Genomic DNA, 72,089 nt, shown 5'->3' with positions numbered 1-72,089 from the left:
GCTGCTGATAGTGGGCGGAAATAGATATGGTGAATGTTGGTTAGACAAATTGCAGTTGTAGTGGAATCAACAAAAGCAACAGGATTGATGAAGGCAGTGGCTTGGTTCATATTGATACCATAAGAGTTTAGCTAAATTTTTATATACATTTCGTTGATTGAAAATAGTGTTTAAATACAGGTTTAAATATAATTAGTCTAGCTGTACAAGCAACTAGAATAGGAATTGCTTCATGTATAAGATCTACAAATTTATTAACATAGGCTCTACCATATAAATGCTTTTATTTTTCCTCTAACCAAAGTCAAAGCTAAGATTCAATGATCTAATAGGCACTCGATGGGTACTCAAACCTGATTGGGTCTAAGTATTCAAAGTGGATGTCAATATGGATACTATAGGACCATAGTCAAACCCCACTTGTCGATAGACTAGCCACTATATAAAATAATCTTATGGTGTGTTTGATGCCATACAATAAAAGGTAAATAAAATTATTGGTAAATTAAAAGTTACTTTTGGGTGTTTTGAAACCCACTAACCTTTATTATTATTATTATTATTATTATTATTATTATTATAATGATGAGGCAAAACTAATCCTTGCAGATGCACGCAATCACTCACAAACCATGTGCATCGGGCAATCTTGGGGTGAGGATTCAAACTCCCATCGTTGGGGAGCAAATAATGCTAGCCATTCGCCCAAATCCTATGTGGGTTCGTTAGCCTATTTTAGCTCCCTTTTTAAAAGCAAGAATGTCGTACTTGTAACAAGAGTGTTACAAAGTTACTAATTTGTTATACGCAGCAAGGTCATGATATGCCGAAACAATTCAATTATCAATTGCATCACTAAAATCACACCAATATGATAATCCCATTTGTCCTAACATTGGCCATTTAAATAGACAGTTAAAAAACATTGGCAAGTCACTCATTTGTGATGCTTATATTTGTGACCCACTTGAGGCTCAATTTTTTTTTTTCATTTTTGGCTAAAGTTTATATTTAAATGGTTTTATTATAATCATTTGGTCAATATATCACATATTTACACTAATTTGAGTTATTAAACTAAATTAGTTAATCAAATTAAGATTTGTCTAAATATTATAAACAATTCTAATATATTTTGTTGATGCAGAAATTTGGTTAGCTTCCTCTGGACCTGCTCACCTGGACAAGGAACGGACAAGGAAGACCCTGGTTAGAGCGGGGGGACCCTCCGATGCCCAAGTTAGAAAGGAGATCTGGGTCTAGTTGAGTATTGAAGGTTTAGAGCTAAAGATTGTGCGTACCTTTCACCATTAGAGGTACATCTATTTATAACTTAGAAGAGGCAGTGAAATAGAGAAGATTCCCCTATTTAGCATGTGCGTAATGTAGAGGGATTCAGATCCCGAGTGTGAGATGAATCTCCCGAGATCTTCGATGAAGATCTTGGGATCCTAAGCGTGTCACGGATATCTTCCAAATATCTCGGACGGATCCCTATCACAATAGATTTACCGAGTCTTCAGCTAAGATCTCGAGTGGATGTGGTCGAACCTTGATGGGAGGTAGGCTGAGCCGACCTAAAGTGTCCTGACCTGGGACACGCTGACCTGGATGACCCGACCTGGGTAATGCCGATTGACCTGTGTAATGTTGACATGTCTCTTTAGTCGAGCCAAGGGACGAGGTACTTTTGAAGAACTCTAGAGATCTTAGAATTGACGGAAGTAGTGCTCTTTCGAGGATTTGGGTATGTTAGTAGGTGTCCCCATCTAGTGACGGGATGTCGAGCTCGATATTATTTCTTGCTTGGGTTTTGAGTAAGGGATTAAACCCCGTCGTCGCGTCTGACCTGGAGAAGTGTGCAAGGTCGCGACGTGACTGTTCATCATTGGTCGCCCCATTTTTCCGACAACACATTTAATCATAAAGCATCAAAAATAAAATTTTGAATTCTATTGAATTCCAATTAGGAACCACTAGATGTAACTAAGGATTTTAATTCATATGAATTTCATGATAATAATGATTTTGATTCCAACTAATTTAAGATACAAACTCTTAAATGAACCATATGTTCCAACACAGCTTCGGTAGATTGGACCCCAAGATCCATACAGCTCAGTTCATGACATGATCCAAAAGATGGAGGCGGACAATCGCCATGTGAAAAAAGCGGTGATTGACCGTTAAAAATTTCTTAGGGATGTTTTGGATTAAGATGATATTTGCGTGGCCCGGTCCCTCCATCCTGGTCTTTGTGACCTATTAACAGGTTGGATGGAAAATCAACATTATTATGGCCTCAAGAAGCTTTTAACGGTGGGTATTCAGTCACCACTGTTTCTTATTATGGTGTGGTCCACTGAGACTTGGATATGCTTGAGTTTTTTGGATCATGCCCTGAAATAAGCTGTCAAAACGGATGGATGGATTGGATGTAAGGCACATATGACATGGTGGGCCACACAGTCAGAGATCCTCAGACCTATGTGGATCCAGGGATCCACTGAAGCCGCATGCCGAAAGTGGCCACCGCATGGAAAATGCACTTTCCAACATAAAAAAAACAAAATGCCTGCAGAGTGCAGACCGAGGGAATTTTTTTAGAGTAAAATTCCAGAGGAATCTATATCTTACCAAATAAGCCTCTACGACTAAAATTTATTTAGAATGACACATGAAGAATTAAATTATAAAAACATCCTTATTTATTTTTTATTTAAAAATAGTGAAATCGGGACTTGTGGGGCCCTCATGACATCACGTTCAAACCATCCGACAAATGCACACAACCGTTGAAAAAATATAGACAAAACGCTATTAGATATCATATGAACTACACTTGAACTGAGTAATTTTGAATGGCCTATATTTTTTTAATGGATTGGTCCACCTTAATTCAGGACTTTTATTTTTTTATTCATCTAATAATAATATTATTTATATGAAATACACTTGGATTGAAATATTTTAAATAATGTATGTATTTTTAATGGAATGGCCCACCTTACACTTGGGTCCACCGTTTTTTTAGTTCATCTAATAATAATGTTGGTGTGCGTCTGTTTAATGGGTTGGATATAAGACACGTGTAATGTGGGGCCCACCATATTTTTAGTTCATCTAATAATAATGGTGGTGTGCATGTGTTTCACGGGTTGGATATAATACACGTGCCATGTGAGCCCCACAATTCTAGATTCTCCGTACTGCGGATGGGGATTAGCTACTGATAGGTTGAGAGACTAGCTAGTGAAGTGACGTCACCAAATTCTGTGGGCTCAACCATGATTTATGTTTTGTATCCACACCGTCCATCCATTTGGAGAGATCATATTAAGGGATTATCCAAAGAATGAGTCAGATCCAAATCTCGATGGACCACACCACAGAAAACAGTGGAGAGAGTGACGTCCGCCATTAAAAAGTTCTAAGGGCCACAAAAATTTCGTATCAAACTAATACTTGTGTTTTCCCTCTTTCATGTCTGCGTTAACATATGAACAGGTTGGATCTAAAAAAAACATCATGGTGGACCTTTGGAAGGTTTCAACGGTGGTCGTAATTCTCTCCATTGTTTTCTACGGTGGGGTCCACTCAAGCCTTAGATCTACATCATTCTTGGGTTTATACCCTAAAATGATCTCTAAAAATGTATGAACGGTGTAGATACAAAAAATACTTCATGGTGGGGCCCACATGACTTGGTGACGTCACTTCAGTAGCGAGTCTCGCTACTCAACCTGTAAGTAGCTAATCCGCGTCCCCGTATTGCTGTAACTAAAAAATGAAAGGATAGTAATGTAATTTCTCTTCTGAAAAGTCTGCCTGGGAATATCCGTTCTTTGAGAAACTATTTGTTAAAATCCAATTTTTGGAAGGATTTTGCACTAAAAATCCCTATATCCCTTCATCTCCTCTCGTTGAAATCCTCAGATACCGAAAATGGGTTTGATGGATGCAATATCTGCCATAGATTGGGAGAAGGAATCCTATCCTCTCTACGAAGATTTCGTCTTTATCCCCATCTTCGCAGTCTTCTTCCCTTCAGTACGCTTCTTCCTCGACAGATTCATATTCGAGGTAAATCTCCATCTGATTCGCTTCATTTCCTTCTTTTTCTTGGTGGGTTTTTGTTGGTTTTTCATTTTCTGAATTGGGTTTTCGTTTCTCTATATTTGGATCTTTTTTGGACGGAAAATGATCGGGTTTGCCTCTGATTTCTCGCTTTTTTTTTTGGGTCTTTGGTGGTTTTTTTGCTTGCTAGCTTGTTTGATGGAGTGTGTTTTTATTTTTATTTTTCTCTGTTTTTTAAGTTGTGGATCTAGTTTGGATGAAAGATTGTCGAATTCGTTTCTGATGTTTTTATTTTATTGGTGGAATTTTGTTGGTTTTTCTTGTTCGGTTGATTGATTGATGATTTTTTTTTTTTTTTGGTAATTTAAGATTTTGATAAAAAAATTTCAAATTTGTAGAATTAATCAAACATTGAATTTTAGAGAATCAGGTCTTCATATGCCATGAAAAATTGTGGTGTGATCCATCTGTGGTAAGGCACATCAGATCAGTGGCTTGGATCACAAAACACCGGCTCCATTTGTTTGAATGAAACTCGATTGACTTATTTTTTTAGTTGATGATGCTATAATGAGAGTCAAACATTGACTTTAGGAGTTGGGTCTTTGTGTGTCATGAAAATAAAAATTCTGGGGTGTGATCCATCGTGCCGGGGTCCATCATATCAATGGCTCGGATCACCAAACAGTGGGGCCCACTTGTTCAAACTGAATTCTGAGGATATTGCATATCTCAGGTATAGGATCATCTAATGCACTTATAAAAAAAAAAAAATAAAATAAAATGAAATGTGTGGCTGTTTGATGTTGTCGCGAGACTCCGACAGCACTTTTCAGGGAAACTGAGTTGTTCTAATTTTTCTCGCGAAGATTTTCATTATATGATGCCTGAACAAATGAGGAATTTATTTTTTGGCCCAGCAACTGCATGGGTGGCCCACCTCTCGGTGATCTCAACCACTCGTCTTGAAATCCCCACATTATGGATAAGGCCAGATCCCAAAGTCGCCTCCATTGATCAATGTTAAACTCTTTTTGGGGCCATCCCCCATCCATTGGGCCCCACCGGATCAATGTCCTGGTGGGTCATACTGAATTGGTGTCCTTAATAAATGTGGGTATGTCATTCAGGTTGGTGTTGTATTTATTAGGTATGCCACAATATCCCTTTACTTAATTGTTATAGGATATGTCACAACTGTACCCGTTGGAGGGTTCCAGTCCTTGGCCGAGTGGAAGACTGAGGAGTTGAACATGAGGTCTTGGGTTCGAAACCCATAGGTGGTGAAATCCCACTACGGCGTGCGTGGGTGTGTGGCAGGTGTGTGTGTAAAAAAAAAAAAAAAACTGTACCCGTTGGATATTCAGTTATGTTTCAATGATCCAAACTGTATATATGATGAGCCTCACAAATCATCGGGGGATGCCCAAAAGAAAAAAGAACAACTCTCATATTCGAATATTTCAACCCTTTGATCATTTAACTCTTTCTGCTTGAATATTTACCGTCTTCTTAACTGTTATTTTTTTTCATCAGTGATCCAAACTGTAGAATTTTTCAAATCTTGAATATTTCCAACTCCGCCAGCATCAGCTCTGTCTCATAAAAATTAATGGTTTGGATCACCGAATATGACCCCATATCCATTGCCCACTATCCCGACTTATCTTGTAAGAATGTGTTGGAATGCCTTGTATTGAAAGAGGCCAGGATGATCATGAGTTATTAGACGACACTCATACTGAGACAACAGGCTTGAGTTTTCAGTTTGTAGGCATCCAAAATGTTGATATTTATGGGCCCCACCATGGATGTCCATGAACCAAAAATCTTTCCTGATAAATCTTGATATTTATTTGCCCCACCATGGATGTCCATGAACCAAAAATCTTCCCAGATGGGTAAAAACCTAACTCTTCAATTGATGGTTAAGAAAGAAAATATAGCAATCACTCACACTCATCTGAAGAAGGGAAAATATTCTATGGCCAAGATCTTCCAGCCCGAGGGATATTTTGTGAATAGACTATCCACATTAAAGTCCATCATATGCGTTGGATCAGCGAACAATGGGCCATCACTTGTACAAACTGAAAACTAGAACTTACCGTGCACTTTCCTGACTTGAGCACTGTATATGACCTCTACTGAAATAAATGACTGTTCTAAACCATTGTATTCTGTAATGGTAATGGTGTCCATAATGGCCACCAATGTTACAGTCTTTAAAAAAAAAAAAAAAAAACCTTATCAGCTCCATTATGTGTCATGTTTTCTGTGATGGCCGTTACGACCCTGTAATGCGTAATGGTTGCACTGTTGCTGTTAAAGCACACCTTGACGACTTCTCTTTTGGTATTTCTAGCTTAGCTTGAACAAGATGTATGTGCTTGTTGCAGAAGTGCGCAAGGCGATCTATTCTTGGAAAGGGAAATGACAAGCTCATTGTCGATGCAGAAGAAAGGAGGAAGCTCAGTAAATTCAAGGAGTCTGCATGGAAATTTGTTTATTTTCTTTCAGCAGAGATTCTGGCTCTGTCTGTTACGTATAACGAGCCATGGTTCATGAACACCAAATGCTTTTGGGTAGGACCTGGAGAACAGGTCTGGCCAGATCAGAAGACCAAGTAAGATTACCGTATTAAATCTCCAATGTTTATTGTTAGGATTCAGCAGATCCTACTTGATATAACTCTGTTGTTGATTTTATCCACTATTTGATCTGTAGACACAAGCCATATAACTTATACGTGTACATCCGTTGGTATCAGTGCTGGCATATGCAGACGTCTTATGCAGTTAATTGATAATGTTATAGGATATATTACTAGACAAGAGTTCTCTGTGAACTGGTACTGTGAGACTATTATTGAGAAAAAAAACAAAAAAAAGAAGAATGGCTTTTGACACATAAACCCCTGCCTTTTGGCCTGTACCTAAATACCACCCTTCCTTTTAAGTTTCCTATATAAACCTGAAATGTTAATAAATAACAACAAAAAATAAAAAAATAAAAAAAAATCCTTGCTGTCAACAAGCTATATGTACAATTACCATATTCCAGAAATTCAAAACCACCTTGTATTTACTTATGGGCGACTACACCTTTTACCATAGCTGTTACCATCCATCATTAGATGTCTTTGCAACTGTTTTCTAATCCCTTTGCCAGTGCCATATGTGTATAAAGCCATACATATGCACATGCAGGCACACAAGTAAATATTAAACATGTGCATGAGATCAAGAGAGAGGGAGGGAGGACCATTTTATAGGCCATTGATCGTATGGTTAGAAATCTTAAATGGCTGTGATTTTTGCATGGTAGTCCAAGAAATATGTGCTGAGCCCAATGGCTTGTCCAGATTGATTGGTTGGACTTCCAATAGTCCTGATGCAAATAGGAGCACTGTCACTTAATAGTACTGTAAGAGCACTGGATCATTTCACACACACTGGTAAATGGATTAAAACAATAACAAATGCAAACTGAATTTCTTTCCGTTAAGCATGTGGGTATGAGAGAGGGATAGTTGTTGATACATACGTATGGAGTGAGTTGACTGACTGCTTCCTGTTGCCCAGATTGAAACTGAAGGGATTGTATATGTACGATGCTGGATTCTACATGTACTCGATATTTGCCTTGGTTTTCTGGGAGACAAGGCGGTCGGACTTTGGGGTATCGATGGGTCATCATCTAGCAACTCTCGTTCTCATCGTGTTGTCTTACGTACTCAGGTTTCCCCACTGACCTAAATTTCAATCTCCAATTTTTCTGTGTCCTTTTTCAGACTCAAATTATTCAACTGCATCCACGTATTTTAGATGGTTCAACGTTTCGATTTATGCTTTTCCTGTAATGCATACATCTTGCTGTTGTATTTGTAATTCCAATGCTTTGCTGTATTTCTATCTATAACAGGAACTTTGCTAAGCACACACGCATGTGTGATGATGCTCGTGTACCCGCCATATGTGCCAGCAATGTTGTCAAAATCCTACGATTTACAATTTCTGATATACGATTTTAGTCGAATCTTAAGCAAAACGATTTGAATCCCAACCTTGAATCCCTTTTTATATGAATCCTACGATTTACGATTCAAATCCCGATTTATGATTCAAATTATACTTGTTCTCTTTTATTTTAAGCTTCACTTGGCTTTCATTTTATGTTTTTAAATTGGTGGGGCTTTAAGAATCGTTTATAAAAGTTAAATTATTTTATTTGTTCTTTATAAGAGATTAAATTATATATATTCTCTTCAACGTTAAATCATGTAGGTTTTTTTTTTTTTTTTTTTTTTTTTTTTGTGATTTCTCACTTCTTAAGTGGCCGAAACACCAAATTGATATATGACCTACCTGTAATGTTTTTGTGGATGGTTATGATCATTCTGACTTATATGGATTATGGAATGATGTTTAGAAATCAAAATATCTTCTTCGTTGGTCTACAGTATCAAAGGCCACTTTTTTAAAGGAAAATTTCATGAAAGACAAAAAATAAAGTAATAAGAATCCTTTAACACTATCATAACATGGTATTACTTGGTGCACATTAATGGCAAAAGGAAGATTGATGAGTTCTAAAAAAAAAAAAATTCTCATTTGTTTATAATTTTCATATATATATATATATATATATAAGAAAATTTTTAAAAATCTTACGATTTACGATATGATTTGCGATTCAATACAATTCAACCTGTACCACGATTTGCGATACAATAACGATTTTGACAACATTGGGTGCGAGATCTAATCCATCCATCAGTCTGACCTTTTACAAGTTTTCAAAAAAAAAAAAAAAAGATCTGGTACAATCAGCATGTGGGCCCCAATAATGGAAACAGCTGGATGGGTTAGAAAACTTCAGCCAAGTTTGTTAGAGCCATGCATTTGTTCTACAAACTGTGGCCCACCTGACCAGTGGATCAAACTGATTCTTGCTCTAGTGCATTACCATTGTGGCGCTCATTCCAATGGATGGTTTGGATCTCAGACCTGTCGATCTGTGCTAGCACATGTGTGGGGTGCGCTAGTACATGTGCTTTGTTGCACATGCATGTATAACAGTTTCTTAACTTGGCAACATTGATTAAATTTGGTAGCGAGGGACTTTTTTACATTGAATGGTGGAGTTATTTGATTTAAAAGACTTCATGAAGTGGATGAAAACATATGTGATTTCATGAAATAGAGGAATGATCACCTGTGGCCCACTGCACACTAAGCTAATCTTCATGTGACCCTGATCTGATGGTGATCTTAGTTGTTTCTATGTGACAATGATTGGATGGTGATTTTCATCTGTCCACCTAGTGTTTCTATAACACCCAGGACCCAGCCTGCATGTCTCTGTCTATCTATATCTGTACGCTGACATCTTGTACTTATCTCAGCACAAAACATATTTCTCTGGAACTGAAACATCGATTTTCCTGTTTGCTTTCACATGATTCTTTGAATCAGTTGAGAAAGCCAGAGGAAGTTCCCAGTGGCAGTTTGCAGGCCCCACTCCACTCTCTACTCACACCTCTACGCATGGCCATGCATGCCAACCTGGCTCTTGTAGAACATCTGAGCCATGCATCGGGTCAGTCTGCCGTGTAGATGACTTGGCAAATCAGGCCGGTCAACTCATCACACAGGCGAATGCGTACAAAAAAGACTGACAGTTTAGAAAACTCAGAACCATCTGCTGTTTCGCATGTGCCTCCTGCCCAATCAGTTTAACAACCTGATCTTTAGACCTTGTCACCTATGTGGTCGGCCCCCAACTGATAAATGTTCAGATATTCTGCAAAAATGCCAGGTTTGCACGTGTGGCCACATGTAGAGGCAAGCATGGGGCTAGCAAACCTCTTTTCCTTGTGACTTTGGTATCAGTGTCGGTTGAAAACTAATGCATGGATATATAAAGTCAGGTTATTGAATGGACGTATGAAATCAAACTGCAGCTTTAACTCTTTAAGGCTTGCAGTGGGGACCACCATAAAATGTAAGTCTATTAAATGAAAGTGCATTGTAGGGTTGTGATCCTGACCTGCAGAGTCTTAAAGGCTTGCAATGGACACCAACACCTTTACAGTATTAAATGAAGGGGAGGCATAGAGCCATGATGTATAACTTAAGGACGTGAAAGGCATCCTGATGCATCCATGATTTCATGATCTGGACCATTGATCTGATAGGACCCACTGTGGATGGGCATGCCCCAAAAATCTTTGATGTTGGAAGTTCCAAACCCTTCGATAAGAGATCCATAGGCAGTGAAAATGTTAAGTAGCGGATGGCTAGGATATTCCAATCTGGAAGATTTCTTGGGCATCCCTCGTTCAGGGCGGGGCCCATCAGATGAGTGTTCTGGACTTTGGATCACCAAAACATGGGTCCCAACTTTACAAACCACACATCCTAGCGCATCAGTTCCTCTTAATGGAAGACGTTGGTATTAGCTCATTAACTGCTAGCGAGCACTTTTGTTGGCATGCAGATATTAGTTCTCCAGATGTTGTTGGTGAGGCCACGGGGATTTTGCTGTATTCTAACATTCTTCGTCTGCCTTTCTTGCAGGTTCGCTCGTGTCGGTTCTATTGTTCTAGCTCTTCATGATGGTAGTGACGTGTTCTTGGAAGTGGGGAAGATGTCCAAGTACTCTGGCTATGAAGGGATTGCTAGTGTTTCTTTCATTTTATTTGTTACGTCATGGGTTATCCTTCGCCTCACGTACTACCCGTTCTGGATCCTCCGCAGCACAAGGTGGGTATAAGCTGCTTTGTGCAGGCAGTTGTTGATTGGCATTAATTGTTCTTTGTTCTTGCACATCCTTCCTTTTGGCTCCACAAATCAGGATGTTAATGGGCTGGATCTGGGCCCAGCCCCAGTCAGGGTCAGCTTCAGTCTGACCTGATAACACGGGGTTCAAGCTCAACACGGGTCTAGTACATGCCGTCTTTTTGAAGCCCAGTTCACAACTCCCTAAATGTTTGCCAAGCCTGAGCCAAACCTTGTGCTTTCAATAGGCCGGGACCTATATAGTACTTCTGCTTGGGCTAACCAGGTTTGATCTTGCAAGGTCCGAGACCGAGTATCATTCTTGAAGGCCCGGACCCACATCTGATTAGGTCTGGGTTTCCTTTGGGTACCCATTGGGTCTTTATATCTCAATTTCTAGTTGGTTTGGGTCAAATAAGAGCATTTAAATAGTCAGCCCCACTTGATGGATGGCTTTTGATCACACACGTGTGTGCCACTTTGACACGTGTGGTGTGTAAATTGGCTTCCTTACATGCCTATGGCTTGGGAAACTCCATTGCTGGAACAAACAATATATTTTCACTATGTATAGTGTCACAGTTAAAACCAACCTCCCCACCAACCCAAACTCGACTAGACCTGAATTTAACTGGTTCCCAAAAGCTGAGATCCGGAACCAACCCAATTACTTGACAGCTCCAAAAAAAATGGACCTAGACCTGTTAAAATCGGGTCGAGTCCATTGAGTACCCACTGATCTCAGTGCCCATTGACAGCCCTAGCCGGACCCATTAAGTTTCTACATGTATACTACTAATAAGTACTACATGTGTGTAAAACTAATATACATTATTAGTATTATCATGGTCTGGCCGTGCTGCCATGCCATGCCTCCCTTGACCTGATCCAATGGACCAATGAGGTTGACTCGAGTCCAGCCCAATTACTAATTGGGTCTCCACGACTGAGCCTGACCTATGATGAGCCAAGGGCTGAGGACCTGACAGGCTGGCTTGACCTGTTAACACCCTTAACAAGATTACATGTATGTGCAGTGGCTAATTTTTGCTGTACCTGCATTATAAGAATTCAGATTTTGAAGATACGCAAAACACAATCCTTTTACATACTCAATCATGCTCATAACCGTATTCAAGTAATATCAGTCTCTTGGAAGTATGGTCAGGGGAGTTCTTCATGTCCTGTTGGTCGGTTGTTTGAAGAGAAAAATCATCGTCATCACCATCTAAACCTCATCCCAATTAATTGGGGTCGGCTGCATGAATCCTTTTCCGCCATTCCACTCTATCAAAGGCCATATCTTCGGTTAGACCATAGATCATAAAGTATTTTCTTACTATCTCCATCCATGTCCTTATGGGTTTTACCCTTGCCCTTTTAGAGCTTTCAACTTGTACCAACTCACTCCTAACCGGCGGGGTTCTTGCCCTCCGGTGCATATGACCAAACCATCGAAGTCTACTTTCACTCATTTTATTATTTATTGGTGGCTAGTGCTACTCCTAAGTTCCCTCGAATGCATTCATTTCTAATATTTTCCTTCCTCGTCTTGCTACTCACAGAATTGCCGAATGCAAAACATAATTTCTTAGAGGAATTACTGGCTCTTGAATCTCAGCCAATGCATAGTTTTCTGAGGTGTAATATTCCGTACATGAAATGCCCATGGTGACCGTTCATCTCATCATTTCTCAACCCCACTTTGGATGGGGGGATGCACCAAAACTCTCAGGGATTGGTAAGTCCTACCCTTTGATCTTAGAATGTGAGCTGTCTCCCTTGTTTTTGTCTCAACAGCTGTGGTCAAAGAGTTGGGATCTTCCAATCTTCAAATGTCTTGGGCATATCCCCATCCATGGAGGTACCCACTAGATCAGTGGTTTGGATTTCCGAACCATGGTTTCCACATCTATAGAATCCTATGCCTCATCAAACATACATTGGTGACATAAAACAATTACAACCTGCATAAGCAATTGCATTAAAATCACCACAGTACATTTGAAGTCATCGACATGGTTGAAGTTCCCGACGCATACATTTCCAGATCAAAGATATTCAGAATAATTTTGCAGTGCCATAGTGTAAGAACTAAAAAACTGGACTCGATATCCAACTGGGTCGGGTTGACTCGAAGACTCAATTCGACTTGACTTGAAGACTCAATTCGACTTGACTCGATATTTAATAACTAAACTAGGAATCTAATTACATTAGTAATAGACACTTAAAATAGTATGAATATATATATAAAAAAAAAAAATATGCAGTTTAGAACATAACCTATATGTGATCAATTGGTAAATGCTGTTTGCCACCTTAGTTGAAGTCGTGAGTTCAAATCACACCACACCACCTGCATTTTTCCAATTAAAATTTTTGACTCAAGCTAGTGACTTGGTTCGAATCAAGCCGAGTTACATTGAGTCAACTGAGTAGGCGAGCCAACTTGACAAGTCAAGCCCGAATCAGACTCAACAAGTTTCACTGTGACTCGGCTTGATATCTGGTCGAGACATTTGACTCGGCCAAGTTTCGAGTCGAGTCACTGAATTTTTGAACTATGCTTTGCCTTAGGGGTGGGACGTATTGTTGTGGGAATTCCATGGTAGGCTTTAAGGCATATAACATCTGTATTTTTTATTTTATTTTTTCCTTGGGTCATTTTTCTGGCAGCTATGAAGTGCTTTTGGTCTTGCACACGGAGGCGCACAAGGTGGATGGAACCATATACTATTATGTATTCAATACTCTTCTCTTCTGCTTGCTCGTGCTTCACATCTATTGGTGGGTGTTAATGTATCGGATGCTCGTGAAACAAGTCAAAGCAAGAGGCCAGCTTGGGGATGATGTTCGATCAGGTACGCCTTCAAAGTTGTATAGATGGTTTTCTAACGAGCACTTGTATACAGGCACATGCCTGAGCACTAGCATGTTAGTATATAAACTGCTAATATATGTTGCTCGAGCTTTGCTAGGCTCGCATGCATGTGCAACAAAGCTCATGTACGGCACGTGCCACCATGGCATGATAGCTCCAAGAGCCTATCCATCCATGAAAAGGCACCACTACATTGATGCCCTAGCCCAAGAATCAGGTTAATCCACTGATCAGGCGAGCCAAACTTAGCAAAAAATCATATGGCTCAGAAAATCTTGGCTGAAGGCTTTTAACACATCCACCTGTTTCTGATATCGGGGCCTAATTGCTGGGTGGACCATATTTATTTTTGAGAAAACATGTACAAGGTCGGACCTACCTGATGGATGGATTGGATCTCATTCCAATTTTCATGTTGGGACGTGTGGCATGTACATGAGCTTTATTGCACGTGCACGCTTAGTGAAGTTCATGTTGGTCAATTGATATAAATAATTTTTTAAACTGATAATATAGCTGTAGATGAGGTGATCCAGGCCATCCAATGAAAAGATGGGCATTTTAACACCCAATGATCCTCACTAAATGAGAGTCCAAGTTGATAGGATTATCTGATGAGGAATGTGGTGCTTTTATTGGTGAAAAACAATGGGGAAACCATGGAAATTAAATCAATTTCACAGATTTGACATTTTCCCATGTTTGGGAAAACTAGTGTGGTGATTGATTTCCATTTCCATGGTTTTCCTTGAAAAGTGGCGAAATCGGTTTGGTCTTTGTATCCTGTGAAATCTAGATTTCCATGGTTATGATAGACAACTCTAGCTGTTTGACCGTTGACATTTTTACTTTTCCACACATTTCCCTGCTCTCAGTTCTCCACGGTGGATTTTCACATCCATGCTTTGGTTTCCACCAATCCAAACAAGCCCATCTCCCATCTGCCGCGGCCATGGGGCTCACTGTATGAGTAATTTGGATTGCCAAAACAGTGGGCCCCACACGTGCAATTTGTTGGGACTAGTGAATGCTCGATGGGACACTTTTATTTTCCCACTTCGACAAATGTCGAGGCAACTTTATGTAGTCTCGAATTCCATGGAAATAAATAGTGAGTTCCCAACATGGCGCTACTAGGAAGTCTTTCATTTGGTAATGGTCAGCTAGCATCCATCTTGCACATGGTTTTCTGACTCATTGACTCAGACCAACTCAGTTCATCCAGAGTCGAGTCATGACTCGGCCAACTCAGGGGATGACGTCACCCTCTATTCTCAACACTGACTCTTGGTGCTGAACTATATTGGACTCAACCGAGTCCGAGTCGACTCAGACGAATCGTCAATCCATGGTCTTACTGCAGGACTAGGCTTTGACTTCATTCCTCTAGCAACGCGAAATTGACATGCAGTGTGGATCGATTGAGGGAGGGAGGAACTATAGTGCATGAACAGTCGTAACCAATCACCTACAATCAGTTGTACACTGCAACCTTCTTTTTTCGCCTGTGGGTTTTTTGTTTTGAATTTGCCCTTGGAATACCATACATTATCAAGGGCTGATCATTCATAAAACCAGTTGTATGATACAACCCATTTTTAATTAACTTCAAAATTTTGGTTTGCATTTCTGCCTTGAGGGGAAAAACAAATGCTTGTAGGTAAACCCACAATCACTATTTCTTGCCCGGTTTCCCTATTTCAGACGTTGTGTCCCACCTAAAGAGCGGACTGGCCGGATCTCGAAACCATAATATATAAATGTTCAAACCCATCTGATGGGTGGCTTGGATCACGCTCCCTTCTGCTACATGGGCACATGAAGTGTTGTCTAGATGGGATGCCTTCTCTCCACACCTGAACTTAGCAAACCTTGTCGGGTCATTTTAAAGAGAATTTTTAAGTTTGAATGGGAATCTGTGATGGACCGTTGCTGAGTTATTTCAATTCTGAAACACTTGGATTTTCTTGTTCAGACTCCGAAGGTGAAGATGAACATGAAGATTGATCGGTGAACAAGGTTGGAGGTTTCTAACACATGTTGTATGGATGCTGCAAGGGGATCAAAATCTCAAACTGCATCATCATCATTAGCACTATCATTTGTTTGTGTTTCTTCAGCAATATCAGCCCTTCGCACTCGGATCTGGGTATTCCAGTCAGGGACAGATCCATCGATGTATTCTTCTCGCGGATAACCTCAACCATTGGACAAGCAAGTTCGAATCCACGAAAATGGTCAGTATGGGAAATCATTCATTGTCGAAAGGCTTTTGTATATTATTTGGAGAAGCAGAACATGAACAGGCGATTGAGTGTGCAGGTGGATGTGATTGATATCTGATTTGTGGCCCACCCAAACTAAGGTTCTAGTCTCCCATGTCATCTATGAATATTTACATTGGAGCAATGACATTCTGTGGTGGGATTGGGCCTGGATCACATCATTGGATTGGCGACCAACGGGCCTGGAAACCATTTTTTTTAAAAAAATGACTTGGCAACTCCAATCCCTTGGTCCAGCAAGGATTGGTGGGCATTTAGTGGACGGTTAAAATGAAAAATCGCCCATGGTCCTATTACAACAAACAAGTGTCCACGTGATTTTGGGGTGATGACTCCATGACAGTGGATTCTTCACAATTTAATTGGTTTGATTTAACATGTGTATGCTTTGTTATCTACTAGAGTATCAAGCTTAGTAGCCTACCAGAGTATCAAATGACTCTCTGGATGAGCGTATTGGTAACCATAAGAGTGATTTTTTGGTCTGGTGTGATGTTTGTGTGGAATCTAAACCGTGCTTCAGGTGTGGGGTCTACTGTGAAAGTTCCTCTCCCCAAAGGCTGATTAGAAATTTGTGAGGGGTGAGCCTCACTGTAAGGAAACGAGTGTGAAAATAGGCCCAACCTCCAAATTCAAGTGGTGTGGCCCACCTGTGTTTTGGATTGGTTTGATTTTTGGTGACATGGGTAGGCACATTTGATGAATGGGTTCAATGTCATATGCACACCATTGTGTCCCCACACAACATCATCTTTTTCATACGGGCAGTCTCCTGCGTGGTTCCTGTTAGGCAAGGGCCATGCTAAGAGCTATACATGAGTCGAACTGAGCCGAGCTCGGCTCGGCCAGTAGCTAACCCCAGCTCGAACTCGGCTCGGTCCTCGAGCCTGACTGGCCAGCTCTTCTCGGTCCGGTCAGCAGCTTGGGCCAGTTCAAGCTGAGTTTGAGCTTGTGCGACATTTTTTCAAAGGAAGTGCATATTCAGTTTTTCATAGAATGCAAAACAATAGCAGCCGTATACAAGTATTTCATCAAACACTCGGCAGGCAACATCAACATCATGATTTATAATGTGATTTTTTTTTTTTTTTTAAGTGATTTGTTTCACATACATTCCTTCCTTGCCACTAGCCAATTCCTCGGAGAATGTATGCACCCGAAACAACACTTCATTGAGTTATTTCATCAAACACTTGGCACACTTGGTGAGCAGCATCAATATCAAAAGTACCGAGTCTATTCAAGTTGAGGTTCGATCCGAGTCGAGTCGAGTCGAGCTTGGGCAAGCTCGAACTTGGCTTGAAAATTTTTCGAGCTAAAAAAATCAGCTTGACCCGGCTGGAACTCAGTTTTGAACAGAGTCAAATCGAGCTTTTTCGAGTCTGAGTTGAGCGAGTTAACCGAGCTAACTCGGTTCGTGTACAGCTCTAAATGCGATAGACGGGGTGGGTTTAAGATACACGTAATGGTGGGCCTCACGCCCCAAACATCATCTATCCACTCTGTCAAGTCACAGACTGGATGATCGATCCTCACGCCCCTAACATCATCTATCCACTCTTTCAAGTCACAGATTGGATGCTCGATCCGACCTCCATCAAAGTGGGCTCCACATGGATGATCCAGCAGCGGTTCCGGCCGGAAACTGGTATGTATGGGCCAATAAGTAGAGGTTTGAGACATTCTTTAAGACCTTGGTTATGTTCAAGTTTATATTTTGTGCAGGTGTGGCCCATGGTTCAACGATCCTGACCGTTGATATAATGGGCCTCATCTCGATGTCATATACAACATGATTCTCCAACGTAGGAAGATCCTGGCTGTTTAATTTAGAGTCATCCTTGGTTGAATATGAACCATTTGCTGTTGTATAGAGCTGGGCATCAAGTCGAGTCGAACCGAGTTAGGGCTGACCTGACTTGATCAGGTTTTGAAATAGGCTTGACCTGAACTCGACTTGACTCGCTACCGAGTCCAGCATGCCTAAACCGATTTGAATTCGGGTCTGGCCCGGACTAATCTGGACTGAGTCCAACCTGGTAAAAAGTACTGAGTTGGTTCAAGTTGGCACTGATTCAAAGAGAGAGAGAGAGAGAGAGAGAGAGAGAGAGAGAGAGAGGAGGGTGTTGGTGACGGTGATGGGCTTGGTCCGCTTGGAAGAGGAGGGTGGGAGGGAGTGGAGAGGGGAGAGAGAGAGAGAGGAGGGTGGTTGCCGGGATTGGAAGAGGAGGATGAGGGAGGAAGAGAGTTTGGGATCCGGTCGGGGTTTTTTATTATATATATACCCAAAACCGAAGTCAAGTCGGTTTTGTATTGAGTCGAGTCTGAATGGATTGAATTTCGGGTCGAGTTACTGAGTAACTCGAACTTGACTCGGTTTGAGTTCGGATTAGGAAAAGCCTACTCGGTTCGGACCGACTCACCCATTCGGTTCGGGCCAAGTCAGGTCTGAACGAGTCAGACGAGTCGAGTTAGGCGAGTCGAGTAGTCCCCTGCCCAGCTCTAGCTGTGTATTCTGGATACCTATCGAAGGGTTAGGATTCCTCTGTTTAAAGGATTTTGGTGTGTGGGCCATCCAAAATATCAACTATTTTGATCAGTGAACTGTGGGAGCCCTACCCATTCAAGCTGAAAACCCAAAAGGTGGGACATGAAGAATGGATCATGTATGGTGGAATGATCAATTTCGGATCTTGATCACAGTGATCGAGTGGTTGGGATATGTGGGCTTTTTGATGGGCCTTAGACCCACACTATTGAATAGGTGTGCCAATTCAAAATTCAACCATAAGATGGCCCAGGCACTGCCTATTGACAAGCCCAACTAGCAGCTAGTGGACCCTGATCCGATCTACCATTTTCCTATATATGGATGGTAGGAGTATATTTCATTATGGTTAATTATAACATGGGCTTGAGCGCATGGTAGTTACCATCCGTTTGAGCTGGGTGGGGCTCACCTGCAATATGTATGCACAATCCAAACAGTTCATCAGGTGGGACTCCTCAGGGGCACTGTACATCTCATGAATAATCCCTATCAAAAACTAAGGTGGGACCCACCTCAGAGAGAAATGTATAATCATGCATACAGCCTATATATTAAAATCTGGAATGTTTTGAGTTTTGATGTGTCCCTTAAACCTGATGGAATGCACCTGCTGACTGAGTTGGATGGCATATGCATGACGCTTAAAGATGAGTTCATCTCATTTTAGTTAACAAAAGTTATGTATTAGAGATTTTGTTAAGGATTAAAAATAATCTTTGATAACCTAAAATCAATAAAGTGATGCGAATACCGGAATTGCGGAATCGCGCTCACAAGGGCTGTTTTTAGGCTTTTTGGTTGTGACTTAAGGAATTAGATGTTTGACTTTCAGTAACCACTAACTATTTAACTTAGATTTTCATAGTCAAATAGACCTGTAGAATCCTTAAACCAGAGAATTCGGGAATTTCATGCCTTAAAATGACTCTTAATATTATGCGACCTGAAATTTTGAGTAAGGGACCATGGTGCCACAAGGTGTTAGACACTTTCTCTGCTCGCATTAACGTGCGGTCTTTACTTTGCAAAACTTAATAAATTTTAAGGAATTTGATTGATCCAGCATTAACCTATGCCACAAATAGATGTTATGTAATGCAATAGTGTAATGTCCAACTTAGGAGTGGGAGTGAGGGATTGGCAATGGCGATCAACTAGGACCCATTTTCCTAATAAGGTATAGTAAATAAATGAAAAAAAGGACTTCAATTCGTTCGAGTTTTTAATATGACAAGATCTGAGGAATATTAGGGAACGGCGGAAGCACATAGAATTGAATAAAGCAAAGTACTCACAATCGCACAACCAAGTTTAAACACAAACAATCTGAATTTTACGTGGAAAAATTCTTTCGAAAAAAAAACCATGACATAAAGTGATGAGTATGCACAATGAGAGCAGAAATTACAAGATATAGAGTATTACCAATTCAAATAAGCCTCGAATCCACTTTTTAAGCCCTATCTATGCCCTTGAAACCCTTAGCAATGAATTATAAAGCCCTAGAACTTTTTTACTATTCCCAAATCCCAATTACACCCAATATATAAAGTATCACAACCAGAATAGGAAACAAATCCTGCACTTACGCAACTCTACGCACGCGGTCAATGGGACCTTTGATGGCATTGACCATCCATCGAAGACATCAATGGCATTAAATGCCTTCGATGACATCGAGTAGAAACACCAAAATGTTCCAGCAACTAACATGGATTTTTCAGATTTTTTCGATGACATTGAGCACTTGTCGATGACATCGAGTGGTCTATCGATGGCAATGATAAACTTTATTATTATTATTATTATTTTTACAGATTTAAGATATCAACAACAATCTCCACCTTATCTTCAATCTTCATTATTCATAGTTCCTTATCCTCATCTCTAATTTCGTCTTGCATCATATCTCCATAATCGCTTCTCGTGCACACTCCGTCTTCCATTTACGCCTTCTCCAATCCCAGAGAAGTTGTATAGAACTTAAACTTTTCTATGGAAACCACCTTAGCAAGCATGTCGACAGGATTTATACTCGTATGAATCTTCTCTAGAGTAACACCCCATTCCTCAAGTACTTGTTGGATAAAATGATGATGTACATCAATATATTTAGTACATGAGTGATAAACAAAATTCTTAGTTAAATTAATCGCGCTTTTCCTATCACAATTGACTGGCACAACCTCTTCCTGAAGCCCCAACTAATTTATCATCTCCCTTAATTAAAAACCTTCCTTGAATGCTTCTGTCATCGCCATCTACTCATCTTTGGTCATGAAAAGATCCACCACAGACTGAAGCTTCGACATCCAACTGATCGCTCCACCTGCTAGCATAAACGAATAACCGAAAGTCGACCTTTTATTATCCACACTGCCCGCATCATCAAATTCCATATAGCTTACTAACTTGGCCCTTGATTTTTCAAATCATAAGACGTAGTCTTGCGTACCTCAAATGTATCGAAGTAGACATTTAATTGTCTCCCAGTGTTACTTATCAAGGTTAGACATGTATCTACTAATAAAACCAACCATATGTGAAATATCCGATCTTGTACAGACCATGACATACATCAAGCTGCCAACTACATTCAAATAAGGCATACGAAACATATCCTTCTTTTCTTCATCTGTTTTAGGACATTGTTTAGAAAATAGTTTGAAGTGAGCCACGTGAGGAATGTTGACCGACTTAGCCTTGTCCATCCCATACTTCATCAATACATTCTCAAGGTATTCCTCCCGAGATAACTATAACATTTTTCCTCTTTCTGTCTTTGTGTATATCGATGCCGAGAACCTTCTTTGTAGCCCCCGGATCATTCATCTCGAATATCCATAATAACTGAGTATTCAATATGTCGATCTCAGACATGCTATAACTGGCGATAAGCATGTCATCAATATACAATACCAAGATAATGAATTTTTCATCACTCAATATCTTGTAATAGACACAATGATCATACTCACTCCTGGTAAACCTCTGACTCACCATGAAAGAATCAAATTTCTTATACCACAGCCTAGGCCACAGTTTTAGGCCGTACAACGACCTTTTCAACCCGCAAACCTTATTCTCTATCCATTGTATTTCAAAACCTTCTAATTGTTTCATGTAGATATGCTTTTCCAATTCTCTAGGCAGGAAGACAGTCTTCACATCCATCTTCTCCAGCTTGAGATTATATTGGGCAACCAACGCTAACACGAATATGATAGATACTTGCTTTACTACCAGCATAAATATCTTGGTGAAGTTAATACCTTCCCTTTAAGCATATTCCTTCGCTACCAACCTTTCCTTATATCTTTCATGTTTCTTCTTGAAGATCCACTTACACCTGCTCACTTTACGGCCGACAGAAAGTTCCACCAGATCACACGTCTCATTCTTATATAAAGAGTCTATCTCATCATGCATTGCTACTTTTCACTTTTCAACATCTACATCATCAAAAGCATCCTGAAAAGTAAACGGATCCCCCTCATTCATAATGAGGGCAAATGCAATATTCAAGTCATCTTTGTATCTCGCCGATAACATACAATCTCGTAGCGAATTCCTTCTCATAAGTGGCTGCATCATTTACTCCTGTACTTGTGTCTGTGTCTTTGTATCAGCCTGTGTCTCATCTCTGTCTACATGAACATCCATAACCAACTTTTCCGCTTCCTCGTCGAATTTGACGTCATGACTAAGGATAGTTTTCTGTGTGATCGATCATATAGCTTGTACCCCTTAACATCATTAGCATATCCAACAAAGATGTACTTTTTAGCCATTTGGTCCACTTTATCTATCTCCCACTTTATCTATCTCAACTGATGGTATATGAGAGTAAGCATCGCAAACAAATACATACAGTTCCGAATAGTCTACCTGCTAATCAATCCACACTTCCTTTGAGATTTTATATTAAATGGCCGTAGAAGGGGACCTGTAGACACTGACAAATCAGCGCCCACATTGATTTGTATGTTATGTTTTTGCGGTGGTGGGGATGATTAGACTGATTTGTAGATGTTGGAGTCGCCACTAGCCGAATAATCTCAGAATTCCGCAGTCGGCTAGAACTGTGGAATACGCAAGGTTGGAGAAATTTGACGACTCTCCTTCCTTAGGTTGACTCCTGGTCTGCGATCCAAAATTCAGGTAAGGGACCTCGGTTGCAAAGAGGGAAGGTGTTAGGCACCCTCTCTGCCCGTACAAATGTGTGATCTCTACTTGGTGTGGTAAAACATTCTCAAGGGATGATGGATGTTGTGGTTGAGATGGACTAGGCACACATGGATTTCTGATGTGGTGAGATCCGAGATTTCGGCAGGCCACAGAGCATACGTCCAACGACGTGTCTAGAAGGCGGATGTGATGATGCTTATGCAAAGATGTAAGAAAAATGGACTAGATCACTAGAAATTTCTGATGTGACAGGATTTGATGTATGACAAGTCATAGAGCATACGCTCACTAGATATGTAGAGGAGCAGGGGGGTTGAGAAGGGAATAGATGTCATGATGAATGCTTGTATGAATGGATCTTTAGCTTGATTCTTGAATAGGCTAGGATATAGACTGAATTATGATCAAACTGGGCTAGGTTAGGTGGGTTGGAAGGGTTAAGAAGAAGGGCAAAGGGGGATGGCTTGGAAGATCAGAACTTTGGTGGCTTGGGAGCTCCTTCCCTCTCCTTTACTCTCCTCCTCACTCTCTTAAGCTTGGAAATGAGAATGGCTTGTTGCTTGTGTTGAAATGAGAAGAGGAGAGGACTATTTATAGCCTTCTCCAATGGCTCTATGGTAAATAGGGGGTAGGTAAGGGTTAAAAATATGAAATGGAGGCTTGTGATTGGCTAGGGAGAGAGGATCGCCACGTGGCGTGTTCCCATTGGCTCTTGAGGTTGGTAAAGTGGTAAATAGTGAAGATGGAGAGGGGGAAGGGTAAATTCAAGGGAAAGTTGACTTTTGGACACTGGGACAACTGTCCACACGCGGGCCGCGAGTAGTGGTACTCGGAGTACCGTCGGCAGTAGTCAAACTACCGCCCGAGCTTCGCTCGGGCTGTGCCTGCTCGTGTGGTCCACCTGTGGCGTGCCTGTTTGTCTGATGGTCCTTTTTTTGGATTTTTAGTTTGTCTAGGTGTATTTCTGGGTTGTCTTGGCTTGAATAGGTCCTAGATTTGGGACTTCTGGCTGGGTTTGGGAGGTTCTAAGAGCTTGGATTAGTATTTTGGGTTCGGGTAGGGTTTGGATTAAGGTTTCGGGTTTGGGTATGGTTTGGATTAGGGTTTGAACTAGGGTTAGGCTAGGTTTAGGGTTTAGGCTGGGTTTAAGGTTAAGGCTAAGGTTTGGGTTAGGGTTATGTTTAAACTGAGATTAGGGTTTGGTTTAGGATATGATCATGGTTCCCCGATTGTCCTAGCTTTCTCAAGATACTAGCCTGGGTGGGGTGTCTACAGATTCCCCTCTTTGGCCGAGGTTGCGAGCAACTGAGCGCCAAAGCGAGTGGACACCTCACCCTTCTGGTCAGAAAAAGGGGTAGTGATTCGAATCCATTACCTGCCATTGTATCATTGTCAATCAACTGTTTGGAGAAAGATGACTTGCACATATCACGAGGGTTGAGGAAAATGTTGTGATTGTCCCCTGCGCATTTGTCGCGGCTTTACAGGTCACCAATCATAACCTTTTCACGTCAGATTGTTAATAGCATTGGAGGGTAAGCCTGAAAAGTAGGGCCTCAACGCGTTGGTGCGACTTTACGAGGATTCCCGTACTGTTTCGTCTGTCGTTCCTTTGCTACGTAATCACCCTAGTAGTATTCGATCTATTTGATTGTCAAAGTGGTTAGCTGCCCTGCGCATTGGTGCGGCCTTACGGGAAACTCACTACGCCAACTTGGACTTGATCAAATTTTACGAACATTCCGGACTAGGTATGTGCAGGTAATCTTTTGCCATGCAATCTTCTGATTCTGATACTTTGGTTACAATGGATTGTTGTCACTTTGAGTTTGATTATTCTTTCCAGAGATAGATCCACTCATTTCTACTAGCATTCGTACGACTGTCCAGATATATAGATCGGGCCAATCGTACATGTATCATGTACGGATTCAATCATCCTCTGGGAAAATTGGAAGAGATTAAATCTTATTTAGCTGTTTGCACTGACTGCAACTAGAGAAAATGGAAGATTCCTCAGTGTACTGCGTGCTGCGTGCATTTTTTTTTTTGAAAACTTTGTTTGAAAGCTATTCCCTTTGGAACTAGACTCATTCGAGATTTTGTTTGAAAAAATATATATTTTTTTTGGACTTTTTGGAGAATATCCGTTCGATTTCGCGGGTGGGCATTGTCGTTCGGTTTTTATTTGTAGCAAAGTCAGATGACCTCTACTAAATGGGGCTAATGATTTGGAACATTTTTAGATTTTTGAAAGATCCGGATGGTCGTGACTGTCCAGTTTTTATTATGGTTAAGGCTGGCCTCCACTAGTAAACTAATGAGGCTTTTGCTCCTATTTACTTATTATTATATATTTTTGATTTTTTTTTTTTGGAAGAATCGTTCTCTTTAGAGCTATACTCCCTGGGGATGTTGTTTTTATTTTTTACTTTATTATATTTATTTTTATTATTATATTATATATATATATATTGCATTTTTATGCATTTTCAACAATATTGGAGTGGTGTATTCTTGAGATTCTCAATTTATCGCGAGATTTTGAATTTCTCGCTATATTTTGGAATGGAAAAAGAGAATCCTTGCTTCTTCTTTTTTTTTTGCTTTTGTCCATTGGTCTGAATGAAGGACCGGTCACCACATCACACCATGGGACAGCACGCTATCTCATGCAGCTCTTGGTTGGAGGCGGCAGTCCAATTACCGCCGGTCCGTCGTTTTGCCCTCTAGTCCGAGCTGTGTGTTGGTCCGAATGGTGGCCCTTCTTCACTTATTTGAATCCACTTCTTGGGACGTTCAGGGACTCCATTGTGGTCTCTGGAAGCTATTTTTATGTGGAGTTTTCTTTCCTTTTTTTTTTGGCTTCTATTTTATGTATTTTCTCCTTATTTTCCAGGTAATCTAATCATGTAGCTGATGCTTGGGGTTATTTTGCTGAACATTTGGGAGAAGTCCTTGTTTATTTATTTATTTTTTATCACAAGGAGCCATGATCGTGACCATTGGTTTTTGTTACCAGATCCAACCATTGGATCTCGTTGGCTCTTTATTTTTGGGCCATAGGAGCAACTAGATTTTTTTTTTTATTGCATATTTTGTATGTTAGAGTGGGGTGTGATAAGAAAGGTGCCCCACCTTTTATTTGGAATTTTTTTTGGATGATCTGGACCATTGGATGGATGATTTGGTGTGTACTTGAGTGTATGGATGGTGCAGACTTTGATGGTTGGCCATTTTTTAGATGATGGATGGATGAGATTTTTCAAGTGGGCCCCACATCATGATCTTGATGTGACCAGATATATGGGTTTGTTATGTACATGTGGGTGTGGATGGCGGGCTTTGCAAAATGGGTCTTCGAAAACGGACCTTGGAAATGGGTCTTTTTGGAAATGAGCCTTGGAAAATGGGCCTGGGCCTTATGGGCTTTTTGAAAATGGGCCTTGGAATGGGTCTTTTTGGAAATGGGCCTTAGAAAATGGGCTTGGGCTTTATGAAATGGGTTTTTTGAAAAATGGGCCTTGACATGGGCTTGGGCCTTTGGAAATGGGCCTTTTGGAAAATGGGTTTTTTGAAATGGGCCTTGGAAATGGGCCTTTTTTGGAAAATGGGCCTTGACATGGGCTTGGGCCTTATGAAATGGGCCTTTTGGAAAATGGGCTTTTTGAAATGGGCCTTGACATGGGCTTGTACTTTCTCGACTGGAGCCTGCTATCCTTTTATGGTGAGAAGGATACTTACCTATGGACCTTGTTTGTGCAGTATGCCACGTCGTGGTAGAAATGAGGTTGGTCCTTCCCCTCAGTCGACTGATCTGTGCCATGTGCCGTGAGAGGGCTGACACCTTTCCGATATAGCTCAGGAGGGTGGTGCGCCTTCGATCTTAAGGGGACGAGGGGTCAGGACGCATTGGCCTGACTGGTTCCATGATCCGCACCCATTGTTCTTCGAGGTGTTGGAGCGTATTCGCTTTGCTCACTTATTTCGGATTCGCCTGAGCAAGATGAATATGTCTCTCTTAATTGCTTTGGCTGAACGATGACACCCTGAGACCCATACCTTCCAGTTGCCTTTTGGGGAGTGGGGCATCACTCCTTATGACATATACATGCAGCTAGGTCTTCGATATGATGGGGGATCTGTCCCTTTCGAGGATGATCTCCCAGGACCTTCTAAGGATGATTGGATGAACTATTAGAGATGATGCCAGATATCACAGATTTTTTTGGTCATCGATTTAAACTGCTTTGGGTATCGTTGAATTTTGCTAAATGCATCCTTGAGACCGAAGTCGCGGCTGTGATGAAGGCCTGCGCCCTAATTTTGTACACTATGGGAGCGATGATCTTCTGCCACTGGAATGAGCTTGTGAGTTCCCGTCTGTTATCGCTCGTAGCGGATATCACTTTTCCCACGCCGTACAACTGGAATGCGGCTCTCCTTGCCCATTTATACGAAGGGCTGGACAAGGCTAGTCATTGCATTAGCCGATCTTTGACTGGCTTTTATCCAGTCATCGAGGTACTTTCTTGACGTCCCTTCTGCATTATTCTCCCTGGAGATAATTGGGTGCACCTTTTTCTGATTGCGGTTTTTATGCAGGTCTGCTTTTTCGATCACTTTCCCCATCTAGCGCCCACCTTGATCGATCATTTGCCTCCCTTTCCTCGCATGATGTTGTGGTACATGGATAACCGCAACCGCACATGTCTATTTTCTGGTCTCGCCTAGAGGTCGAACATCGATGCCCTCATCCTTGATGATGTGAGTGATTTGTCTTGCCTTATGTTGCCCTTGAGTTACTTTCTACCTGTCTTTCGGCCCTTGACTTTTCTTTTTTCTATAGTTCCACATTAGGCCATATCTCCGATCGAATGCGGCTCTTACCCCCGGAGCCCAGGAGGCCTTTCAAGCCTACGGCGGTGTCGCATTCTGGAGGACCCTCGCATGATGAAATGGTACCTGGGAGAGAGGCTCTTTTGGCAGTTGACCAGTCCATTGGTTCCGATATGCCCGCCGTCCGACCCATCTGATTGGAGATTAGTGCCTGAGAGGGAGTTGACCACTACCTTGGAGGGTTTTGACGCCAGTGCCTTCGTTGATCCAGAGAGAGAGAGAGTATAGCTCCTGGTGCGACTAGTATGACATTAGTCTGATTTTGCAGCCTAGCTATGCTCCTGGTGGCAGTGCACGTTTTGCTGGAGGAGGGATCTTGGAGCCCCACTTTTGTCGCAAGGATACGGACGCTTATCTTCCTGATGACGATTAGTTTCATATGATCATGTATCATTAGTTGTATAATCTCCTGTTTATATGAAACTTCAGTCGTTCAATGTTTCTTTCTTGGATTGTTTCTTGATCATCTTTGCAATCCTATTTGAGCATTTGGATGTATGTTCCTTGGTCCTGGTCTTCTGTAGTGGACCTTGCCCAAATTCCACTTGAAAGTGGGCCCCGCTGACTTTTACCTGTTCTGTCTACCTCGTTAGGTGCTGCAGTGATTCAGATATGTCATTACTTGCAACAGTACTTCGAGTGTCGCTAGCAGCAGTCCAATTACTGCCTCCATCTATGTTTTCTTCCAGCAAGTCTCCTTTCTTCTCTGTTCATTCTCTGTCCCTGTCCTGTTTATCCCTTCTTGTTCAGACCGTCTGATTCTCTCCTTTTGTCTCCCTCTTTTCTTTTGTCTCTTCCTTTTGTTTCTTTCTTCTTTTATCCTTTCTTTCTTTTTTGGATTGATTATGGCCAGCCATGAGGAGAGGGTTGATGGATTCATGAATGGTGGAGAGGTTGGTAGGTCCATAAATGATGGAGGGGATTTATTTATGGATGGATTGATGGGGGTTGGTGGAGGAGTGATGGGCTCTTTGGAGGAGGTTAATGCTATTTATGGCATTGTTCCTACCTCCATTAATGGTAAACATGGTGTGGGTTTGAATGAATTGGATGGCTTTGATAGGTTGGATGGACTTGATGGTTTAGATGGTCCCATGTTTGGTGGGTCATTGGATGTGATTGGCATGGGTGGACCATTAGATGATGGAGATGGTGTGGGAGAGATGGTGGATGGTTCGGATTTTGGTGGGCCACCTTCAGGTGTTGGGGATGATATGTTGATAGCAGTGGATGGTGTGGATGGGATGGATCAGGTCCAGATGGGTGGCGGGCCCCACCTTGGAGTCCGAACGGTTTGGATCTGACAGTTGATGGATTCTTTGCGGATGGCCTGGGTCAGATTTTTAGTGCGTACTTCGAGGTAGTGATGGGATAGGCAGCTACTGTCGGGGATCAGGGTACCAGTCCAGTCAGCTACTGGGATGCTTTATGCATTGCGGCTCCGGTTCTGTCTTCCAGACTGCTCCTGATGTGGCGGTCGTTGGTGGCTCGGGCCCACCTGTTGTGGCTTTTTGAGATTCCCTGCGGGATGCGATGGGTGAGTCTGGTTTCTTCTGCCATCATGAGATAGACTTACTGGATGAGGGGATGCCCATCTTCGATGATTCGCCTGTGGATCCTGGGTTCCAGATTATGGAGGGCGTGCCTATCCGAACTTGTCGTTTGTAGCCACGTGGCACCTGTTCTGAGCGATTGCATCTTTGGATAATGAGCTTGACCGAGTCTGAGATCTTCGAGTTGGGCTCCTTGGGCTTCAGAGAGGTTCTCCACTTTCACCGAGTTCACCTAGACTGGTGATTGTTGAGTGCGGCTTTATACGATTGGGTTCCATCATTGAACCTATTTTCTTTTAATGATCTGGAGCTGGGCTCGTCATTGGAGGAATTTGCACGCTGGTCTGGTCTCCCTCTCACCCTGAAGCCTTATGTTCCCTCATCTAATCTGGTTCGTGCCACCGATCTGATCTCCTGGTTTGGATTTCTTGTTGCTCTTCCTACTACAGAGGGTAGGGCTGGTGAGCTTTCGCTTGAGCTCTTGTATGATCACTGTTCTACTTCTCGAGGAGGTCCCGGATCAGATTGCCAACTTTAGTGCTTGAATGCATTGGTATTTTGTGTTTTGGCCGAGCTGCTTTTCTCGGGGTGGCGACGGTCATCATTGGCGGTTTTGTTGGATGTATTCCGCCGCGTCCTGCATCATAGGAGCATCATATCTATGGTGCTGGCGAAGCTCTTTTTGGGACTGACCGAGTGCTCACTTAGATGCACCCGTATCCTTCAGGGCTATTGCTTATTCCTTCAGGTATTCTCCATTCTTCTTCTTTACCTCGCTTAGCATTGTTATTTGCTTACAATCTGAACTTGACTTGTGCTTTCTTACAGGTATGGTTGTGGGAGCACCTGTTCATGACTCCTCTGCTCTTATGGCCGGATTCTCGTCGCGATGATGTGCTATCCCTGTTACTTGATGGCCTTCCTTCAGGTGCTGAGGCCACTGAGTCGCTATATCACCATATGCTTTCTCAGTTGCGAGGATGGGAGATCAGTTGGGAGGCTCTCTAGCTCTGTCGCTCACCGCTGATTTGTAGCGCCGCTCGCACTCCTTTACTGTTACTGGGACTTCGGGGGTACTACCCTTACCATCGTGTGCGCTTCCTCCAGCAGTTCGGCTTCTGGCAGGATATTTCGGACTTTGACTTTTCTGAATTTGGGCATGCCTCTCTTCCGTCTGATTTGACTGCTCTGTATAGACGAGTCTAAATTTCCTGGTAGGTCTTCTTGGATGCGACAGCTCTGGATCTTGAATCTTGGGTTCCTCCCCTGGCGACAGCACAGTATCAGCGATGGGTGGTAGAGCAGTCACTTTATCGTCAGATCCCTGGCTAGCATTTGGCGGACGAGGCTGCTGATCAGGACATGGTGGGCGATGCTGCTTCATCCTCTTCATGTGTTGACGATTCATTCGAAGCCTTTCTTTCTTGCTGGCCACACATAGTCACCTGATTTCTGAGATTGCTATCCTTCTCCATGCATACGAGGATATAGCTCGTCGACTGGCAATGGGACGGTGATATGATGAGAGCATGTTTACTGAACACCGCCTAGAGAGGGATGAGGCCTTTTACCTGCGTATGGAGATAGAGAGGCTTAAGCAGAGATTGTCGATGTACGAGAGAAAGGAGATTACCTGTGATCCCTGTTTTTGGTCGACTGCTTTATTTTGTATTCATGAAGGGTTTTGTTTTTGTTCTTTTCAGAAAAGGGAAAGAAAAGCAATGTGCTTGAAAAAAGATTGTTTGTGTCATGCCCCAAACCCAGAAATCGGATTCGCAGGAATCCCGATCACCGAATTCGGTGCCGACAGCCTCCGTAGTACCCCATTCTCAGGTCCTAGCGTCCATACGCCAGAATCCGATCTTGGGATCCTACAAGAAAGATTTTTTTGTACATTTAACTCATAATAAGCATAACCACAAGATTACCCAATTCACAAAGGCAACATCATCATCATATATCCACTAATATAATCATTTGAGTACAATGTTGAAAGGGAAAAATACATATATCGAAATCAAAACTCCAGAATACAACTGCACGCTCCAAGCTCAATGCTGCTGCAACCTAATAACACCTGCACGCATCTATCGTGCATAAGCTTATAGAAAGCTTAGAGGGTGGTGTAAGTATGTGCACAAGGTAAGTGCCAAGTATTCAATACAATGCCATTATCATACAAACTGGAAGTACTGGTAATCCATAAATTGTACAATATCGGAATAAGCAAAGATACTAGCAAGATCATGAATTATCTGAGTAAGCTGAAATACTGGCAAGAGCAGGAATTATCAGAGTAAACAAAAATACTCACAAGATCATATATCATATGATAACAGAGTAAGCGGAAATACGAACAAGTCCATGAGCCAATCAATATCAGAATACGCAATATATAATAGCTACGCAAACGAGGAGTCATAAAGAGCCAAATATCAAATGTCGAGAATGCAATGGGGTATATATATTCACAAATACGTCAGCCATATCTAGACCATATGAATGCAAAAGCACAGTAACCCAAGATGTCGTATGCCGCGGATGTAATGCAATATGCGGTGCGAATGAAATGACCATGCTGGAGTGTGAAGTCGGGATGGTAGTACGTAGTATCGCAGGCTATGGGGTCCATCACAAGGGACTTCTATCCAAACCAGTCCCATACCTAAATTTAGATAGTCAGACTCAATGTGGTAAACTCCTGATCTCAGGTTAGTCGCGCGCCCCAACCGAAATCCTGGCCATTGCGAAGGCACACGTAACAACTAGTTGCATACCACCAACCCGAGTAGATAGTGAATAAATGAATGCATGAATGAGTATGCAACTCCTGCTCACTAAATCCACATATTAGTATAGGTCATCTCTGGGATCATCACCGGGGTTTAGTACACTCCAAATGGCACTGCCGCTCTCCTAGCCGCACAGTCCAAGTGAGCGTAAGAAACCTCACTATCCGCCTGGCCAATAGTCTGCCAATACCTATCCGGCACGTCGATAGCGGACCCATTCACGAGCTGGTCAAACTCAGCCTAGTATTGCCCCCTACCCTCGGGCGGGTAAGGCCACACCCCCTCCCAACCGACCATGACACAGTGGGAGACGCGGCCTCCTGGTATTCGGCACTCGGGCGCTCATGTATCCACTCGGTCTCGATGTTGGGGCATCTCCTGGCCTCGGAGGTTTAGGGATTTTCACCCAGGGATATCTATGGCGCCCATATGCTAGAACCAAATATTTTCGGTGTCCCATTGGCCATCCACGATACGCCTGTGGAGACTACGGCCCTGATGTCGCTAGGGCGTACAGTAATCATAATGCGAGATGCATGAATCATACAATCCAGTCATGCATTAATCCTGTGCATACAGCGTGCTCAAGTGAGATAACCTCCGCCTATTAGGGAGTCTCATAACAACATGCTCAATGACATATGCAATGATCAACTACATCTCATAACAAACATGCAGATGATGCGTATGGGCATGTATCATGATGCTATGCTGTCACATACTTATAACTGGTATCAACAACCGGCACCGACAATCGACCTCGACAATGTGGACATTTAACCAACATTGCCCCCAAGGAATGGCCCACATAGAGCCAAACATATAATGGGCCCACGGCTTCACACAAAGGCTTGATATACAACACAGTTGGCCTTACTCAAGGGACACATATACATAACAGGTGGGCCCTGCTCATGGGCCTCAAATATATGACATGTGGGCCCTACACATGGGTCTCGAATACATCGAATGGGCCATGCATCATGGGCCGTGAATACATCACAATGGGCCTTTCTCATGGGCCTAACATACATCATAATGGGCACCATCGCCTGACCCTCAAATGCATCGCAATGGGCTCTTCATATAGACCTCATATATATCGCATTGGGCCTCAGACATGGGCTGAACACACATCACGTCGGGTCGCATATACATCACATTGGTCCCCGACAATCGGAATCGGCAATCGGTCACGACACATCATAATCGGTAATTGGCCTCGAGCAATAGTCGACAAACGGCCACGATAAACCAGAATCGCTAATCGATCTCAATCGATAATCGCAAATGACCATAACAAATCAGAATCGGTTATTGACCTCGATCGGTAATCGGCAAACGGCCACGACAAATCAGAATCGATAATCGACCTCGATTGATAATCGGCAATTGGCCATGACAAATCAGAATCGGTAATTGGCCTCGATCGATAATCGGTAATCGGCCACGACAAATCAGAATCGGCCTATACAATCGGAATTGACCTATACAATCGGACTAACCAAAGGCCTAAGGGAAGGTCACATGAGGACTTTCAACCATCATTGCCCAACAAGGTGGACATTTAACCACTATTGCCCCAGGGTATGGCCCACTTGGATCTTATCCTATAATGAGGTCCATAGTTTCTAAGAAAATGGATGAGCTTTATAAACATTCCACACTCATTTTGGTGGAATCACATATCCTAATTGAGCCTCATATATACAATGCAACGGGTCATACTTCACAATGGGCCTCACACGAGGGTCTCATAGGCATCACAATGGGCCCTGCACAAGAGTCTCACATACATCACCATGGGCCTCACACAATGGTCTCATGTACATCATTTTGGGCCTTATCGAATGGACCACAATACATCATATCGGGCCTTATTCAAGGGCCTCATATGTCACATCGGGCCTTATCAAATGGGCCCCAAGCACATCACATCGGGCCTCACCAAATGGGCCCCAAATACCTCAAATGGGCCGCACCAACGGGCCTCATATACATCTAGTGGGTCGTATCAACAGGCCACGCCAATGGCCTCATATGCGTCACAATGGGCTTGATGGGACAGCCCATACGGTTCAGAATAAATGGACAACATGAATATGGACCATATACAACATGGTGGGCCTGCAAGATGGGATAGTGTGTATACAACACACACCTCACGATAGGCCTCATACATTCACAATAAGCCTCAATCAACCAGCAATTGAACTTGATAAAACACATGCTTCGGGTGGGCCTAAGAATTGATGGATGGCAAGGATAAAACATATATCACGGTGGACCACATCCTAAGAACGGCGTGCACACAAAACATACCTCAGGTGGGTCCCGTCCCAACTGGACGATGTTGATAAAATACATACACCACGGTAGGGCCCACCGTCCTATAAACGTTATAGATAAAACACATACATCATATTGTGGCCCGACTGATGGGTGGCATGGACATACAATATTTACATCAACGTGGGCCCCACACCACCCCGGGACAGATGGATAGAGTGGATATAGAATAAATACATCAAGGTTGGGGTCCACGTCCCCAAACGGATGGACGTTGAGGATACAACACATGCCTCATATGTGGGCCTCACATAGACTTGATGATGTGATACACAGCCATACAACTGGTGTGTGGATGGTAGATCAGGTGGGTCCCACATAATGGACGGTCCTAATATTCATCAGATGGGTGGTGCAGATAAAACACTCACATCAGGGTGGTTTCCACCAATGGACGAACGGCTGGGATGTGCTAGACGTGAAGCACGTGTATTGTAGTGGGGTCCACGCCATCTGGTCAGATGCACGGAGTGGATATACTATACACGCCACAAGTTGGGTCCCACGGCTGCTGTTGCAGCAGGGTAAAGCACATGTACCACGGTGGGTTACACGTAGGGCCCACCATATAATATCATTTATATTAGTATAATATATATATATATATATACACACATATTCATAAAAACATAATATTATATTATATTTGAAAAGGGAGCCCAACGTCCATCGTCCAGGAGGTTGGATGTCCGTCTAACGGACGGTCTGGATGATCTGGTCGCCGTGGATAGCAAATATAGCAAGGTGGGTCCCACGTAGCAGGTGAACGGTTGGACACATACTCCGTAATCAGATCCACAGAACTCACTCACTGATGTCTAGACGTAGCAGCTGTGTAGGCAGGTAATCCCCTTTGTCCAAAGGACAATGGGATATAACACGCATATCTGGGTGGTCCCCACAACTGCTGGACACCTATCAGCACGTCCTTTGATGGACGGTCAGGTACAAACGTATCAGGGGTGGGTCCCATCGTTAATGGACGGTGTGGATTAAACCTATGCGTCACGGTGGCCCCACAAGACACCGTCCAGCAATGGACGGTGTTGAAAGGCAGCATGGATGAATCACATATATCATGTGTGGGTCCACCGAACTCGCCACTGCAATAGAGCAGCTATAAGCTGGAGTGAGACGCACCAGTCAATCCATTTCTCATCAAGTGGGTCCCAGTGGGGCCCACCATATCATGCATACATGTATATATAGTAAATATATATATATATATATATATATATATATATATATATATATATATTATATGTGTAACAACAAAAAAAACTACATGCATTCACACTCCAACGTCCAGGCCTTATTGGACGATCTGGACTGCACACGTCCAGTGGCTTTAGCCCACTGGTCTAGATGTCTTGGATTTACTATCATGTACATCAGGTCAGAGTGGGGTCCACGGCAGCGTGGCCCACCATCAAGCTAATACTTGTGTATTTCTTCATTCGGCCTGTCCAGACGAACGGGCAGCAATCCCGTCCGATGGACAATCCATCGAGGTGGGTCCAACGCATGAACGGTATAGATAGGATTCATACTTCATGGTGGGGTCCATTCAGATGGGTCACATGGTTTCATCATCACCACAAGAAAAAGATGAAGAAGAGAGGGAAAGAGAGATGAGATGGAGGGGCCCCGCCACTATGGGCCCCTAACACATACATCAAAGTGGGTTCCACCACAAGTGGGCCATTAAATAAAAAAAAATCAATGGTGAATCACCCACGTATGGCCTCCTTCTTTGGCTCCTTAGACTTCTTGGCTCTTAAGCTCCTTTTTTATGGGAGTGAGATGAATTTTGAAGGGTTAGATGGTTGGATGAGGGTTTAGGAAAATGGGTCCCCTCTTGCATTCTTCTCTCCTTAGAGATTTCCTCTCATGGAAGCTTGAAATGGAATGAGATGGAGAGAGAGAGAGAGTGATGGGATGAAAAATGGGTGGGTGGAATGGGTGTTGTAAGAAAAGGATATGGATGGTATGGGCTTATTTGAATTTTGGTAAAAGAATGATGGGTAGGGAGAGAGAGTTTGACTTATGGGAAAAGAGGGAGTGGTCATTGGTACTTAAGATAGGGTGAGGTGGCATGGGGTATGGGTGATGTACTTGACTTGATGGATGTGACATGTTGTAGAGATTTTCTCAAAATTCACAATGCGCGGCGTTTCTTCGGAATGAACGTTGGCTCACATCTCCTGGCCTGGGCATCGGTTTGGTGCACGAGTCGCGGCGTTGGAATCGCGGCGACGATGCGGTCGCTATGATACAGGTTTCGGTTTGATCCAACTTCGGTATGCAGGAATCCGCTTAGGATTGTACGCAATCATTGGATACTGTGCGAAGGTTGCCGGAATTCGACCGGAAGGACAGCGGAAGCCAACGAAACGGTACGAGCTAGGATACGGGCCTCACAGTTTGTGCCAAATTTGCCAATGTTCGCTTGTGTTTGGATTTGTGTTTTGGATGATTGAGATCAGAATCTTGGGCTCAGCCTACGTTGTGCGCAGTAGTGTAGACTGTGTTCTTAGGGTCTTGGTCCCCTGAGAGGGTGTCCAGGATCGCATCCCCTGGATTTGAGCAGAGTTTGATAGAGTACTGATTTGAAGTCTATCTTTCATTATATCTTGTTGTGGTGCTTGCTGCCTCGGCTTTTTTGTACCTGTACTTTATTATTATTATTATTATTATTATTATTATTTTATATTATTATTTATTTTATTTTTTTTAGCCATTTTTGCCCGTAGCGCCTTTTCAGGTTTTCACCACGTCCGGCTTTCTCGTCATTTTTGCCCATGGCGTCCTATCAAATTTTCACCATGTCCCTAGTTTTTGCTCTTGCCTGCCCCTTAGCAGCTGTGCTATTTTTACTCTTGGTGCCCTTTCAGGTTTTCACCAAGTCCGCTGCATACCTACTGTTTTTACTCAAGGCGCCCTTTTGGGTTTTCACCTCGCCTGTTTTGCTTAGGCACACTTTCTCTTTTCTTTTCTTTTCTTTTCTTTTTGGAGTGCCAGGAGCGACGGGAAGACTTCCTTCATAGCCGGCCAACTGGTTACCTTCCTGTCCTTGTCTTTTGATTACAATCGTAAGTTGTTTTATGTTATAGGGGCAGTTGGGGATGTGGGATGGTCTTATTTTCTCCCTTTTTGATCTTCCTTTTGAGATTGCCTGTCTTTTTTCTTCTTCTTTTTTTGTTTTTGTTTTCTCTCTTTCTTTTGTGCTTTTGTTTCTTCTTTCTCCTTTTTTTTTGGGAGAAACGACGGGTATTTCTGATGGGAGAGGGGGGTGGATATTTTTTGTTTCTGGTAGGAAAGTAATGAATATAGCTTTGTGATTGTAATCATTGACAAGGTTAGGTATGGTTACCCGTGATAGATTTTCATGTTATCAACATTGATGGACTCAGGAAGATTTTCTCCTTTCAGGTTGGTGAGCCGAAGAGCGCCTCCTGAGAGTATGTCTCGAATGATCAACGGCCCATCCCACGAAGGTTTGAACTTTTCTCTGGGATCTGGTAGGTGTGGTGGTAGGATACGCTTCATGACCATGTCACCGACCTTGAAACTTCTCTTTCGGACCCTCTTGTTGTAGGCCCGAGCAATCATTCTTTAATAACATTGGGAATGGCTTAGCGCCCGCATGCGCTTTTCATCTGCCAGATGCAGTTGATCATATCTTGCTTGTTGCCACTCGCCTTCCTCGACTTGGCTTTCCAGTAATATCCGAAGTGATAGATTTCAATTTCGATTGGTAGCACTGCTTCCATTCCGTATGTGAGCTCATATGGAGTGGCCCCTGTAGCAGACCGTACAGACATCCGATAAGCCCAGAGTGCGTAAGGAAGCATCTCCGACCAGTCCCGACATGTCTTCACCATTTTCTCCAATATATGGATGATAATCTTGTTTGCAGCTTCGACCCCACCATTCATTTGAGGACGATAGGGACTTGACCTATAATGTTGGATTTTGAATTTGTTGAGGAAATCGATCATCCTTTTATTGATGAACGGAGTTCCGTTGTCTGTGATTATGGCATGAGGGAGCCCATGACGGCTAATGATGTTGTTTTTCATAAACTTGACCACATGAGATGCTGCGATGGTGGTGTATGATGTTGCCTCTATCCACTTGGTGAAGTAATCCACTGCCACTAGGATGTATTCGTGCCTGTTTGAAGCTTTGGGGCTGATCTTACCAATGATGTCCAACCCCCACACAGAAAAAGGCCACGGTGCCGTCAGGTTGTAGAGTTCGTAAACAGGCACATGGATCTGGCTTGCATGCTCCTGGCACTAGAAGCATTTCCTGACGTGTTTGCAACAATCTGTCTCCATCGTAAGCCAATAGTAGCCGAGTCGTAAGATCTTCTTTGCCATCATATGTCTATTCATGTGTGGGCCGCATAGTCCTTTGTGGATTTTTGACATGATTTGTGCCGCTTCCGTCTCGTCCACACAGCGGAGAAGGACTTAGTTGAAGGATCGCTTGTAGAGAATGCTCCCGGTGATCACGAACTATGCTGATAACCGTTAGATAGTGTGACAGTCCACTGATGTTGCTCCTTCTAGGTACTTCTGATGATCGAGATATGCCTTGATGCCGGTGTACCACGGCTGATCCTTTGCGAGAGGTTCGACCTCGTTGATCTGTAAGCAGAATGCGGGTTCCTCCTGGAGTTCGACGGTGAGCTCCCATTCAGCAACTCCTTTCAAGATCTCCAGCATGCGAGAGTAGCCAGAGCATCTACAAACTGGTTCCTAACTCGGGGCATGTAAGAGAATGTGACCTCTTCGAATTCCTCGATTAGATTTTCCAGATAGACATAATACGGGATTAGCTTTTCATCTTTGGTCTTCTAGTCGCCATTTGTCTAATTGATGATGAGTTACGAGTCCCCGAGGACTTGTAACTTCTTTACGTTGAGGATTATGGCTTCTCTTAGACCAGCAATACATGTTTCATATTCTGCTACATTGTTAGTGCATTGGAATGCCAATCGCCTGGATATGGGAATAGGGACATCTTCGAGAGAGTAGAGTATGGCGCCTACTCCACTTCCTTTTGAATTTGTAGCCTCGTTGAAGAAGAGTGTCCACTCTCCTGCCTTTCTTTCTGCTTCCTCCTCGATTAGGAGGATGTCCTCATCAGGGAAGAAGGTCTTCAGCGGTTGGTAATCAGGCAAAGAGTGTGCTGCTAAATGGTCGGCCAATGCTTGTCCTTTAATTGCTTTCTGAGTGACATATGTGATGTCGAACTTTGAAAGTAGTAGTTGCCATTTTGCAATTCTGCCTGTTAGTGCTGGTTTCTCGAATAAGTATTTCAATGGGTCCATGCGAGTGAGCAGAAGGATTAGGTGAGCAATCATGTACTGTCGTAAACGTTGTGTTGCCTAAACTAGGGTGAGACACGTCTTCTCTAAATTGGAGTACTTGACTTCATAACTTGTGAACTGTCTGTTTATATAGTAGATCGCTTGCTCCTTTCTTCCTGTGTCGTCGTGCTAGCCGAGGACGCATCAATTGCTTCTGCTGCGACGGAGATATATAGCAGGAGTGGCCTACCTGGGGTAGGTGGCATGAGCACTAGAGGATTTAGCAGGTATTTTTTGATCCTGTCGAAGACCGCCTAACAATCGTCATTCCATTCCTTTGGAGAGTTTTTCCATAGTAGCTTGAATATGGGCTCACAGACCGAAGTGAGCTATGCGATGAATCGGCTGATATACTGGATTCGCCCGAGAAAGCCCCAAATTTCCTTTTTAGTCTTGGCTGGCGGCATTTCGATGATTGCCTTAGTTTTGGTCTTGTCCACCTGGATACCATCTTTGCTGACGATGAAGCCTAATAATAGCTTGCCTCCGGTTGCACCGAAAACACATTTTTGCTGGTTGAGGCGGAGCTTGAACTTTTCTAGCCTGTCGAAGAGCTTCTTGAGATGTTCAAAATGTCCTTTAATTGTGCGAGATTTGATGATCATATTGTTTACATGTACCTCTATTTCCTTGTTTATCATGTCGTGGAACAAGGCGGTCATGGCTCGCTGATATGTAGCTCCGGCATTCTTCAATCTGAAGGGCATGACCCGATAGCAGAAGGTTCCCCATGGTGTGATGAAGGAGGTCTTTTCTCGATCTTCGACAACCATCTTGATCTGATTGTAGCCCGAGAAACCATCCATGAAGGAGAAGATCTTGTGTCCTACAGTATTATCCACTAGTGTATCGATATGAGGCAGAGGGAAATCGTCTTTAGGACTTGCTCTGTTGAGGTCCCTAAAGTCGATACATATTCTAACTTTGTCGTCCTTTTTTGGAACTAGTACAATATTTGCGAGCCATTCCTAGTAGTTGGAGACTACCAGGAATCCCGCATTGTATTGTTTGATGACTTCATCACGGACCTTCAGAGCAAATTCTGGCTTCATTCTTTGTAACTTCTGCTTGATAGGCTTCATGTCTAGCTTTGTTGGTAGATGGTGTACCACTAAGTCCTCATTGACGCCTGGCATGTTGTAACGCCCTGAAAATCGGAGGTCAAGTAGAAGTCCAACTCCCGAGTTCCAGCGCATCACTTATGCAACATATTTAATGATGATTAAATGTTGTCTGTATTAGTGCATAAAACATAAATAAGATTAAGCCAAATCAGCAATACATAATCCAGGGACAATTGTAATACGCAAGCAAAAGACTTACTCAAATATATATAGCATTATAACTCAGTATAGGTCCCCAAAGTATGTATGCATTGCCAGGTCAATAATTACATGTACCGTTTCAAATTACAAAATGTCAAAAATGTGAGTCCTCTACAAGTGTAACCCTGGAACCCCGCCGATCAAAACGATCTATACGAACCCGCCTGAAAACTGCATATATGAGAAGGCATCCTCATCGTCGACAAAGTCTGCCTCGGTCTCATCAGTCAGGTCTCCATCTGCATCTAAGACAGAGTCTGGTTAGTGTGCACAACACCGTCCCGTAACGTGCGAGTGAGTGATCAACTCAGTGGAACAATAAAGCAAAGGTTAATATGTTATCAATTCAGTCAAGCAGTAATGATAAAGCAATACAATCAAACATTCCTAAGTATTGTGATTAATGCAAGAATGGTATGTATAAATGATGCATGCCCTCGCCTGCACTCCCTCTGCGATCTTCATCTAACGGTCGCGCGTGTCAGTCACTTCCTCAGTGCTCTGCCCAACGCCAAACGGCACATGCAGTACATGAACATGATTATCAAGTTCTTATTAGTCCTTTTCATATAGCAAGATTGGGAAGCTAAGGTACCTCCCTTATATCAATTTCCAAACGGTGATCCAATATAGGGTCGTCAATCCTAGTAAATCTCATACGATGTTACGGTTCTAGGTCGCTGCAAAGGGCTCATCACCTTATTAATACAGGCCTAGTGTACTCCTGTTGCTACGTAAGGGCTCGTCGCCTCTACGCAGTCTTAGCGTACGCTCGAGGTCACTACAAAGGGCTCGTCACCTTATCAGTGTAGGCTGACAGCTCGAATACAGTGTCCCATACTACCGTATTCGGCTCACGAGTCTAGGTTGCTCACTGGTCACTACAGGGAGGCTCGTCACCCTAGCATAGGCCGACAGCTCGACCACGGTGTCCCATACCACCATGTCTGGCTCATGAATCTTAGCGAATCGAGGTACCAAGGTTTAAGAGGATTTTCACTGGTGAGTTTGGTACCTTAGATTCAAGCAGTAGCGTCCATACATGGTGAACATACATCGGGTCAATCGGGTTACTTGACGAGCTCAACTAGTACGAGCGCATGTTGAGTTGATCGACATGAAGTGCGTAAGCACTCCGTGTGGCCTAACCACTGCCAACATCCCAAGTACGGCTCGGATTCATCAATCGCGTCCTATGTGGCGAGACAACCTCAGCCACCAAATCAATGCCCGTTACCGATTGCCTGGACTATTTCATAGTCCTAAACACATTCAATTATAACAGATAATCATACAAGCTAATCAGAATAGTAATGGATCAACAATTCCAATCATACTAGTATATGAGCATTTGATGGATTTCAACTTAAACATGAATTCACACATATGTAGTTCCTAAGTAAAACAGACAAGGATGTAAGTTACATGGAGTAAATAATACACATCGTTAAGGTAGTTGAGAATCTCTTCTCAACGCCCATATAAAGTACAATTTATACATGCCTAATCATTCAAACATTTCTACAAACATTTAAACTACATATCCCAACCTACATGATGTATGTTGGTTATAACACGTATTAGGGCAAATCCTTTCACCAAGGAGTTGTTACACATACAACTAGCATAAACACACGACAATTAATCATGGTAAACACACGTTCAAATTTCATACGTATACGATACTTTCTACATATACATCGAATACACTAAACTCAATATAGTTCATATATATCAGAAACGTGAAACAAACATCGCATTTGGCATGTGAAATAGCACCCACATCAGTAATAAACCATTAACTGACATTGAAAGCCTTGAAAATCATAACATATATGTTTATAGTCCGCACCTTACGCCGGTAAACGCGTAACGGATTCGTTTTAGACAGTTAGCCTTTGTCAACAACGGATTGGCAACCTATAGCATGAATTAGGTTAGCTATTTCATAACTTACACTATCTGAAACCCTAAAACAGATTAGGGTTAGGTTTTCTCACCTAGGAACGGAATCGAAATTGCCTATATAGTGATACAGGAATGGTGGTTGAGTGCGTGGAGTAGCGGGATTGAATCCCACGAAGAATCTCCAACTCTCACTCTCACTTTCTCTCTTTTCCCTCCTCTTTTCTCTTCTCTCTCTCCTAGGGTTTCTCAAATTTGTATGGAATATGGGAGAGAGTGTTTAAGGTCCTTATATAGGCCCAGGTTTGATGGGAATGGCCCTAGGGCCAAGGTATACTTAGGTTATATCCAAATACGGACTGTTCCGGTCCAACGGAGCACTTCTGGTGGCCCCTTTTCTACGTGCGATCGGACTTAAGCTCCTTGACCATGGATCTAGGTCAGGTTGAGTTTTCGTTCCGATCGGGTTTACAGATCAGCCGTGATAGACCAATTTCAGTTCAACGGTTATGGGCACTCGATCAGGGTCACAAGTACACCGACATGTGTGAGACATTTCTCCTGATCTGAGGGTGTATTTGGGTCAGATTCTGATGGTCTGAATCCTTATATTTGGCCCGCAAGCGACGCGACTCAGATTACTTAAATTCAGATTTTTATTTCTAAATATTTTCACGTTTCTCACACTCTTCGCTCCGGGCTCAAGTTGTGCATTTCTAGACATAATTAAGAATTGATTTCTGAGAGGTTGTCAAGTCTAGTCATGTGGTCATAACTGGATAGTTTTGCGGTTATCGGACTTTCGACGTGCGATCCAGGTCCGATACGAAGTTTCAAGATGCTCCCGAGAGCAACTGGGTTTAAGGACGGATTCTAGATTTCAGGGTAATGTAGCGTCAATGATACTGCACAGTTTGGGTCTTGCAGATCATATTTAAAGTGATTAGTACTAATTTCATAAGCACTCTAGTTTAACACTTGCTAATATTAACCTAACTTCTAAAGGATTTGGTCCTGGGTGATTTCTGCCTGAGGTGGTACTTGGGTTTTTGTATGAATTTTTTCGAGACGTTACATATGTCCTCATAAGAGAAAGCAAAGTTGGACAACCTTGGTTTCAGAAACTCCATCATCCTCTACTTATATTCCGGGGACAGTGATCTTCCGATGCGCACCTCTTTGGGGAGCTCCGCTGACCCTAAGTTCACAATTTGAAAGTCGTCTGCTACAACGTTGGCCTTTGTTTTGAATTTTTTGAGAGAATCCTCAAATTCGTGAGCGGCATCATCATTTCCCTCGTCCAGGGCTTCATCCAAACCCATGAGTTCGAAGTCTAACTCTAGATCGAAATCGTATGAGTCGACCTTGAACTCTGACATTGTGTGAAGTGTTTGGCACGGTGATTATTGAAAAATTTTCTATTGTTTTTGAATTTTGAGAATTTTCTGATGTTTTGTGATTTTGAGGAATATTGATTTTTTTTGTATTTTTTGGAATATGTAATGTTTTTATGTTTTGAAAATTTTCTGATTTTTTTGTGTTGCTAAGGGATCCCGAGCAAGACGGTGTTACGAACCATGATTGTCCCTGTCCTAATTCAGGGTACCAATCGCTATTTACATTAGCTTTTTTTTTAAGGCCAGCACCCATGGATGGTTCATTGGCTGATTCAATCGTTAGGGGGATGACAGACCATCCTGATTTTTTCCCTCTTTCGATCCTTCTGTTCTGACTTGTTTGTTCCTGTGGATCACCAGTCCTGATGACCATGATGTCTGTTGGGCTGGACTCAGAGTCGGAATTCGATTCAATTTCTTCACCCAGAAGTTAGAGCTCTTCCGGCTCTTCAGATTCATCTTGCGATGGGACCTTGACGTTTGTCCAGTCAAGGGCAGGCCACTTCCCTTTATCGATCCAATGGATGGGCTGTTTCTGCCCCTTGTGCTGTTGAGCGGGTGAAGGGGATATATCCTCCTGACTGTGGGTGGAAGTGGGTATCTCTCCGTTCTTGACTGTATCTTTTATAAGGGACACTCTTAGTTCTGGGTCCTTTATGGGTGGATCCTTTTTCTTGCCCCTAGCCTCATGTCGTAGGTCTGGGGGTTCTGCCCTTGGCGTCGGATATGCTTTTGATGCCTTGAGGATTCTATCCCACCTTATCGGTGGCCAGACAGACTCCTGGTTAGAATGTTCCGAGAGTTTGAGTTGTTGGAGGTGGTCTTCAGGGGAAATCATCGTATTTCCACAAACTGTCTCAGCCTTGATGAATTTGATGGGTGTGCACCTAAACGGTTGACCCTTTTTGGGCCTTTCATCTTGATCTTCTGATGTTGGCTGATATCCCAGTCCCCGTCTCTGCACGTTATCACGTGCTGGCTTTACCACCATACCTTTTTCATGGAACTCGGTACGATAGTTCAGGATTAATCGCTCAGTAGGGGGAATGACATATTCAGTAGCGAGAGGTCATGGATTGGCGATTGCATTCACATTTTTGAATTCGAAGCTGTGATATGATATGTCACCCTCTGCATGCTGAACGTCAATCACTGGGATGTCCATTTCTGGGATTTGATCATCACTGGTAAGATGGTTTCTGGCTCAGCCAATACTGAAATGATTCAATTTCCTGAAGGGAATTTAACCCTTTGATGGAGGGTAGATGGGATGGCTTCGACAGCATGGAGCCATGACCGTCCCAACAGAAGGTTAAATGAGGCAGGAATGTCAATGACTTGAAACGTGAAAAGGGTTAGGTCTGGTCCGATTTGCAATTCAATGTCGATTTCTGCCTCAACCTGTCTTCGAGAGTTATCGAAGGCTCTAACGCTCATGGTACTGGGTCTGAAGGAAGATGATTCTATCCCTAACCGTTCGGCAGTCCTTAAAGGGCAAACATTGAGGCTGGATCCATTGTCAATTAGCACGAGTGGGACTTTGAAATTCTTGTGACGGGCAACTATGTTTAATGAGCGTTAATGCTTGCGACCTTTAGGTGGCAGCTCCTCATCAGAAAAAGTGATGGCCCGTGGTACGAGGAGTTGTTCGATGATATTTGCCACCATTTCGGGAGGTACATCAGGGGAGATATGGGCAGCATTCAATGTTTTCGCAAAAATTTCTCGATGCGATCTTGACGTGCAGAGAAGTTCTTAGATGGATATTTGTGCGGGAATGGTTTTGAGTTGGGCTGCTATGTCATAAGCAGCATCGGTTCTGCAAGTGGTTCCTGACAAAGTTCCCCGGATTTCTTTTGGGTTCTGGTTATCTCTCCTAAAATACCTCCCATTGTTACCCACTTCAACACATTCTGGGTAGTGCCATGGGACTGCTTTCGGGTTATAAGAGGGAATCGTTTTTCCTTTTAGGTATATCATTGGTTCTTGATGCTGAGAGATTGTGGTTGGAATTATTTGTGATGGGCTTGACGATTTCTCTTGAGATGCTATCAAGTCTTGACCATTTTTAGCAATGGAGTTCCCCCCTTTAATGTGTAAGAGGGGTCCTTGGTGAGGCATTAGGAAATTTGATGTTTAAACCAGAGGTGCCCCTTGCAAGGTTAGTGGGGCTAGATTAGGGAGACCTATCGGGAGAACGACGGGTTCAGTATTCGACCTTTTTAGATGTACTGAGAGTGGAGTTGAGTGTGCCCCTTTGGGGACGAGATGCTGGGGATGTGACCTGTTAGGTGCTGTTTCCAGGAATACGAGAGGCTGCGTGGCGGGTGCTACTTCCAAGAATACCTGTGGTCCAGGTGATGTCACCTGTCGGTATCTCCATGTCCGATTTACTGTATCGGGCATGATTACTTGTATGGAATAATGTGGAGAGGAGTGTGTGGGTTGCCCTCCTTCAATATGGTTGACGGTAGAGGTGTTAGGCGTGCTGGGTCCTGCTTGATGCGATGGCAGAGAATTTTGGAGAATGTTGGCCTGAGCTATATTGTAAGCCTGTGGGCTGATTGCAATCTTCTGGCTTTCGATTAAATCTTGGATCACATGTTTCAAAGCGAAGCAGCGGTCCGTTAGGTGGTCAGGAGACTGGTGATATGCGCATATTAATTTTCGTTATAACCAGGCGGCAAGGGATTAGGTGAAAGTCACGGTTGAAGCGGCGTCAAAAGTTGCTTTTGCATTAACATTATCAGAACCTGACTATATGTTTGTGCTAAAGGGGTGAACTTCCTTCCTAACATTGCTTGCTTGTATAGACCTTGTGCATTCCCCCTAGGCTGTTGCGATTGTTGTTGAGATGGCTGTGCCTGATATCCTTATTGGGTTTGCTGTGGTTGGTACTGCCTATTTGATTGTGGCTGGTACTGCCTATCTTGTTGTGGCTCCGGTTGTGGAGCATACCGATTACCTTAAGTATTAGCGACGAATTATTAACCTCTGTAGTGAGCTGTGCGGGAGTAGTGTCGTTTCCATTCCCATATCCAATGGGTTTCCCCTTAACTTTGTTTCTTCTGATTGTGGGGGTCTGGTGTGGCCATGGGGAAATAGTTCCTGCTCTGATCCTGGCTTCCACTTGTTCTCCAGCTCGTATGAGTTAGGAGAAATTTACGTATGGGCACGAGGTTAGATATCCTGAAATGCTGGGATTTGCTGAATGTACGATCATGGATATCTGCTCTTCGTCATCGATGGGGTTTCTCATTTGGGCCGCCATAGCTCACCATCGTCCTACGTACGCTGATAAGGACTCGTCACTTTTTTGTCTTAAGGCAGCCAAGTCAAATCTTCTTGGAGCCATATTTAGGTTGTATGAGAACCTGTCAATGAATGCCTGGGAGAGCTTTTCCCAGGTTCTGATTTGATAGCTATCTAGTGAGGTGTACCAATCCAAAGCGTCGCCCTTAAGAGATTTCTGGAAGAGCCGTATCAAGGCTCCATCGTTCCCTGCTATTGCATTGAGTTCCCCACAAAATGCTTTAAGTGTGCTGTGGGGCACTCACTACCGTCATACCTTTTGAATTTTGGTACCTCGAAGTTTGGAGGTACTCGGGCGTCTGGGAAGGGACAAAGGTCCCTGAATTTGGTGGATGGGTGGTCCACTCCTTGCTGTCTTCAGAGCTAATTTTGCACCATTTGCAACTGCTCTCGTAATTCCTCTATTTCTGACTTGTTTTGCTGTGGATATCTTGTCCCTTGCTGTAGGGCTTGTGCTGCTTCCTCTTCATATGAATCAAGAATGGGAGGTTGTTGGAAAGACAGTGGACTCCCAGTGGCAGGAGGTAGCTGGAATTGAACGTTGTTCCCTTTCAGAGGAGGGTATGATGTTCGGAAATGGCTCCCACCTGGGGTATCCGCCAATTCCGAAATGTTACTCCCGTTAGGAGGAGTGAGTTGGACTTGAAACTGACCCCCTTTGTGGGCATCCGCCAGTTCTTGTCTGTAGTTCCCATGAGGGGAAACTTGTGTTGTAACCTGATTGTTGTGATGTGTCGAATAGAGATGTGTGGGAGGTTTGCTAACTCTTCTAGGAGAGGGAGCACGGGATTTGCTGGGGGAATGAGAGAAAAGGCAAAAGGGGTCTGAGGGAGCGAACTGTTTTGTAGACTAGGCTAGGTTATTTGTGTATTCAGTGTGGCACTTGGTACTAGGCGAAGTAGTAGCTCTTACATTGTTCAAAGTAGTAGCTCTTGCGTGGTTATGTTGGCCTCAGGGTTTGTTGGAGCTACTAGTAGCGGTGCGGGTGTAGGTGTGGGTGCAGGTGCCAGTGTTTTGGGAGCTGGTTGAGCTGTCGGCTCTTCTTCATGGGTAGCTTGAGAGGTCATGGTTGCGCGGGATCGGGTGGTCATGGTTCAAATTTATGCCCAAGAAAGTGCAAGCCAAAGGTTTTTCTTTTGTTTTTGTACGAATGTAATGATGATTTCCCTTAAAATTAAAGTACCACACACTTTTGAGTTAGGTCTCGGCTAGTGTAAGCTAGCACATCCCCAGTGGAGTCGTCATTCTGTAGACACTGACAAATCGGCGCCCACACTGATTTGTATGTTATGCTTTTGCGGTGGTGGGGATGATTAGACTGATTTGTAGATGTTGGAGTCGCCACTAGCCGAATAATCTCAGAATCCTGCAGTCGGCTAGAACTACGGAATACGCAAGGTTGGAGAAATTTGACGACTCTCCTTCTTTAGGTTGACTCCTGGTCTGCGATCCGAAATTCAGGTAAGGGACCTCGGTTGCAAAGAGGGAAGGTGTTAGGCACCCTCTCTGCCCGTACAAATGTGCGATCTCTACTTGGTGTGGTAAAGCAATCTCAAGGGATGATGGATGCTGTGGCTGAGATGGACTAGGCACACATGGATTTCTGATGCGGCGAGATCCAAGATTTCGGCAGGCCACAGAACATACATTCAACGACGTGTCTAGAAGGCGGATGTGATGATGCTTATACAAAGAGGTAAGAAAAATGGACTAGATCACTAGGAATTTCTGATGTGACAGGATCCGATGTATGGCAAGTCACAGAGCATACGTTTACTAGATATCTAGAGGAGCAGGGGGGTTGAGAAGGAAATAGATGTCATGATGAATACTTGTATGAACAGATCTTTGGCTTGATTCTTGAATAGGCTAAGATATAGACTGAATTATGATCAAACTGGGCTAGGTTAGGCGGGTTGGAAGGGTCAAGAGGAAGGGCAAAGGGGGGTGGCTTGGAAGATCCGAACTTTGGAGGCTTGGGAGCTCCTTCCCTCTCTTTCACTCTCCTCCTCACTCTTTTTCTCTCTCACTCTCTTAAGCTTGGAAATGAGAATGGCTTGTTGCTTGTGTTGAAATGAGAAGAGGAGAGGGCTATTTATAGCCTTCTCCAATGGCTTTATGGTAAATAGGAGGTAGGTAAGGGTTAAAAATATGAAATGGAGGCTTGTGATTGGCTAGGGAGAGAGGATCACCACATGGCGTGCTCCCATTGGCTCTTGAGGTTGGTAAAGCGGTAAATAGTAAAGATTGGGGGGAGGGGTAAATTCAGGGGAAAGTTCACTTTCGGATGCTGGGACAACTGTCCAGACGCGGGCCGCAAGCGGTGGTACTCGGGGTACTACCGACGGTAGTCAAACTACCGCCGGCGATAGTCCAACTACCGCCCGAGCTTTGCTCCGGCCGGGCCTGCTCGTGTGGTCCACGTGTGGCGTGCTTGTTTGTCTGGTGGTCCTTTTTTTAGATTTTTAGTTTGTCCAGGTGTGTTTCTAGGTTGTCTTGGCTTGAATAGGTCCTAGATTTGGGACTTCTGGCTGAGTTTGGGAGGTTCTAAGAGCTTGGATTAGCATTTCAAGTTTGGGTAGGGTTTAGATTAAGGTTTCGGGTTTGGGTATGGTTTGGATTAGGGTTTGAGCTAGGGTTAGGATAGGTTTAGGGTTTAGGCTGGGTTTAAGGTTAAGGCTAAGGTTTGGGTTAGGGTTAGGTTTAAACTGAGATTAGGGTTTAGTTTAAGATATGATCATGGTTCCCGGATTGTCCTAGCTTTCTCAAGATACTAGCCTGGGTGGGGTGTCTACAAGACCGATTCACAAAGTAACAAGCTGTGTTAACGACCTCAGTCCACAGTTCCTTGCTTAACCCAGCATTACTGATCATGCATCGGGCCCTCTCCAAGAGAGTTTAATTCATTCGCTCAGCCACACCGTTCTTCTTTGTTGTGTGGCACACTATTTTGTGTCTCACGATCCCTTCATCCTTGCAATACTGATTGAATTCCTTAGAAGTGAATTACTCACCGTTATCTGTACTCATCACTTTCACCTTTCGCCTTATCTATTTTTTCCACCATCATCTTTCACTGCTTGAAGTTGGTTAAAACATCATATTTATTTTTCATAAAATAAACTCATACTTTTCTAGAATAGTCATCAATGAACATGACAAACCATGCCAACCCTCTACCAGAAACTATGGGCACCGACCCCTATACATCAGAAGGCACATCATCAAGAATGCACTTACAAACATGTTTTCCATACTTAAAAAATAACATTGATTGTTTACCATATATACAATGCTCGCATATACTAAAATCAAAACTTTTAAAAGTTGGAATCGAACAACAATCAGAAAGTACATTTAAGCCTCGCTCGCTCATGTGGCCCAAGCGTGCATGCCACATGGGTGCAAGCGTGGAATTCGCTATAGACGCTGTAACTCTACCTAATGAAGTACTCCCGATTAACCTGTAATGGTTTCCATTCTTCTATGACTTTATAATTATGAGTACTCCATTTGAAACTTTAAGGACACGATCAAAACCAATGAATTTGCACCCTAGCGTCTCGAGTGCTCCCAGAGATATCAGACTCTTCCTCAAACTAGGAATGTGTCTCACCTCAGTCAAGATACGCTCATGCTATCAAATATCTTGATACACACTGATCCAACACCTACCACTTTACAAACATTATCATTGCCCATAACCACCTGGCCACCATCGCACTCATTGTTACTAGTGAACCAACTTCGATGAGGGGTCATGTGGTATGAAGCTCCCATATCCAAAATCCATTCTTTTTCGAAGTACCCGGATTTTGATGTTGTTAGCACATCACTACCGTTCATCTCCTCACTACATTTTGCAGTGTTAGCTTCCCTGGAAGAACTATCTAAATTCTCTTTTCTTGACTTAGGATTATAACAATCCTTTTTCATATTCTCGTTCATCCCACAATTCTAGCACTTTAACTTGCCTTTGACATTGCCCTTGGATCTGGACCTCGATCATGAAGATCCATAATCCCACTAAGATTTTCTCCCCTTCGTAATCAATGCATCTATAGAAGTACCCACGTCATCGTTTTCTTTCTCATAGCCTTCGACTGAAGGGTTGGGATAATGGTCTCGACGTTAATGATCGTTTTACTGATGAACAACAAGTCCTTGAACGACTCATACGAAGCTAGGAGAGAATTCGACAAAAGGCAAGCTTGATCCTCATTTTTAATCGTTTCCTCCACATCCAACAATTTGTGAATCAATCTATTGAATTTACTAATGTCGGCTTCAACAAATCCAACTAATGGCGCTCGGTTGGACCTTCAATGGCATTGACCATCCATCAAAGACTTCGATGGCATCGAACAACTTCAATGACATCGAGTAGCAACACCAAAATATTCTAGCAATCAACATGAATTTTTCAAATTTTTTCGATGGCATCAAGCACCTATCGTTGGCATCGACATCTGCTTGATGGCTTCAAGTGGTCTGTCGATAGCATCGACAGACCCTGTTGCTTACAGATTTAAGAAATCAACAATAAGGAATCGGCATGTCGCGTAGCATATACTCAAACTAACTAGAATAACATGGAGGTTGAGAAGAGATATGTTGATGCGAATGCTTAGAATGTAAGAATGATGTGAATGAGGGGTGCAATGTTCGCCTTAAGAGTGGGAGTGAGGGATTGGCCGGGGTGATTTGTCGGGACCCGCTTACCTAACAAGGGATGGTAAAGAAATAGAAAAGTCTAAGTTAGGTCCAGTTTTTTTATAAGTAAGATCTAGAAACCCGGCAAGTCGTCGAATATACACTCGGATAGATTGATAGGAACAAAGGGGTTAAAAAGAGATGATTATGTGAAATGCCGATGCAAGGATGAATGCAACTGATCTGTGGTTGGGATATTCTTGAGAATGAAGGTGGACAGAAACTCTGCAAGGATTGACTAAATTTTGGTAGATCGGTTTTGTGATGTCTTGAGCAACTGGGATTTGGATGTGGCTAGGCTGGCGTAGGGGTTGGAAGAGCCTTTCTCCCTGGTGGATGGATGGGATGAGTTAAGGGTGAGTGGTGTTTGTAAATAAAGATAAAAGGAATATTTACAGGTGTGGAGGATGGTACTTTCGATATCTTGTGAGGTTTGGGAGTTAAAGAAGGCCAAAGGGATGAGTGTGCCACATGGCATCTTGCCATTGGTAATTTTAGAAAAAAGTAAGGGCAGCGTGGTCATTACATCCTAAGCAATATAATAAAATTCTCTCTCCTCCGCCTCACAAGATCTCGAATTTTACAATTGTACAGGTGGCAGGCGGCACGTCGGACGCGGATTGCGTACTACCCCCGCCCGTCCTTAGCTCTGAACGGGCAGTTCTGTCGGCAGGCCCACCGTGATGTATCTGTATCATGATTCCCAGACTCCACTGGGAGCTTCGATGGGATGTAGGCATCTTTTTGGCCTTCTTACTCTTACGTTATTAGGGTCCTTAGGCTAAGTGGGCTTGTGTTTGGGCCTGCATTGGGCTTTGAATTATGCTCTGAATGAGGCTCTAGTTTGGGCTAGATTTCAGGGTTTAGGTGCACACAAATCAGCTATACTATCACAGATGGGTTGTTTACAAGTGAGCCTTTGGTTACACAAATATTATCATAATAATATTTCATGATAACATTTCTATGCTATTCATCAGATGGTTAGGATTATCAGACAGCGTGATTTTTGCACTAAGCTGTTCAAATTGATGATTGGCAATTAGCATTCCTCTTTAAATACTGTATATTAATTAATGAGTCTAACTCAAGAGAACTCAACTCAGTTCAGCTTGACTTAACTCACTGAGTCTTTGAGTTTTAAAACTATGCTAGGAGGACTGAACTTTATCAAGATCTCATGAATTCTATCAATTCCCTTTGATTAAAATGTATGGTCAAGATCAAATGAGAATATTAGTGGTTTCCCATCTTCTTCAGCAGACCATCAATGACACCCACGAAGGAAGAAAAAACGAATCCGAAGCGAGTGCTAGGCAAGTGGATGAAAAAGCACTAATGCAAGCCAATAGCAGCATAGATATGGATACTAAAGCGAAAAAAGGAAAAGAGAAAGGGAAAAAGAGCAAAACCGAATGGTCGGTTGATGTTTGGATTATAGCTAAAAAGCTTGCCGCCGAGCTCGAATGGCAACTGCAACCGAGAATGTGGTATCGGAGAGTGGCCCAGCAATGGAATGGAATCACTCATGTGGTTGAACTTTGTTCTGTTTGTGTTTGTGGAATGTCTTTGTCCATTAGAGAGAGTTGGAAAAGTGAGGTGAGCTTTTCTTACAGAAAAGATAACTACATAGTGCAGTACACTCCTTTGTTGAGCTGTCAGTTTTTTTTTTTTCTTTTTCTTTCCGTTGGATTATACTCCAACATAATGCAAAAAAGTGTAAAATCTGGCCATGACCAAAACTGAGTTCAACTTGCTGAGTCGGATATGAATCAATCAAGTTAGGTGTAGTCCTTTCCTTGGAAAATTTAAAAAAGAACAGAAAAAAGGGAGATAGATATGTTGGGGATTCACGGAAGCACACAGATATGAATCAAATAGACTATTCCAATAGCACAAAGAAGCCCAATCACAAAGACTCCGAATTTATTGTGGAGAAACTCTTTCGGGGAAAAAACCATGGATCAAATGATAGTAATCACTATGAAAGCAAAAATTACAAGAGATACAGAGAATACTCAATTCGAATAAGCCTTGAATCTCCCCTTACAAGCCCTTTGCAACCCTAAGAATGAATTAGAAAGCCTTAGATACACTTTGATACCGATTACAACCCTATATATAGCCTCTAGGACAATCACAATAAAAATCGGAAACAAATCCCGTAGATATGCAACTCTACTTAATTTTGCGCATATGTTCGATTACACCTTTGATGGGACTACGATGGCATCGACAAACTGTCGATGACATTGAACTAATACCAAAACATTCCAGCGATTAAACATGAAAATCCTAAATTTTACTGACCTCGAACAAACCTTCGATGTCATCAAGCAGACTTCGATGACATCAAAAGGACATCAAAAGCATCCAACGACTAAACATATAAATTTCAGGTTTTCTCGATGGCATCGAGTAGGACTTTGATGGTATCGAACTGTCATCCGCATACATGTTGAGTTACAGATTTAAAACATAAATCAACAAGATAGATAGATAGATAGATAGAGAGAGCGAGAGAGTTATATGCCTATTTATGTAGTCATACTTCAGCAAATTGACCCGAAACACTCTCGATTTGTCGAAGCATCAAATGGGTTATGCATTCTCGTTCTAACGGTTGAGTTCAATGCGATTCAGAAAATTGGATCTGAGTTGGACAACTCAATTGATAAGAATAACTCATCAGCTACGATGAATATATATCTGCCGTGCAATGTCAATCGGGCTGATATGAATTGCTTGTTCGATGTTTCATGTCCATCGCGTATCAGAGACCGCTGACATTGAGTTGACTCGATTGAGTTCTAAACCATGAAGGTTTGCATGCATTTGCATTTGCAATGTATGCATATCTGCATCTGTACATGTATTATCCTCTCTGTGCTTAGGTTCAAACTTTAAGAATATTGCGGAAATTTTCCTTTTGTCGAGTGTTTGGAGAAGACCCTTCACAGAAATTTAATAAATAGGAATTTTCATGAATCATCATCCTTATTTAACTTCATGCCTTAGCCTATATATATATATATATATTCTCTCTTCAAACATTCATTTGGGAAAAAAAGAAACTTTGTTTCCAGCACTTGTTCTTTTCTTGGTCTGACACCGAATTACGTGGCATCGCGAGTGAAGAATATCCATCAGGAAAGAAGCTTGATGTGCTAGTCGACAAGGACCTGAAAAACAACTATGACCGGATTGAGCTTGGAGAAATGGTCCAATACAAAATGATATTCAAAACCATGTAATTTAGCAAAATTGATGAAATTTGGAATAGACAAAACAAACATTTTTCATTTCGCATGAACTTAATTACCTGGTTTGTGAGTGATGAGGGTGATTCTAGAGCTCTTCCATCAAACCTTCTATTTCTAAGAGTGAGTTTGTTTAGCTTGGCTAGATTCTGGTCCCTTTGTGTTGAATAAGAATGGGATAAAACACTGCTCAAAATACAATAGCAAAACTTCTAAAATTAAAACAATGGTTTTTTCTTTAAAGGAAACACAATGCAACATCTAACTTCTTAAGTTGAACTGATGATGGTTTTTCCTAGTTCTACAATAAAATTTCTAAAATTAAAACAATGGTTTTTCTTTAACAGAAACACGGTGCAACATTTAACTTCTTAAGTTGAACTAACGGTGCAAAGACCTTTTTTTGGAAACAGAACTCAATTCAATGATGGGGAGAGAGAGAGAGAGAGAGAGAGAGAGAGAGAGAGAGAGAGAGATATGTTAGAAGAAAGACCACACACAACAATATCGAAATCAAAAGAAAACAGAAAAAAGATGCAAAGCGCAGCATAGAGATTTATATGGTTCCCTTTTAATACATCTATAATTCACACCGATCCATTGTGATCAAAGGCTAAAAACAAAGAAGTAGCTATTAATAGAATAATGGCTCTCTCTCATGACATATATATATATATATATATATATATATATATATATATATATATATATATATATATATATATATATATATATATATATATATATATAGCAGAACGCTCACCTACGAATCAGTTCGTACGGACTACATACGAACTTTTTTGAGAACTCATCATATCTGATGAGTCTAAAAAATCTAAACGGTCCACATGAAGCAGAACCTCATGAAACCCACTGATACCAATTTTTACTTTGAACCAAAACTTCGGTGGGCCATGAAAAATTCAAACAGTTTCTTCCCTTGATTTGAATTTCTCGTTGCTATGGCCCACCAAAATCTTATATCAGGGTGAAAATTCACCCTGTAAGGTTTCATGGGATTCCACATCTTATGGACCGTTTGGATTCAACACCCATGACGCGTATGCAAAGGTGCGCATGTGCACACGTGCGTAGGTGAGCATGCCTCTATATATATATATATATATATATATAACCCCAAATGAATTAGGGTTTACATGGAAGATCTATACATTTGTGATAAATCTTAAAGAGAGAGAGAGCTATACATCAAGGGAATGGCTAGTAAAAAAAAGTACAGGTCTTGTAGCCTCAGCTAAGGAGTTTCGTCGGAAATTGGCTCCCATAAACATGCCTTCAAGCAACCTCTAAGGTTGGCCTTATTTTAATTAATGAATGAAAATTACCAAGGATAAGAACCCTAGTGTGCACCCCAATCTACAGTACAACTAGAGTCAGATCCAAAGATTTGATAGCCCACAAAACTCCTTAAAATGGCTTACATTAATTAATTAATTATTTTTTTTACCACACCATGATTATTCTAAAATTAGATTCACCAATGTTGGTGGGCCTGGATAAAACCTAATCAAACCTTTGTTAGACACCTTACCGTGCCACCAATCCTGGAGTTACATGGGCTAAATGCAAACCTCGCATGAATAATAGGTAAATCCAGCTGGCTAAAGTTGATCTTTTTTTTCTTTTCTTTTTTTGCCTTTTTTTTCTCTTTTTGGCTGGGCTTAAGCTTTAAGCTTTGTTTATATGGCTCAATCATTGCTTCTCTCCTAATCTCTCTCGCTGAGCTTTTCATGGAGGTCTAAGTTTTGGGACCTGCCAAAATTCTAGATTCTATCCTATCACGGCCCATGGTGGCTTACCATAGCCAATTATTGCATTCTAGATGCTCTACTAGCCCAAGATCGGTGACTTGTGGGAATCTCGTATCCTGTCTCATCAAAAAACTAGTGGTAGCTTAGATCATCACGCATTACATACTCCACGCATGCTCGACATATACTTTATAACTTGCTGGAATTTTGGATACTCTTATGTGGTTATCCGTGCCTAGCTCTATATCTATTATTTTATCATATATGCCTATGCTTGGAACGTGCAACAATTAATGGTCCTATTGGCATATATGAACACCCATGCACAATGATTTTCGTTAATGTTCACGGATATTCAACCACAATTCTTGGATTCCAGTGCATTCAAATTACAGGCATACCAAACACAAGTGAGGATTTTAACTCGCATGGATTTTAGTGTGATGTGAATTGGATTCCAATGCATTTGGATTACAAGGTGTCAAACAAGCCCTTAGTTGCTCATAATCTAAAACATGAAGAGTAAGTGGATTTGGGCCATCCAACTATCCCTAGATATCCCTCTATTGAAAGTTACACCAAACTGACAATTCTAGACATCATTCTCCTTCTACTGAATCCAAATTCATGCTCGTCGTCCATTTGAATACCATTGTCCGTATAGATAGAATTGCCCATTTTGTGTGATTTTCAACTACGTGCATATATGGATAACATGCTGCTAGATGAGCGGTCCAAGTCCAATAACCCATTGTGCACTTGTAAGTTATTAGGCGAGATGAACGGTCCTCATGGGTCCAGCGGGCCAAAGGCAAAACCTCCTAAGCTGAGAAGAGAATCCCACACCAAACCTGATACATGAAAAAAAAAAAAAAAAAAAAAAGGAAAAAAAAAGAGAAAAAAAAAAAAGTGATGGCTGTGGGGCCCACCCCTTGAAGCCTACGATGGCCTCCTATCAATGATCCTACCCTCCTTTACAAGTGGCATGTTAGATTTGGACCTTTCTAGTTTGGAATATTTATGGTTGGGGTTAGGGCTTCACTTGGGGATATTTATTATTAGGGCAAGGACTTCACTTAGGGATATTTATTGTTTGATGCTTTGAATAACAAACAAAAGAACAATTTTCTCCTTTTCTCTTTTCTCTCATGCACTCTTTCATCTGCTATAATAATATAATAAATATCCCTAACATTAAAGGTAAGTCACTTTTTGGTTACCACTTCAAAATAAATGTATCTCATTTTAGTTAATAGTAACAATGTACTAGAGATTTTAGAAAATATTAAAAATAATCTTCGACAACCCATAACTAGTAAAGTGTGTGTTTGGTTGCACAAAATATTTCATTATAATATTTGGTGCAACCAAATAAAGTTTAAACTATGATTTCTAATACATAATTATTATTAACTAAAATGAGATAAATTTATTTTTAAGTGACAACCCAACAGGTCCTAAGGACATGTTTGATTTCCATTTTAAAATAAGTTCATCTCATTTTAGCTAGCAATAGTTACGTATTAATTTTCTTTTTTGGAAAAGATTAAAAATAATCTCAACAACCCATAATTAATATAGGGTGGTTGCACAAATATTATCAAAATGATATTTTATGATAATATTCGGTGCAACCAAACGAACCTTAAACTATATATGATTTTTAATACATACTCTTTGTTAACTAAAATAAGATGAAATCATTTTAAAGTGGCAACCCAATAAGTCCTAGGGTCATGTTTGGTTTCCACTTCAAGATATGTTCATCTCATTTTAGTTAATAACAGTTACATATTAGAGTTTTTGATAAGGATTAGATATAATCTTCGACTACCCATTATAAGTAAAAGGGCAGTTTGGTTGCACCAAATATTTATCATAATAATATTTGGTGTAGCCAAATGAACCTTATGGTTTCCGCTTGAATATGAGTTCATCTCCTTTGGGTGCTTTTGCTTACACCAACTATCATGAAATTATTTGGTGCAACCAATCTTATGTAATTGTTAGTTATATTATTAATCTCTCTCTCTCTCTCTCTCTCTCTCTGTGTGTGTGTGTGTGTGTGTGTGTGTGTGTGTGTGTGTCGCTAATAAGTGATGTAGAGCGGGTCACGGACAGTTTCATGGCCAAGATGGATCAGAAAAGGCCTGGTCGGCGACAGAAGTAATCCAGACCGTCAAACCTTAAATCGAGCGTATCTCATAATCCAGAATGAGTTATGGAACATAAAATATATAATTTTAAGGTAGGACGAGTTACTTTAGCCACCCAACTACGTTGTTTAAATTGGGTTTACAAAATACCATCAGATCGACAGTCGTTTCCCTATTTTAATACTTTTTTTATATATTATAAATAGTAAGTTTTAGTTTGATTATAACTCTTCATCCGTTAGGCTTTAGGAGTTGTGCCCAACGTGAAAAGTGCTTAGAATAATTAGGAGAACAACTTGGTGAAGCCAATTAGGACATTTACTATTTTTGGCCGAAAACCTTACTAGTGGAAATCATGACCATCTATAAATAGTAAGTTTACTATTTATAGTGAGTTGTGAATTCTAGGAGTTTTAGTTGTAGTTTGATTATGTAATTTCTTCCATTGCTTAGTATCTCTAGTTAAAGGGTTGTGAACTTGTTTATTTCATTGATCAATCAATTTCGAATTTTATAGAATTTATTTTCTATTTTCTTGTTCTTTTCCTCGTGGATTCGAGGAGTCCCTGTGAGGAGTCCAGAGAAGTTCCATGGATTCGGAACAGTTATCTCCTTGAGGAAGACGGTGCTCGACCTCACGTCCTTCCCTGCGTCAATACGTTGTTACAATTAAATAAAATGCGATGAACTCATTTTTAAGTGCATCAAAACAGATCTTAAGTGTTCATTAGACTTTTTTTTGTTTCTCCACTCAATCTTGACCATCCATTTCTATGCTATTGATCAGCTGGTTAGGATTATCAGACCGGGCATGAGTTTTGTGAAAAGCTTTGGAGAGGTTGGGACTTTAGCATTCCCCATTAAATACTGAATATTACTGAGTCTGAGTCAAGATAACTCAACCAAGTTACTCAGTTGATCAACTTGACTCACCGAGTTTTCAACTTTTAAAACCATGCTTGGAAGACTGAACTTTATCAAGATCTCATGAATTCTATCCCTTTGATTAAAATGGATGATCAGATCAAATGAGAATATTATTTGTTTCCCATCTTCATCCACAGACCATCGACGAAACCCATGAAGGAAGAAAAAAAGAACCTGAAGCGAGCGCTCGGCAAGTAGATAAAAAAGCGCCAATGCTAGCCAATGGCAGGATAGAAATGGATACTAAAGCGGAGAAGGAAAAAAGAAAGAAAAAAAGAGCAAAGCCGAAAATGATCTGTTGACGATGCAGACTAAAGCTAAAAAGCTCGCCAAGCTTGAATGACAACCACACCGAGAAGGGGGAATCGGAGAGTGGCCCACCAATTGAATGGCATCACTCATGTGGCTGAACTTCGTTCTGTTTGTGTAATGTCCTTTTCCATTAGAAAGTGGAGAAGTGCACTGAGCTTTTGTACAGATAACTACTAAATTCAGTACACCCCTTTGTTGAGCTGTCAGCTTTTTTGCTGTTGGATTATACACCAACATAATGCAAAAAGGTGTTAAATTTCAAAAGGAAAGACTACAAATTCAATGCACCGAGTTAGAAGTATATCATCTACTTACAAGAAGCTGATTTGGGTCTCAATCATCAGAGACAGAACAGGAGATTACATGGATTCAATGCATATATAATTCCCCATGATTTGAGAGAAATGGCATGAAGATTCAACCGTAGGAAGATTAAACAGCGAGTTTATGGTCTGAGATCTAGTACATTCATCAGGTGGTACCCACCGAGAACCCAAGACATCGGGCCTAGTCGACTTATCAGTTGGGCTATGCACGCATATTGAATATCGACCATTGGCTACTCTTTTCTAATTATCTCTTTTTTTTCCAGTGGCTTGTGGCCCAACCTGGTGAATTGATTAGACCATTCATTGGGTGGGGCATGCTTGCACATTGAATATAGACCGCTGGTCACTCTTTTCGAATCATTCGATCTTTCGCACCATCAACCATATAGTGGATCAACCAGCTTTTGGACTAGGAGATGTTCGCAGTGGCCCTCCTGATGAACAGTCAGGATCTAACGCACGTTCCACACATCTTCAATCCACTTCCATAGGAATTTCCTTGACGCATATATCTTGGCTAACTGCTTATCTTGAAGAAGATACACTATAAATTCCCAACTCTCACTTGGAGTGGCAACACTAGAATTAGAATGATGGTACGATGCTGTATCCGCTTTCAGCCATGACAGCGGTAGAGAACATCTGATGTACTTCGACTTCGACGTCCGTCCTCTTTGCGAATCGGCCCTTGATCCGGGGCCTTGTTTCTGCATACGCCTTTCTCGAGGCATACCTTATGGTCTTCTCGAACTTCCTTGTTTTCTTCTTCTCCCTATATCTGAGGACTCTGGCTTCCCTATCCATGGGAGAGAATTGGGCAGGTATCATCTGTAGAGGTGGGCCTGCAAAGAGGTCTATAGTCCCTTTGGGAGGCCTGACATGCGAGTTTGAGATGTCGGTCATGGCAGTAGCATCAGGCACGACGCTCGCATCCATCGATGAATAGGAGACCTGATAATGATCACAAAAATTTCGTCATGAGTCATCAATTAGAACCCCCAAAAAAAAAAGAGGAAATCAAGATATTATGTTGCACAATCGAGAGAAATGGCGTTCTTTTGTTTGACTGAATAATGATACAGGAGGGACCCACATTTATGTATGCTAAGACGTGGATCGGGTGCACCTCATCATGAGATGGGTGTGCACTATAATCTCCCCTATCAGATCATGCTGACCATCTGATAGAAATGGACGGTTCTGTTCCTCATTCAACGGGCTGAATTGGATGGATACGATCATTCGATGGGAGAGATTTGTGGGCATCTCCCATTCACCATGATCTGACCATATGAACAATTTGGATCGCCAGAATATCGGGGCCCCAAACATACATTCTTTGGGCTGAGTTAAAGTTCAATTAAGCAATGGATAATGAATCATAAACTAATTTTGAGATAGAATAACATTGTTCAGGAATGCAGAACGGTAGCAGTAAAAGATCAAAGACAGCTGGAGCAAGCAATGGGAAGAACAAGATCATAGAAATTTCTAATAAACCCAAACAAGAAGAAGATCAGCACATTTCAAAAAGAAATAGGGGAAAACAGATTAGCGGAACTACTGAAAGTACGAAGCGCTCGTTCACACAAGAATATCTGTAAATTAACTAACAGAGCACTTAAGTTTCAAGACAAGATCTAGTTAATTCGATCATGGCGGTAAATACAAAAGAAAAAGAAGCTAGTACTGTGGTCAGTTGGAAGCTTGTAGTGTTTCAAAAGAATCCTGAATTCTCAAATCGAAAACAAGAGAATTAATCAGAATTACTAAATCGGAGAAATAACTCTGAAAAAAGCTCGATTTTGAGAGGACTAATCAGGAAAAGCAAAAATGCTAAATTAATCAAAAAAAGAAAATTAAGCCCCCATGATCGAAGCACTTGATTTGAGCTCATTTTCGTTAATCGTCATTATGTATTGTAGATCATATTTCTTCTTTGTAAGGACTAGAAGTGGATAACCAACAATCATGATGTGAATAACTAAAACAAGATGAATTTAATTTTAGGTGTCTACCAAACAGGCACAAAACCAGTGTTCAAAGTATCGGTATCACTACAAGTTTCTCTAACCATGGATATGGAAACAGTATTGATATCGCTGATAATATCGTTGATAACCGAAAATGCGGGGAAACATAAGATAAACGATGGAATTTTCAGCAAAACTTCAGAAGATGTTAAAATGTACATATTTGCATATTTAGAAATAAAATAAAATTGCAAAAAGAATGCATACATAACAAGTTTCCATTTAATGGGGCCTTAAAAGCATGTGTTGGTGTAAGAAATCAGTCCAACCATCCCCTCCAGCCTATTTAACCATCCAAACATCCATCGATATTGCAAAATATTAATGACACATAATATTTCACCAATAAATCATCAACAATTGAAAAGGAACAAAAGATTGTGGTGTCAATATCTCACATGTTGCGATATCGATAATATCAAGATATTATCAATATTATCAATGGAAAATTAAACACTACATACAACCATGTGCTCATGAAAAAAAAAATTGAAATAACTTTTTTTCTAATAAACAAAATTTTGATGATATCAATAATTGGCAATATTATTGAAATATCACCAATATACTTATGATACAAGCATTACCTATACATAATCAAAAATATTGGCAATACATTGGCGATATTGATGCATTGGCAATACAAGCGACACCTAGAATTTACATAGTTGAAAATATTGACGATTACATTAGCGATGTTAATACGTTGGCGATACTTAGCGATACATTGCTAATACTTGGAATTTCTGATACTACCAGTGTCATTGGTATCGCTATCAGTGTTATCGGTATCGCTAAACTAGAGATAAAGATAATATCGAAGATAATTTGAACACTGCACAAAATAGAACAAAAATATGAAATCCATTAAAAAAGATAGGAAATTACACTGATTGGAGAATCCAAAATCTTCATAAAAAATAATATCTAATTTCTAGAAAAGCAACTACCCATAGCAACAAAAAATAAAAAGAAAAAGAATAATAAAAAAAAAAGTTCTATACAACTCAGTGACTCAATTTGAAACTCAGCTGAGTTGACAAGAATTCCAGACAAGTCTCTAAGAAACTTGCTATTGAGTGTGAATCTGTTCCAAAGACTTGCATTGAAAGCTTTATGTTGATAATCTCAGTGATTTCAAATACTGTATCTAAACATAACTATTTTAAATGTTTATTCCTACTCTTTAAGTATTTCTAATTTAATTAATAAACACCGACTCAAATCAAGTAAAGACCCGGTCGAATCAAACATCTTCGAGTCAACCTGAAGTGCATACATATGATCATGAAAAAATCAACATGTTGAATTACCTATAAAATGTGGTGGAAAAGATAGATAGAGAGAGAGAGACCCATAAAATGTTGTGGAAGAGAGAGAGAGAGAGAGAGAGAGAGAGAGAGAGAGAGAGAGAGAGAGATGGTCAACTAAAGAAACAAATACAGAATACACCAGTAAAATTGAAGAATTAAAAATCAAAACGAAAACAAAAACAAAGGACCTCGAAAAGAAAAAGGACCCAATTTTCAGATTAGAGAAAACATAGAACAAACCAGGCGAAAAGCACTACTAACATGTATGCCATCAAAACTCAGCAGATTTGGTAACTGCCCATGAGGAAAAAGCCTTTAGAAAAGGAATTAACTCAGCACCACATTAGTGTTGAGAGAGAGAGAGAGAGAGAGAGAGAGAGAGAAGCAAAGAACAAACCATGGAAAAGCAACACAACATGCTTTTGCTTTTCATAAAAAATTTGCTGATTAAACAACTAAAATGAAAGAAATATAACAGAAAGAACTAGATAGAGAGAGAGAAACCAATGAATAATAATAAAAAAATTAAAAATCCAAACCAAACATAGAAAAAAATGAAAGAAAGAAAGAAGGCAAAAGAGCCATTTTATTAAAAAACAAAAACAGAAAGAATAGACAAGAACTAGCCAAATACCCCGAAAATTAAGCAGATTTAACTACTCATGAAGATTGTAAAAAAAAAAAAAAAAAAAAAAAATCTCAAAGAAAAGAGTAAGATTATAATCTCAAGACCCAAATTCAGCAAACACCCACCAAATTGAAATAATAAAAAAGATAAAACAAACCAACCTAACATCACCTCCAAAAAACAAACACTTTCTGAAAGAAAAACATCAACTAGAGGAAAATCACTAACATACGAAAATTCCATAAAAAGAAAGTTCAATAGATTTAAAAACAACCCAAAAAAATCAAACTCCTGAAAATAAAAACCAAAAGAAACAAGATAACCTAAACACCCAAATTCAGCATATTAAAATAATAATAATAATAAGAATAATTTAAAAAAAAAAAAAAAAAAACCACTTACACTCTGACTCATTGAGGCAGTGTAATTGTACCCAGCTTTCGATTCTTCAAATTCCAAATCCAAATCCAACTGAAGATTCTGCTGCTGTTGTTGCTGCTGCTGCTTTTCATCACCTGCAAGAAACTGCACCGGCACGACGCTATCGTCCCCCTCGTTCTTCCCAAGATTCTGATGCAGCTGAATGCTCTGTCCCTCGTTCTGATTTTCATTACACGAATTGTTATACCCCACAAGATCCAAATACTCATCGACTTCACCTCCATAACCATACCCGTTGTTCTGATTGCTGTTCTTCACAGGATTCAAAAGCAGCCAAGAAGCCGCCTCGTCGTCGCCATCACCATCCTCATCCTCATCCTCCTCATGGGCCCCACCTGGCTCTGTGTCGTGGACAGACTCATGAGGTGGGCCGTAGAGCTGGCCTGATATGGGGAGGATTGAGGTGCGGTGGTGGCGGCGGGCGAGAGGGTTTGCAGAGTGGATGTCGGCGTCGCAGGCAGTGCAGAGAGCCGCTGCGTCGGCCTTGCAGCTGACTGCTGCTGGTGCACGCTCACACGCCTCGCACACCCACACACGTTCGTGGCGTGATGCGAGACGGTTCGCCGCATGGATGCGGGAATCGCAACCTGCGCACAGGTAGGCCGCATCGGCGCGGCAGTAGACCGTGCACGCCGCCGACCGGCACGAGTCGCAGACACGGGCCCACCCCCGGATGCTGGAATCACCGTCCATCGTCTTTGTAATCTCTCTCTCTCTCTCTCTCTCTCTCTCTCTCTGTCTTATCTTCTCAGCTTTCAGTCAGTGGCAGTTGGGTGGTGGAGGAGGGAATGTAACTAACTGTACGTAAAGCAAAGGTGGGGTTTGGAAGGAGAGAATCCAACATCTGCCATGTGGTGAGAATTGAGAGGTTGAGGGAGTTGGGTTCTTTATCTTGTGGTGGGAGGTGTTTGTGTAGGGCCATGCTGACTGGACTTGTGTGGGGCCACTTGGTGCGTGCCACTTTGGCTTTTGGGAACACTTGGATGGGAAAATTAGAGGCAGGAATGCATGCGTGGAATAAAAAAGAACTACTTTTTCAACTTGATTTCTGATTGGGTGCATGCGTGTGCAGCGGAACTAGGTGTATATCATAAATTTAGAGATGGGCATCGAGTTGAGTCGGACCAAGTTAGGGCTGATCCGACTCTATCTGATTTTGAAATAGTCTTGTCCTGTATTCGACCCAACTCAGTACCAAGTCTAGCATGCCTGACCGGATTCGAGTCTGGGTCTGGCCCGGACTAATTCGGACTGAGTCTAACCTGATCAAAAGTACCGAGTTGGGTAGAGTTGGCACCGAATTGAATTGAGAGATGAGGGAGGGAGGTGGTGGAGAGGAGAGAAGGGAGGAGGAGGATGGTTGTGATGGTGGTGGGTGGCTGTCGGGCTTGGAAGAGGAGAGCGAGAGAGAGAGAGAGAGAGAGAGAGAGGAGGAGGAGGAGGATGGTTGTGATGGTAGTGGGTGGCTGTTGGGCTTTGAAAGAGAGGGGGGGGGGGGGGGGGAGAGGAGGTTGGTGATAGTGGTGGGTGGTTGCCGAGCTTGGAAGAGAAGGATGAGGGAGGGAGGGAGTCGAGGTCGGGGTCGGGGTTAGGGTCTGGTGCGATGGGTAGAGTTAGAGATACTTAGAAATTGGAGTTTTTTTATTATATATATACTCAAATCCGAGTCAAGTCGGGTTTCGGATCGAGTCGACTCTGACCAGATCTAGTTACTTGGTAACTCGGACTCAACTCAGTTTGAGTTCATATTGAGCGAAGCCTACTCGGTTCGGACCAACTCACCTATTCAGTTCGGATCGAGTCGGGTTTGAACAAGTCGGACTAGTCGAGTCATCCCGTGCCCAGCTCTAATCATAATGGTCAACACAGGATCATGATCCTACGATAATCAGACGGTGGGCTAGCCATGTGTTAGAGACGTCGAGAGTACAAAAGCATGAGTGAACGATCACTTTCGATAAAGAGGAATTCTAGGGTCCAGATCAAATGGGTCCCTGATACACTAATTTGTACATGCAACACAAAATTAATGGGTGATTCCTGAAAGATCTGTAACATTGGACGGTTCAAAACATCGGATGAGGGACCTTACGAAAAAAGAATCCAGAATAATAGTTGTAGATTTGATGTATGGAATCAACCATACTCGATGCATGGTAGGGCACACCATATGAGCTGGTATTTATGATCACCATTGATCAATGAGAAAAAAAATTGTCACGTCTTGCTTGTGTTGTCAATGGGCTTGGGCCCGTAGGCTTTTGGGCTTAGCCTGCTTAAGGCTAAGCTCGAGCTTAAAACTAAAGCCCATTTCTCAATTAAGCTAAGCTGGTATTACTTTCAACATTCTATGAGCCCGGTTGAACCCATTAAGGTTTGTATAGATGGTTTTATAACGAATTTTGATCCCCAGCTTGCCATAAGTAGGAAAGAAAATTGTTGGTTGCAACTACATTCAGCAATGCTGGTAACGTCACTGATAATGTGGACCAATCTAACGCAGGGAAGGACGTGAGTTTAAGCACCGTCTTCCTGGTAACTTTTTCGAATTCACGGAACTTCTCTGAACTCCTCAAAAATTTCTCGAATCCACAAGAAAAGAAACAAGAAAATAGAAATTTCTAGAAAATTCGTAATAATTTAATTGATGATGTAAAACAAGATTTCACCCCTTTAAATAGGGATACTAAGCCATGGAAGAAGTTTTGGAATCAAATTACAACTAAAACTCCTATAATTCGTAACTTACTATTTATAGACAATCGTGATGTCTACTAGTGCACAAAGTTTTTGGCCAAAAATAGTAAGTGTCCTATTTGGCTTCACCACGCTGTTCTCCTAATTATTCTAAGCACTTTTCATGTTGGGCACAATTCCTAAAACCCAACCGATGAAGAATTATACTCAAACTAAAGCTTACTGAAATTAAAACATGAATTCAACTGTCAATTTGATGATATTTCGCAAATTCGGCGCGGGCAACCCGGCATAGCAGGGTTGGGTGGCTAAAGTAGCTTGTCCTACCCCAAAATCATATTTGGTATGTCCGATGGCTCATTCCAGTTTGCGAGTTTTAAGTTCCGACGGTCCTAATCACTTCTGTCATCAACCGGGCCTTTTCTGATCCATCTTGGCCATGAAACTGTCCGCAACCTCCTCTACATCACAATCACAATGTGGAAAAATAAGAAAAACCTATTTGTGGCAAGCAGAATCCAAATTCTTTTGTAATATACAAAATGGGGTAATCCTCATTTACTCCATTTGCGGCTTATATAATTTGTTTTGTAGCCTGTGATCCATTTACCAAATACTCCAGCTCATGCTTGGTCAGGGCCTGAGCTTGAACCCAGCATAAACATTTCAAGCCAGGTGCTAGACAACTTTAGCTAATCATGGGTCTAGGTCGAGCTCATGCTTACGTTAAACAATGCGGGCTAGGCTTGGACGGAGCTTTGTCCTAACACGGCTGGAAAACACCCCTATCTCCTACCATCCATGAGTTGTGAGTGGAATCCTGTCACGAACTTCCTAACAAAATTGTGAAAATCGCATCCTAAGATGCATCTAGATTCCCGCCAACCATCATTAAACGGTGAGAGATGATGGGTGCACGAACTCTCAAAGGGACTTGGCGTGCACCCAAGCTGTGCCCTTAAGATGTGGAGATTCTAGCCGTTGGAAAGAGGGAAGATAAATTCAACCCTATTTGGGAAGTGTCCAAAAGGTAGGAAGGAAAAATGTCGAAGACTAACTCAAATTGAATTTTTCCACTGGAGTGTCCCCAGGTTCACACCCAAAGAAAAGGATTAGTTACGTAATACTCCGACTGTGCATGATGCTTGATACTCATACACTTACAAATGGTACACGTCGCATTTGTTAACTCATATTTAACTGATTGAATTGTGTAACCCACTGTTGCTAAGTTGCAGTCTAAAAATTAGGTTGGCTGAAATAAGAAAATTTGTTTTTGGAATAAGATTATCGCATAACTTTCATTCTCCACCGTCTAATAAATACCCACCAATCTGATAGTCAGATGATCAAATATGTGGAATTTTCAGTTCATAATGCATGGAATCCTTAATTTTGGTCTGTTTAATTTAAATTATTTATATGCATTCATTTACATATATAAATACTTTACTTTGTAAATATTTTATTACGTTTTTATTTTTTGTTTTTTGTTTTTCTATTTTTTCCATGTAACTATGTAAGACATTTTCTTATGTTTGTGATGCCATTACATACATGTATTGAAATCTATTTATGTTCGAACTATATGCCAAAAAAAGTGGATATAATCAATTTGTACATTCATCCATCAAATCACTTTGCTCATATGCTCCTATCCATCAGATCAGTGGGCATTGAAATGGACAATTCATATCTATTGCACTAGAGTAACGTTTGACCATTGATATCTATAGAGCTTTACATGAGCTGAGTAAGCTCGGTTACTCGCTCGACTCGGCTCCAAATGAGTTTATGCCGAGCACGAGTTGATTTTTGATACTCGAATTGATTTCGAGCAGAGTACGATCTAGGCAATACTCAACTCGATACTCGACTCGTACTTGACCAGGGGTATATATATACCCAAAACAAAAATACCCTAACTCCAGTCTCTTTCAGCCCACCCGTTCAAAAAAACCCTACACCCCTTCGGCCCCTTCCTTCCCTCCCAGCGCTCGTTTAAAACCAAAATACCCATTCCCTCTCTCTCTCTTGCTCTCTCTCCTCTCATTCACCTGCCCGGTGTCATCTGGCCTCTCTCTCTCTCTCTCTCTCTCTCTCTCTCTCTCTCTCTCTCTCTCTCTCTCTCTCTCCTGTCTGATGCTAGTCCCTGCACCATCCTTTTACTATTACTTGCTTTTGTTGTTTTGCATATCAAGTGGATGGTTAGGTTAACTCATGCTATTCATTTGCTGTTGCATTGTCCTCTTCACCATCTTAAGCATTGTATGTTTTGTTTCTTCATTATTTTGTTAGAGCAATTTTTATTATATTTGCAGGGAATTGTTAATATATGTCAGAAATTGATATCATATATTGCTAATATATATTAGAAATTGTTATTATAGGTTGACCTGTGGTGTTGATTTATTATTATTTTTTGTATAAATTGTTAATATATGTCAGAAATTGATATCATATATTGCTAATATATGTCAGAAATTGTTGATATAGGTTGATATCAGAAATTGTTAATATATCTAGAAATTGTTAATATAGGTTGATATTAGAAGTTGTTAATATAGCTAGAAATTGTTAATATATGTTAATATAGAAATTGTTAATATGTTAATATATGTCAGAAATTGTTAATATGTTAATATGTAGCTAATATAGAAATTGTTAATATGTTAATATGTAGATAATATAGAAATTGTTAACTCAAACTCGGACTCGGACTCAACTCGGCTCGATATCTGCTCGAACTCAAACGAGTAGAGCACGAGCAAGGCATCCACGCTTGATGCCCGAGCCGAGCCGAGTACGAGCTGGGACTCGGGCAATGCGAGCCAAGCACGAGCTGGGCAATACTCGGCTCGACTTGACTTGTGTACAGCTCTAGATATCTATTGCCCATTGTTGCTCTCAAATCAATCAAATTAGGCAGCACTTGCAAGCAATGGCCTAGATTAGATACTTGTGTACGTGAGTAAGATGTACACGTGTGTTAGAATTTACTTCTTTTTTTTTGGGGGGGGAGGAGGGGTGGTGTGTTAGAGTTTACTTGACTCAAGGGTTGACTGAATTATTGGTCTCCTTCACTAAGATAGCTAGATTGGAGACTGGACACAAGATCCGGAGTCCTCTCGGCCATCGATATTGCGCTCCTTTAAGGCAATTTGTAAAATGATATAAGGCTAATTCTTCCAAATGAGTTCTTTTTTCCTTGTGACAATAAACGTGAGTGTACGGACTTAAGGACTTATTCTTTCACTAGCAGTTTAAGTTCAATGTACTTCTCAAAGAAATAAGGATATGCATACAAATTAAAGGAGGCAAAATATTGCCAATTTCATTAATATTTGGAAATTATGCTCATTATAATTAGGGGTGTACATGAACCGAGCTAGCTCGGTTAGCTCGCTCGACTCGACTCGAAAAAGCTCGATTCGACTCGGTTCGAAGCTGAGTTCGAGCTAATTTTTTGAGCTCGAAAATGAGTTCGAGCCGAATTCGAGCAGGCCCCAGCTCGACTCGATTTGGATCGAATCCAGCTCGAATTGAACTCGGATCGAACCAGTTTGGTGACTCGGTTACTTTGCCATTGATGTTGCTCACCAACTGTTTGATAAAATGACTCAACCAAATGTGGCTGGTGGCAAGGAAGGTTTGGCTAGTGGCAAGGAAGGTGTGGCCGGTGGCAATGTACATTAAATAAATACATTCTCTCTCTCTCTCTTTTTTTTTTGGTTTTATGTTACTTAGAAGGTGTTTTTTTTTTTGTTTTTATGTTACTTAGAAGGTGTTTGATAAAACACCTGTAAAACCATTGCCTCTGTTTTACAAA

General features: G+C 41.7%; 3 protein-coding genes across 5 annotated transcripts; 1 reads left to right on the top strand and 2 right to left on the bottom strand.

Moving 5' to 3' along the window:
* The first annotated feature begins 3,842 nt into the window (after nucleotides 1-3,842).
* Nucleotides 3,843-16,189, top strand: LOC131255631 (ceramide synthase 1 LOH3). 3 transcript variants are annotated; one of them, XM_058256393.1, is made up of 6 exons: nucleotides 3,846-4,083; nucleotides 6,477-6,703; nucleotides 7,662-7,817; nucleotides 10,659-10,844; nucleotides 13,539-13,723; nucleotides 15,719-16,189. In XM_058256393.1, exons 1-6 carry the CDS (start codon nucleotides 3,946-3,948, stop codon nucleotides 15,748-15,750), a joined length of 924 nt encoding a protein of 307 aa, XP_058112376.1. In that variant the 5' UTR covers nucleotides 3,846-3,945; the 3' UTR covers nucleotides 15,751-16,189. The 3 variants fall into 3 exon arrangements, with proteins under 3 accessions (XP_058112378.1, XP_058112376.1, XP_058112377.1); XM_058256394.1 differs by having other exon boundaries at nucleotides 3,946-4,083; nucleotides 6,443-6,703; XM_058256395.1 differs by lacking the exon at nucleotides 7,662-7,817 and having other exon boundaries at nucleotides 3,843-4,083.
* A 21,806-nt stretch (nucleotides 16,190-37,995) lies between these two features.
* LOC131255105 (uncharacterized) lies at nucleotides 37,996-39,093 on the bottom strand. Its single transcript, XM_058255798.1, has 2 exons — nucleotides 38,962-39,093; nucleotides 37,996-38,661 (listed from the first exon to the last, which is right to left on the bottom strand). Exons 1-2 carry the CDS (start codon nucleotides 39,091-39,093, stop codon nucleotides 37,996-37,998), a joined length of 798 nt encoding a protein of 265 aa, XP_058111781.1.
* Nucleotides 39,094-61,088: 21,995 nt separating this feature from the next.
* On the bottom strand, nucleotides 61,089-66,358 carry LOC131255630 (zinc finger protein CONSTANS-LIKE 2-like). The gene is made up of 2 exons (XM_058256392.1): nucleotides 65,525-66,358; nucleotides 61,089-62,099 (listed from the first exon to the last, which is right to left on the bottom strand). The coding sequence occupies exons 1-2, from the start codon at nucleotides 66,254-66,256 to the stop codon at nucleotides 61,734-61,736; spliced, it is 1,098 nt and encodes a 365-aa protein (XP_058112375.1). The 5' UTR covers nucleotides 66,257-66,358; the 3' UTR covers nucleotides 61,089-61,733.
* Between the last annotated feature and the right edge of the window lie 5,731 nt (nucleotides 66,359-72,089).

Source organism: Magnolia sinica, chromosome 9, assembly GCF_029962835.1.
Source record: "Magnolia sinica isolate HGM2019 chromosome 9, MsV1, whole genome shotgun sequence".
Taxonomy (NCBI): domain Eukaryota; kingdom Viridiplantae; phylum Streptophyta; class Magnoliopsida; order Magnoliales; family Magnoliaceae; genus Magnolia; species Magnolia sinica.
The sequence above is the reverse complement of the archived record's forward strand: the minus strand, read 5'-3'. Positions and strand labels throughout refer to the sequence as shown.

What these genes read in the sequence shown, in the direction of transcription:
- LOC131255631 (XM_058256393.1), top strand. Translation starts at nt 3,946, where the DNA reads ATGGGTTTGATGGATGCAATATCTGCCATAGATTGGGAGAAGGAATCC. An exon ending in TCGACAGATTCATATTCGAG is followed by an intron (nt 4,084 to 6,476) that starts GTAAATCTCCAT and finishes TGCTTGTTGCAG; the next exon opens with AAGTGCGCAAGGCGATCTAT. An exon ending in TGGCCAGATCAGAAGACCAA is followed by an intron (nt 6,704 to 7,661) that starts GTAAGATTACCG and finishes CCTGTTGCCCAG; the next exon opens with ATTGAAACTGAAGGGATTGT.
- LOC131255105 (XM_058255798.1), bottom strand. Translation starts at nt 39,093, where the DNA reads ATGCTGGAGATCTTGAAAGGAGTTGCTGAATGGGAGCTCACCGTCGAA. An exon ending in CGTGGTACACCGGCATCAAG is followed by an intron (nt 38,662 to 38,961) that starts GCATATCTCGAT and finishes AAATGCTTCTAG; the next exon opens with TGCCAGGAGCATGCAAGCCA.
- LOC131255630 (XM_058256392.1), bottom strand. Translation starts at nt 66,256, where the DNA reads ATGGACGGTGATTCCAGCATCCGGGGGTGGGCCCGTGTCTGCGACTCG. An exon ending in CTGCCTCAATGAGTCAGAGT is followed by an intron (nt 62,100 to 65,524) that starts GTAAGTGGTTTT and finishes GATCATTATCAG; the next exon opens with GTCTCCTATTCATCGATGGA.